Source organism: Primulina eburnea, chromosome 3 (assembly GCF_022965805.1).
Source record: "Primulina eburnea isolate SZY01 chromosome 3, ASM2296580v1, whole genome shotgun sequence".
Classification (NCBI taxonomy): domain Eukaryota; kingdom Viridiplantae; phylum Streptophyta; class Magnoliopsida; order Lamiales; family Gesneriaceae; genus Primulina; species Primulina eburnea.
Genome location: NC_133103.1, coordinates 21,138,740 through 21,210,828, shown reverse-complemented (window position 1 = coordinate 21,210,828; position 72,089 = coordinate 21,138,740). Strand labels below are relative to the sequence as shown.

Below are 72,089 nucleotides of genomic sequence, written 5' to 3'. Positions count from 1 at the left end.
AAAATACTTTAATTATTTTATGCAAGTATTCGGCCGATGCTAGTAAGGGTTTTCAAAAAAAAATTCTAACACGTTTTAAGAAAACGAAAGCAAACGTTTCAGTTATTAAAATCTTTAGCAACAATAATTTGGATGATTGTTTACTACTACTATGAATAAATAAGAATTCAAAGAAATGATTCACAACTTAAATGATGAGATAAATAAGCTAAATGATTGATGAAATATTCAATGAAAAATGATTTTGATGGGAATTTCGGTTCACCTACCCCTCGTCATTTACTTAATTCATTTGACAGTGATATACGCTTCCGACAATATTTCATATCCATTGAACACACTCTCTCGATCTATGCCAAACTAATTCTACACAGTGAAGTAATTAAATCTCTTTAATTATTTATCAAAGGTGAATTGCATGTCGTTCTATGAAATATCACTAGCTTTCACCCTATCGGACTATGACTATCGACGTGTATCCGATTTCATATTTCTGTATAAATTGTAAATCCACAAAATATGCTACTCATTCCTATCACGGGCCATTCTCTCGAACTCACTCGCAATATTAAATCGTTATTAAAGTCAGCTACGCTTCAACAACACAATAAAAATAATAGCATAATCAAGAATACATCAAAAGTAGATTAACTAAACTCGATTTCGAGGTAGGATCCTCTTAAATCCCAACAAATAATGTAAACTAGATACTAGAATTAATGATCAAACTAAACAAAACAATATTTAAAACAAATAAATTAAATTAAAATACTCTATGTGACGAAAACGCGAAGAACGTTGCCCAGAAATGTTGAAATCTTCAACTTCAAACTTTCTTCAAGTCTTTTTTCTCTTCCAAAACTTTGTGGCTGCTGAATAATCAATGAAAAAACGTCCCTAGGGTTACTTGTTCCATCCACACTTGGCAACCTCTCCCGGAAGGCAAGAAATCATCCTCAATAATTTTCCAAAATTGAGTACCGCTCGGACGGTAGGATTCTACCGCCCGAGCGCCAACTCCTCTGTAAGTTTGCTTGTGAGGTGTGGCACTCGCGCTCGAGCGGTAAGTTTCTATCGCCCGAGTGCCGAGTCTTGTGTATTGGAAAGCACATCTCGCGCTCGAGCAGTAAGATTCTACTGCCCGGGCGCCAACCTTTCTATCCAAGGCTTCTGGAAATCTCTCCTGGCGCTCGAGCGGTAAGTTTCTACCGCCCGAGCGCAGGGCTTTCTGCCAAGTACTCTCCCATTTCTTTTGACTTGTAGATTTTCGTCCCGATTTCAATTCTCCGGTCATTCTCCTGCAAATTTATCACGTACAAGTCAGACACAAACATATGAAAATGTTTATTCTAAAATTAACAAAATGTAAATGAAATGCATGCATGCACAATGCAAACACACATAAAACTAATGAAATAAAACACGTAAAAATGACACCTATCAACCCCCTCATACTGACCTTTGTTTGCCCTTGAGAAAAATATTTCATAGACCACAGCCAAGACACGAAACAAAACACAAAGTAAAAGTACTAACACGACTAAATCGATGGAGAAACAACAATTTGACATCTCATGCCTCAGCGGGTTTTTGAACGACAACCAATTAGTCAAATCACAGTATCAATTAAGACCGCTGTCAAAATGCCACATAGCATTTTTATTTTGGACAGAAAATGTGTTCGTGTGTGTACTGTGGGTTCTACTAGCTTGTGCTTCAAATAGTTTTATTCGCAACTTATGTGAGTCACCAAATCAACAATTCAACGCGAGTTTTCACTCTCCTGAGTTAAAATCGTTCCACTAGAGAATGTATTTCGCATTTATTATTCCCAGTTGTTAAATCTTTAGCAACGATAATTTGGATGATTGTTTACTACTACTATAATTAAATAAGAATTCATATAAATGATTCACAACTTAAATGATCAGATAAATAAGCTAAATGATTGATGAAATATTCAATGAGAAATGATTTGTTGGGAATCACAGTTCACGTATCCCTCGTCATTTACTTAATTTATTCGACAGTGATCTACGCTTCCGACAAGATTTCCTATCCAATTGAACGCGCCTTCTCGAGCTATGCCAAACTAATTCTACTCAGTGAAGTAATTAAATCTCTTTAATTATTTATCAAAGGTGAATTTCATGTCGTTCTATGAAATATCCCAGCTTTCGCCCTATCGAACTATGACTATTGACTAGTATCTGATTTCATATTTAAATATAAATTGTAAATCCACGGATTATGCTACTCGTTCCTATCATGGGCTATTCTATCGAACTCACTCGCAATATTAAATCGTTACTAAAGTTAGCTACGCTTCAAAAACACAATGATAATAATAGCATAATCAAGAATACATCAAAAGTCGATATATGAATTAACTAAACTCGGTTTCGGGGTAGGATCCCCTTAAATCCCAAAAAATAATGTAAATTAGCTACTAGAATTCATGATCAAACTAAACAAAACAATATTTAAAACAAAGAAATTAAATTAGAAATACTATATATGACGAAAAGGCGACGAACGTTGCCCAAAAGTCTTGAAATCTTCAATTTCAAACTTTCTTCAAGTCTTTTTTCTCTTCCAAAACTTTGTGGCTGTTGAATAATAAATGAAAAAATGTCCCTAGGGTAACTTGTTGCAGCCACACTTGGCAACCTCTCCTGGAAGGCAAGAAATCATATCAATTTTTTTTTCCAAAATTGAGTACTGCTCGGGCAGTAAGATTCTACCGCCCGAGCGCCAACTCCTTTGTAAGTTTGCTTGTGAGGTGCGGCACTCGCGCCCAAGCGGTAAGTTTCTACTGCCCGAGTGCCTGAGTCTTATGTAGTGGAAAGCACATCTCACGCCCAAGCGGTAAGATTCTACCGCCCGGGCTCCAACCCTTATGTCCAAGGATTCGGAAATCTCTCCTAGCGCTCGAGCGGTAAGTTTCTACAGCCCGAGCGCCGGGCTTTCTGCAAAGTACTCTCCCATTTCTTGTGACTCGTAGATTTCTGTCCCGATTTCAATTCTCCGATCATTTCTCCTGCAAATTCATCACGTACAAGTCAGACATGAACATATGCAAATGTTAATCTAAAACGAACAAAATATAAATGAAATGCACGTATGCACAATGCAAACACACATAAAACTAATGTAATAAAACACGTAAAAATGACACATATCAGAAGCGATGAGGGGATACAAAGAAAACTTCCACAGAAGCTGCAAGACCTCGGGAATTCATCAAAGGGTGGAAAAAGCTATTTGTGATTCAGGAACAAGCGTGAATGTAATGTCAAATTCATCTTACGAGATACTTGTATTGAGCAGGATGAAGCCCACGTAACTAATCTTGCAGCTGGCAGATAAATCGGTCAAGTTTGTGGAAGATGTTGAAGTTAAGATCGACAAACTGAGACTTCCAGCAAATTCGTGGTGCTTGACATGGAGAACAATCAGAATGCTCATTTCATTCTAGGACGACCATTCTTGGCTACTGCTGAAGCCATCATTGATGTGAAAGGTGGAAAGTTGAAAATGGAGGTCGAAGGTTAGAGGGTGTAGATTAAGGTATCCAAGAGATCACACGACCCACCTTGGACAGAACTGGTGACATTCGGGCTGACGACGTTAAAGAAAGCTCTTATTGGAAGGCAACACAATCAGTATCTTTTAATGTGTTCTATGAATAACCTAAGTGAGTTTGTTCTTGAAGATTGTTGGATTGGAATATTGCATGTTGCAGGGGAAGTGTGATTGATATATTGTTTTGATATGTGGTGGATATATTGTTGGAATATTGTTGTTGCGAGGCGTTGTTGTAGGTACAAGTGCTATCAAGTGAAGTGTTGTTTGAGTTGAAGCATGTCGCCAAAAAAAAAAAGAGTAAGCATGGTCAATCAGGGGATGGTGAATCATCTTCGGCCAGTTTTGATAGACGACGATTCTAGGATGTTGTTGCTGATAATTATACTAAATTGCTAGGAAAAAATATGTAGCGGGAGAGGGGTATGGATTATAGGTACCCAAATTGTGATACATTGGTTCGTGCTCGGGGGATACATTGGGATGAATTTGTGAAGCCCCCCTGCAGATGTTGTGATGTAACTTGTTATGGAATTCTATTCATATTTGAAGGTAAACCACGAGGACTATCGTGTGAAGATCAGGGGATGGATGGTTGACTTCAACAGTGACTCGATCAACTCGTTGTACTCGATGCCCAACTATGACACTAACGAGTACACGACGTTTATGAGAGAGGCTTACCCCTATGAGTCGATCATTACTACATTTTATGAGCCAGGTACAGTTTGGAAGCTCAATAATCAATGAGCCCCGGTTACATTCCAGCGACATCCATGAAGAGGGAGGCATATAATTTGTATCATTCTCCAGCCTCATGGTTGATTCCATCTGGGCATGTGTTGGATGTGACGAAGACGAAGGCAACTTTTGTTTATTGTATCATCACCGATAAGACAGTGGATGCAAGCCGAGTGATCATGACTTCGATCTTTTAGGCTGCTCGGGGCACCTCCACAGTTAGCATGCCCCATTCTTCAACCATCACAGATCTCTGTCACATAGCATGGGTTACGTGGCATGATAGTGAGGGATTGTTGCGGACGAAGGGCGATATCTCACTCGTTGAGGACCTCCCAAGGGATAAGATACAGAGACAAATTACTAGTGGTCGGGAGAGGCTTCAGGGAGTGGAGCACAGCCACAACCCGCCACGTACACCACACGCACGACAGGAAGGCACAGGAAGGGGACAGACCAGACACGAGAGTCTAGTTGACTTAAAGTGTATGATTAGGAGACAGTGGCGGATCACAGACAAGCACATGGATTACATGCACGATTTTACTCATGTGCTTGCACAGTGCTTCCTTGCAACCAGTGCCTCCAATGAGCCATTTCTGCCCCCGCCAGCGTTTTCACACGGACCCATTGAGGATGATGCCGAGTATGATGAGGGCGAGGAGGTTGAGCTATCAGGCGAGGACATCGAGTCTTGATGCTTGCCGTATGAGGTACGTGGTCCCATGTTTTTCTTGGTTTATTAATGTACATTAGGGACAATGCACGTACTTAAGTTTGAAGGGGGTTTGTTAATTTTGATTTTCTTATTTGGCTTTCTTGAGTTAGAGTTGATTAAGTTGTTTTGAGGACTGCGTGCATGATTAGTTATGTAAAGGCCCGTATTTCGTATTCATAATTTTTGCAGAATTATAAAAAATTTTCTAAATAAATAACTTGCCAATTTATAAAATAAATATGTAAATAATATTAACTTTAAAATAACAGCGGAAGTCAACATTGTATTTCAAACAACAATTTAAAAATAATCAAACATGTTAAAATCATGTTTGAATGATAAAAGGTGCATAAACTAAGTTTGAATAATAAAAGATGCATAAACTAAATCATGAGGTCCTCGGGTTTACTACTGCTGTCCCAAGATCGCTCACTGGTCTCCGTCTGCGGTCTCGACCTCATCAATACCTACAACAATCAAGTCTAGTGAGTCTAAAGACTCAACATGTATATATCGTGAATAACAAGTAAATATATCATAAAATCGCATGCCATGTAAAAATAAAGTGTCGTAAAGCGTACGGTGAAAATCGTATCATGAATAATTATAACTACGTGCATATCTGAAAATCATACGTAAAAGCTTTGCTCAATAGAGCTCTGTCATAACATATCATAATTTTCTGGTAGAGATAACGTATCTAAGCAAGTGGCCCATAACATAGCGTAAGCGCCTGACCAGACTAAACCACAGTATACTGGGCAGTAGAGATCAATCACAGCCCTTGGACTGGATGTCCGTACCCATACATAATCATAAACCGGTCGTAAGTCACCGGGCGTAGAGGTCCTCGGTTGCGCCTACCGACTTCCAAACCCATAAACGTAAGGTGGCCACAAGACATATAGCATATATCTCAAAAATAAAAATTTTATATTTTTATGCACATAATATAATTATAACCTTATTTTTACCGGATGAGTTGGATTGCTCCCAGGCTTGCTGCGACTTACTACTAATATGTGACACATGCAATAAATCTTAACTTGACAAAATTTTTACAATAGAACAAAAAACGAGACGATTAGAGCCAATAACTTGATTTTTAACCATGGCTTCGCACCAACCCGAACCAACATTAAACCAAAGTTTAACCATGATTAAAATACCCCAAACATACTGAAAAATTTGCATAATAACTGTAAAACACGAAAATAGGTGAAAGGAATCCAAAAACATAAAACACTCTTTCGAGAGTCATTTTGGCACCTTTCACCGTAAATTCTCGTACGACCACTAAACTCGACCAAATCACGAACGGCCAAAAACACGACTTTCCTAACTCATTAGGTATTGTCCAGTACAAGGCCATGGGGATAAAAGTCAACCAAGAACTCAAACCAACCTCAAAACCGAAGATGAAAGTTGCTGTCAAAAAAACCAGCAGTGGCAACTTGTGTGTTTGTGGTGTAAACTCTGAAATTTATTGACCGATGGCTTGAACCACCTCCCAAGGACTCTTACCAACATCCTAAGGCATGGCTTGGACCATGGTTATAGGCTTGGAGCCAACCATAATCCAATCCACACCCCAAAACCGAAACACACTCACACAGGAAATGGAAAAACCGAAATATGTTCTTGTGTTGTTGCTTAAAAGTTTTGAGGGAACCATGAACCAAAACTCGAAAGGACACCTTGGTCACGTCTTAGACATGTTAAGGGAGAGTTATAACCATGGCTACAGCCCCTAGGACAGCCATGACTCGAACCCATCCATTAAACAACACAATGACAGAAACTTGACACAAAATCTGTCACTCCTTGAAATGTTGCTGTCATGCCTTTATTCGAGATGTTTGGACTCAAACCAATGAACCAATGACACCCTAACATACTCTAAATTATTACTAGAAGCAGCCATGAAAGCCTGGAATCGAGCAACACCCTGTAATCAACAAGAACACACCAGACCGTGAAGTTGAAAACAAAGAAGCCGAATAATTCTGTACAGATTTTTTTCTTGGAAAGTTGCTGTCAATTTCGTGATTTTGCTTGAATCATGGTTATATCATGGTTTAAAAATACCTATAGGACTTGATTGAAGAGAAAAGAAACAATATATACATGCCTGGAATTTGTTTTGAAGAAAAACAAATCAAAACGACAATACGACGCGACGGGATCGGAGTTGGCTTATCCTTCTTGTTTCTGCTGTGTTTCTTTCGAATTCAGCAGCTTGTTCTTTCTGATATTTCGAATGTAAGGGTGTAGTTGATGTTAGGGATGAAGGTGTATGATATAGGAGGTGTTAAAGGGGTCTTGAAGTGCATTTAGTTGGAGGTTACAAGTCAAGAAGTTGTATGGATATGAATTGTTTTTCCTCCTCTAGTGTTGTTGTTCCTACCCTCTCCTCCTTGCTTCTAATTCACGATTTTTCTCAGATGTTTCCTACTGATTTTTCGAGCATATGAATGTAGGACATGTAGGTAAGGAAGAGGAGTGTTAATAATGGTGTTAAAGGGTCCATAATATACATTAAAATGAGAGTTACAAGTGAAGGAGGTGAAGGGTTTTGAATTGTTTCTTAATCCCCTTATTGCCGTTGGTTTGTTCCTTATTTCCTACTGCATTTACACGGTTTTTTTGTCTAATAGGTTGAGTAGAAATGAGGTATGTTATTGCATTTAAATTTACTATCCATTAGAGAATTAAAATGAGAAATGAATACCCCATGAATTGTAATTAAGAATGGTTTGAATGGAGAGTTATCCACCTTTGAATTATTTTAAATCTTGGACCCAAAATTATTATTACTAACTTGCATGGTATTTTATTGTTTAAATCTTGTATTTTAATTGCTTAAAGTTTAGCACGCTCATTATATATTTTAGTGAATTTACACATTAAATTTTTGTTAGATTATTGCATGGCATTCATGACCTCAAATTTTAAATATTTAAATGCTATGATTAATTTCTTGAATATATTATACTTAGATTAATTTATCCACATTTGTTTACATATTTTAATTTAAGCTTTAATTAAATATTAACCTAAAGAACTTATTTACCAACTTAGCTATAATTAATTTATTAAATCCCAAGGACATTCTTTTTCTTTAAATTAAATTATTCTTTGACTTAAATTAAATTTAGGAATATTTTTCTAATCATTAATCTTATCTCTAATCTCCAAACTCCGGTTCGGCCTCGCGTATTTATCTTGGAAAGATAAATCTAAACATCTACTTTTAAAATAAATGATAATGACTTAAAATTATTAAAATAATTCAAACATTCATATATTTATAAAAATTCATTTTTTTATTTAAATAGTAGCAATTATGCATGGCTTATACGTAATCTGATTTTTCGGGTTCTACAACTTATTTCCTGCATAGTATTTAAATTGTTTTAATTTCGTAAGGAATCTAGTCGAGTCGTGTGAAAAAGAAAAAAAAAAGGGGGGGTCATTTTCATCATTCCATTATGAGTCATTAGAAAAGAGTTAAGGATAAGTCATTGTGTGGCTGATGATGAAATGAAATTGTGGTTTTGAAGCATATATGTGTTCATGATAATTTGGGAGTCACATATCTTTTTTGTTATCATGTTTGTTGATGATATCAATGCTCAGAGACAATTTATATACCTATGGTGCTAACTAGACAATGGAGATCTTTATTTTTAGTAATTTTCACATGACATTGACTGACAATTTTGCAAACATAGAGAAGATCTAGGCAATTTTTTTAAATTATCTTTGGCATGTTTTCATTGTTTATTATCTATTGCTAGCCCATTGAGCCTCGAGTTGATTGAGATGCTTGAATTCTTTTTTGTGCCTACCTCAAATATCATCTTGGTTGAACAGTGCATGTGATTGGTTTTTATGATATAACTAATGGATTTAGGGTATTAGAACTTTCTTGAACACTTTTCAAGACGAAATACACATAATATGTGACATAGGAATAATTTAGACAATCTTTGGAACCGTTTGATCCTTCGAGCCTACCAAATGAAAAAGAAATATCTCTAGTGTCCCATTTTGATATTACTAAAAATCAAGTAGTATGTATCAATGACATACAACTAGTCCCCCACTTGTATTTGTTATATAACCCACAACCACTACCAAATGAAGCTTATACGCTTACTATCCTACCTAATTTTGAGAGAAATAAGTTCATTGGTGTTGAAATGATTTAAATATTCCTTGAAAAGAAAAATAAAAACAAATGTGTATAAAGGAGTTGAAAAAGAAAAAAAAATAACTATGAAAAGAATGAATCAAAAGTGGTGAAGAGAAAAAATATGGGAAAGGGAGGATATGAATGATGAAAAAACAATAAGTGGATGGTTAATGAAATGAGAATGAAAATGAGTGAAGATGATGAAAATTAAAAAATTTCTCTCAAATTTTGATTTACATACCCTTTATTGTAGCCATGAGCCGTGGCCTAACGTTATAAGCCTACAAAACATATTAACATTGTCACATTTATCCAATGTACTAGTGAAGAGAAGTTTTTCAAGTCAAGCTTATAGATACCTGAAAAACATGATTTGCAAGTATAGAGTTTAATCATTTGCATGTAAGCATCTCATTGTGTGACATCATTTTTGGTATACTTGTTTTGAATATCGTATGAGCCAAATAATCCCCATAAAATTCTTTGTGATATGTGTAAGTGAATTTGTATTTTAATGAAGTGTGAGTTGAATTGAACTGAAGATTTCTTGAGTTTATAAGGCGAATGGGTATTTATTTGAGCATTTGATTGGGTAAATGACATTGACATATCACACACGCACATGACTCTTGAGTGATTGAGAATTACATGAAAATGGATAAGTCGTAGGCCAAGGTCAATGTCTGCATATCCATGACTTATAATTGTTAGCTTTAATTTTTGATTAAATGTTTTTTTTATTTTTTTTCCTCGAGACTAGAAAAAGTTCAAGTTTGTGGGTTTGATAAGTACAAGAATTGTACTTAATTTATATGAGTATCCATTTGAATAGTTTCAGGCAGAATTACGCTTGGCATTTATTTTTTTTGTGTTGTGCAAGAAGAACAACTATTGGATGGTTTATGACAATTAGAGGTGTTTTTGACCATGAACTGTTGGTGAACAAGAGCCGCAACACCAAGGATCAAGCGCTGCAGCGCTAAGGCTCCAAGGACCCGAACAAGTGCCTAGGCGCTATGAAGTGGTGCAGCGGCGCCTGTATTGCAAAAGATGAGTGCCTAGGTGCTACACACTTAGCGTCGCGACACCACAACCTTCGACTGACGGGTACCTAGGTGCTGGACCAGCAACGCCACGGCTCTAGTACCTGTGAAAACTCGACTAATGGGCTTGAGTTTACGGCCCGAACAAAAGATAAAAAGGAGACTAGGTTGCTAACGAAGAGGGCGGCCTTTTTTGGGAGAAAAAACTGTGAGAGAACAAGAGCAAACACTTGGAGACGATCTCGAACACAAGGATTGATCACGAAGACAAAGAATAACGAATCTGGAGACAGATACGCCACTTCTGATTTGTCATCTAATTCTTTTGTCTGTCCCTTTTATTTCGTGTTGCGATGTCTAAACATTCTAACATGTTTTGTTTTGTTTAGATTTCGTTATGAACTAACTTTTATATTCTAGATGATGATATAGCTTTGTGAACACGATAATTCTGATTCGGTTATTTATATGATTGAATTATTTTTGGTTTAGTTGTTTTCTTTGTTTTTATTCTACTTCAATTTACTGGCCATAAAGTGTTTGTTGTCTGATTAATTCTACAACTCGGGAGGGAGACAATGATTATAGATCATTAGAGACACATTTTTGAATGTTTATATCGTTCGGAAGGCGTATAACTTTAGCGAGACTAGGTAAGAACATATTTTGCATTTATCATTTAAACTTAGATTCTTAGGAATGTTTTGATCGAAGTTTGAATGATACAGTTTATTCGCCACTTGGGAAAAGGAGAATAAAATAATTAAGTGTTCTTGGTCATTAAATGACTGGAATTCATGAATATAAATGCAACCGGGAATAATTATTGTGGAAAATTAATGAAATCACCCAGGAAATTTTTTTATTAAATAATTAGTTTTAATTATTTAATATGGGGTGTAATTAAGGGATAATTTCAAAATTGGGCCTTGGTGGAGTATTTTTACTCGTTAGGTCATATTTTTAACCGGTACGCAAAATTTAACGATTCAGAAGACTTTTTGAGGGTTCGGGCAATATTTTCAAAAACGTACCAAAATGAAATATTTTTCGGGAGTGTATTGGGCTTGTTGGGTTTGTTTTAATTCTTAACGGACTCAAAACCTTTTTAATCCTTTTAAAATTTAATTTAGGGCCTATTAGTGCTTTGTATTTTATTTAAACACCACCCTAAGCTAACCCTAAACCTATAACACCCTAGCAACCGCCCTCACCTCCATCAGCAGCCTCTCTTTGTGTTTTCAGCAGCAAAATAACAGCAACCATCGGCCCCTTTTAGTTTTCAAAGAAAGCTTCTTCCCCGCTCCTTCGGTGCTGGTCCTACGTGCGTATCTTCGAGTCTTTGAGCATATAAACGTTAAGGCACACCATGTATCTTTTTTTTTGCATCATTCATGCTGATGTGTGTGACATGTATGAATATTTCATAAACCTTGCATGAGTAAAACGTTTCTTTCTTCGGTTGTTCATGAAAACGCATGTTCTTGCGCATAACTCGTGTTTTTCTTGAATTTTTTTGTAAGGGGGCTGCTGGTATACATTGAGGGTGCTGAGAACGTCAAGGGACGAGGGACCTAGTGGCTGGAGTCATGGATTGGTCGAGTGGAAGGGGTAGCTAGGCGAGTTGATTTCAGTTAAGGCATGGGTTGGATTGTTAGAGTACTTTAGTGTGTCTAGCCGTGCATGGCTCGATTCCAGCCAAGGATCCAACCCTCTTGGGTCTATGATGGGGCTGGGAGAGGGCCATGAATAAATGGTTGTGGTCTAGTAGTTGGTCGAAGGGCTAGGTTGATGTGTGGCTCGGTTGGCTTGTGCGGCGCTGTTTCTAGAGTATCACAAGGGGCTGGTGTTTTGGATAGTAGGGTTAGCTAGGGTTGCTCAAGGAGAGCCTCCTAGGTTTGAACATGGTCGCAATATAGCTAGTTAGGTTCTGTTCCGCTTGGTCTTAAGCTAGGATCGAAAATATAGAAAGGTTGGTGCACTAGGGTTTCGAGTATGCATGTATAAAAAATTCCAGCAACTTTCGATTACTGCATGAGGGTCATAAGTGGTCTGAAATTATTGGTTTAAAGGCTGTTCATGTAGGTTCGAGTCATGGTTTGAGTTGGGAAAATTTTGGTTAAGTTTCGGGTTGTTTCGGGTTAAAACCGGGACTCCGGTCCAAGTTTTAAAACGAATCGTATAAGTTTTGAAACAAGCTCGAGTTTATGTCTAAGAAATTCTTATTATTATGTTTTGAGATGTTTAAAGGATTTTGGTAGGCTTCGGGTCGAAATTTTTAGGTTCAAGGGTAAAATGGTCAATTAGGGTTTCTAGAGGTAAAATGGTCAATTAGGGTTTCTAGAGACAAAATGGTCATTTTGCGACCGAGTCGAGTTTTTAGTCTTGACAGCGCTCTAAACATGATTTTTCCATGTTTTAAATGCATATGATATCATGTATATGGCTTTTTATGAAATTATGAAAAATACGTTGCATGCTTGATTTTAAATATAGATGGATTCATCGAATAGAGCTGATATTAAAGTCATAGCTAACGAACTGAATTCGATTAAAGAAAATGAACAAGTAAATGATAATATGATGAAATGTTTTGACACATTATGCTATGATACGATATGTTTATGTTTACATTTTAAGATCAAGAAATGTATTTTTAATATAGTACTTTTCATTGTTGCATGTTGTGTATATGTATTTGTTATAACGTTACAGGTGTGTTGAGTCTTTAGACTCACTAGATGAGAATGATGCAGGCAGGCATGTTGATGAGGAGGCTGGGGATGCCGAAGTCTGAGTAGGCGGGGCTGGATGTGTGCATGTGAACCCGATGACCATTTATTTCCGCATATCACGTTTATAAGATAGGAGTGGACATGAATATTTTACTCATTCATTTTATTATGTTATTGGTTATCAGGATTTTTACTCGTTCATATTTGTTTTATTTTTAAAGTGCAGTATTTTCATCCGGTAGATGATTACTATTATTTTTGAAAGGTGAAATTTTCATTAATGTTGCATGCATGCATTTAAATATACTTTTCGAGCATTAGCTTTTTTAATAAAAAATTCTAGTAGCATTTTTAAGTAATAGATGTTGCACTTGAAATGTTGGTTAATTGTTTTAATTTAAGGATGTAAACGAATATAATCAAGTTGAATATGATGAAAAATTTAAGCCTCGAGCTAAATATATTAATGTTCGATTCAAAGCTCGGAAATTTTAATTTTTTTGTATGATATCGGTGTGAATCGAGGCTCGGGTTCGAGTTCGACTCAAAATATTTGAATCAGTTATTGATCAATTCGATTTATTGTTTGAAATAATTACTCAAAAGATCGAAATATATTTATTAAATTTTATTTATATTATATTGTATTGATAAAATATCAATGCTCAAGAACTATTTCAATATATAATTTGGGCCCGAGTTCTGCTCCAATAAAAAATTCGAACACGTTCGAGTTCAGTTCGAATTCGATAATTCAAATACAAATCATATATTTTTCTCCATGTTTTCAAAATCAGACAAAACATGACCGGTCTATTGACCGGAAACAGGGCACTGGTCTAGTGGGGATCATACTAAAAAAATGTTTTAAACTATTAAATCGGTCAAGAATCGATCGAACTGGTCATGAACCTGTCGAACCGGATCACTGTTTTTAAATAATTTGTTAGAAGAAATTTTTTTAAACTTTAATTGTTTCTTATATTTAAAATCTTAAATTTTATTTTTGGTTATTTATATTAGATTGTTTAGATTTCGAACCTTGTTAAAAATATTATTTTAATAGTATAATTACTATTTTATTTTTAATTTTTTGTTTAACATATATATGTAATTAAGTTTGCGATCTTGATTATATATATGTTATTGCTAACGTTTTAAATTTTGGTATATATTTTATTTCATCATTTATATACAAATATAAGATTTTTAGAATTTAAAATACATTGTTTACTACATTATATTATTATTTTAATATAATATAACATTATTCCAGTCCAACAATTGAGTTATTAGTTTAAAGCAGATCAGTTCAATCACCGATCCAATTATAAAAAAAATATTGATTTTTCGAGCCAATTCATAACACTATGAAGTGGTTCGATTTGTTAGAACCCTATTCTAATGTTTGGTTTTTTGTTTTTAATGACAATATTAATGATGAGAAAGATATGCCGTCTGACTTAGTTAAATTTTAATTATTATTATTATTTATTTCCAATAGAAAAATATTATATAAAAAAATGTCCACCTAATTTTATATCCAGTGCTATTCTATCCCTTCTATTCTATAGAAATTCAATCTTTGAACCGGATAGGTTAATTTGTTCAATAGCCAATCCGAATCATTTTATTCAATTGCCAACTCAGCAATCACGTTCAAACAAGATTTGGAGGGAACACGTTCAAAATATAACAACAGTAATTGAATTAGTATTTACAACTTCTCTTACATTTAATTTATATATTGTTTTTTTAAAAAAGTTTATACAACTGTACTTTATTTTTATATGTTGTATTCTTTCATTTCAAGTTTATAACAAAATTTTAATTCTAAATAAATGACACTCATAAAATAAGATAAAATAATTTTATGTACTAAATATATATAAACAAATATTATTATTTAAATAAAATAATAATTGAAATTGTTTAAATAATTTGAAATTAAATTTATTCAATATAAAATAAGAATAAGATAAGTGAGTGGACAACGAGATCTATAAATAATGAGTGTTAATGTTAAAATGAATGTGGAAGAATAGATGTGTTAAATGTTAATATAATGTGTATGTGGCATGTAGATCCCACGATTTTTGATGAGGTGGTGGTGTTATAACATGAACAAATGCGGATGCCCTTACATGTTGGTCTCTATCAAGCATAAGTTCTCAGCCGCAAGAAAACCTCGGCAAAATGGTGTAACTGAAAGAAAAAATCGAACTCTTAAAAAAGTAGCTAGAACAATGCTTGTTGATTCTGGTATATCTCAGAGATTTTGGGAAGAAGCAGTAAACAATGCATGTTATACTCAGAACAGATCAATGATTAATAAAAATCATCTGAAAACGCCATATGAGATCTGGCATGGTAAGAAAAGTGGGGTGTCTTACTTCAAAATATTTGGTTGCAAATGCTTTATTCATAACAATGACAAAAATCATTTAACAGCATTTGATGCTAAATCTGATGCAGGAATCTTTCTTGGTTATTCTTCAGTTAGCAAGGCTTTTAGGGTTTTCAATAAGCGTACCTTGAACGTAGAAGAATCAATTCATGTTGTAGTTGATGAATTTACTCTAACTACTAAGCCAACTGATCCAGTTGAGCTGACTAATCGCTTAACAGAAATTAGCTTGAAAGGTGATAATGGTGAAGAAATTCACATTAACCGAAACATTCTTCAAACACCTGAACCAGAGATGGTGGATAAAACAGTTGAACATGAAACTATTCCTAACAATCAGTTTGTGGAACAACACGACGATATTCAATTACAAACTGAAACTGTTGCAACATAAACTGAAGGAAATGTTCAGTTACAAACTGAGACAGTTACGAAAAATGATCCAACCAATTCCAACTATAAATGGAGTAAATCACATCCACACCACTTGGTGATAGATAATCAATTTGATCCGGTAAGTACTCAAATATCTCTTTCCATTGTTTTATCATGATTCAGTCCCCATAAAATTTATTTTGTTCTGCACTCCTCGCCAAACTCCTTTAATTTGTTTCACCTTCTAAGAATTGTCCATTTTAATACAATATTCTTTTCTAACTATTAAATTTCTAAATTACTCACTTACATCACATGATAAGAATGTGACTTCTTCCCCATTATAAAAATAATTTTTAAGCAATAAACTTGAAATCTTTTTTATGCAAGTATTGAAATTAATTTCTCTATTTTATGTACATCTTAAAAATTTTGATGTGTTTTATTATTTTCTTAACAAAAATAATAATAAAGATACCTTTATTATTTTGTTTAATAAATTTATTCCACAATTTTTGGAATCAAAATAAAAATTTATTCAGTTTGGACTTACCACTTTGCCACAACTGAAACTCTTAGTATATAACACTTTTAGTATATGGTAACTGATCTTAGCACAACTTAGAGAAACTATCAAAGATAACAAAGTGCTATTTAAGCTCGAGAATGTAGCCTTGAATGCTACTGATAAAACTAGTAAGCGAGAGCTTTTGACTTCTGAGTATGAGTAGATATTTTAGTAGCGTAACAGGAAGTAGAATGAGATAGCTAAGATCAGTCCTTGTGCTTCGGCTGCTTCCTTCGATTATTTATAGGCTTCTCTCTCAATGGTAACATTAAAGTATATTTGAATATTCTAACCGTTGATTGCCACGTCGATGTACTCTGATAGTCGTACACTCTTTTCTGAAATGCGGAGATCCACTACCAGTTGCAGGTGGTTGTACTATTTGTCGGTTGTCGCTTTCAACTGATGACGTGTACAGCTGAGAGATCAGCTGGTAAAGAATCAGTTTACGAGAGTAAACTTCAGTTGTATCGATCAGTTAACTGAATTCAACTGATGACGTGTTCAGTTGATGATCAGTTCAGTTTCTTAGTTCAGTTGGTTCATCTTTTGTCAAAACACCGGAATTAAGTTTCCAACAATTTCCCCCTTTATGGTGTTTGACAAAACTAGAGTAAAATATAACTGAATAACTGAACTCATAGTAGATAAAATAAGAAGTAGATTCAACTGAACTCATATTCTTCACAAATACAAGAATTTTTTATTTCTTATGTTGTTCTAAAATCTCTTTAAGCTCTTCCCCCTTTTTGTCAAACTGCTCCATCTTAAAAGATAATTTCCGAACGTCAGTAGCTAGAAGCCGGACAGAGGTAGAAATGTTTTCAATAGCAGAGGTCATTGTGACTTGCATCAAATCTATCTTCCTGGAAACTAGTGTCTCTACACTGTCAACTCGTTTGTTAATAGACTCTTGAGTTGCAGTGAGGCTCAATGCTATCCCCTTATTCTTCTGGATTTCTTCAACTGCAAATGAGAGAGAGGTAACAGCAGTTTGGATAGCTTTCAGCTTTTCAGAATTGAACTGTTGAGAGTCTTCCAATTTTAGAGTGTAAGACAGTTGCGTATTCTGAATTTTTGAGATGGCTGAGAGCATCTGATTCATACTATCCTGCATATTTTGAATTTCTTCGAGAACTAGATCAAAATCTGAAGAGGATGGAGGAGGGGATTGATGAGAGGTTCCTGGTTTCTCTGTAGTTTGATCAAAAACCACCAAAGCTTGGTCAGTTGCTACTGTTTCAGCAGCAATCTGAACTGGAATGACAGTAGCATCAATTTCTCCTTGAACCTGAGGCGGTGAAGATGGATTCTGATCAGCAGATGAGCTTTCTTGATGAATAATAGGGTCTGATGAAGTCAAAACTGGTGCCTCTAACGGATGATCTTGAGAATCAATCGGCACATCAGTTGAAAGGGTTTGGTCAGCAGATGAAACTTGCTGAACTAGTGCTTCTGAAGAAATAAGAGCCTCTGGATTGTTTTGATCAACGGGATGATCAACTTTATCAGAAGTAGGCTCGCTCAAATGGGATTCTTGTACTGCTGCTTGAATAATTTCCTCAATGTTTGCGAAGGATAATTCTGCTTCAGTGTACATTTGTTGTTCAGCAGGAGGTGATTGAGGCATATCCTGAACTGGTTCTTCAGTTGGAACAAGAACATGTTCTGAGGATGGTTTTTGCTGCTCAGAAGACGGTTCTTCAACTATTTCCTCTTCATCATCGTCTGAATCTCCTTGATGAAGAACTAACTCTTGATCTATTTCGCAAAATTTTATCTGAGATTGTAACCCAACCAGATCAGTGTCTAGCTGAGTAATTACTGCTTGATCAGCGTAGGAAGTAGGATTTGTGGGTATGTAGTTGGTCTTAAATTTGCCAATAATTTGAGCCAACTTCTTGGCTCTCACCTGATCAAACAAATAATTTTTTCTTTCCATAGCCTGAGCAACTGTGGCAGCTTTCACCGTTCTTAGAACAAAAGCTTCCAGTTTGATAAAATTGTTCAGCTGTGATTTCTTCTTCAGTTGCTTGGCAAAAATTTGAGTGCGATAAGTTGTCCAAGCATCATATAGTTGAAGTTTTGATGCTGCAAAATTGTTAAACCTGTCCCAAACAAGGTCAATGTGAGTTTGAATAGGGTTGGATGGTCTGGGCTCTTCAATCAACTTGTCCTTTCCTTTATCAGTACTCAGAATGTGTGGAATTTCCAGTCCAGTGCGAGTAGCATCCACCCGTTCTATAATAGTGATGCATTTGGGTCGGGCAGGTGCCACACCAGTAGGAAGATTGATATGAATTAACGGAGCTTTGGTTTTAACTGATTTCTTCTTTGCACCAGCTGAGACATCTGGTGGAATGACTGACAGAGGAAGTGCTTCAATAGGTTGCTGAGCAGTTGAAGACGTTATCTTCTCAGAGGTGATGGATTCCTCGGCAGACGTTGGTTTAACCCGTTGGGTTCTTGGTCTCTTGGCGATCTTTGGAGATGGAGTTGTCTCTGTATCGGACGCACCCAAAATGAGTTTCCTCTTTGCTACCTTAAGTTGAGCCAATGTCTTGACCTTTTTCACTGATTTTGGGGCCGCTTGATGAGTCCCAATATCCTGTTTGATCTTGACAAACTGAGCAAGAGAAGTGTCCAATTTTGTCTTGAGTGGCTGAGTATTCTTCGTATTGAAGACTTTGAATTTTGATGATCTTTCTGAATCATCAGCCACTAACCCCTTTATTTTCAGCAGATAGCTCAGTTGCACTGCGAAGCCCTTGGACTGTTTGGAAGACAGAAACATATTCTTCAAAATATTGAAAGTAAGATGCTTCCAGTTGAATTTACGCTCAGCCATAATGATTGAAATGGCTTGAAATTTCTCCAACGTGAGTGCAGCAAAAGATCCAGCCTTCGCCAAAATCCCTTTGGCGATTATATCAGCAAGTAACTGAACCTCGTGTTTCAGCTCCTTCTTTAGATTGGAAACTTTGATTTTCCGTCCATCAGCAGAAAGGGAGGTTTGCATTTCTTCAATATCAGAAACTTTAACATCCGAGAGGTGTGACAATCCATCAGAAGTTAAAGAAAATATTTCTCCAAAGGAATCTTCAGTTGTGGTCAGCAACTGACCATTGATAGTAGCAGTGATGTTTCGATCAGAATCGATCATACTGCTAGAGTAGAATTCTTGAAGCTCTTTGGAGTAGATCTCTTGTGATAATTTTCCCAAGAATGTCCTTTTCAGGGCATGATCTCTGATGAAGTGATGTCTGACATCTATGTGCTTGGTTCTGGAGTGAAGAACTGGATTATAGGTGATAGAAATTGTACTTGTATTATCACAAAATATTGGCGATTCTTTAGCATCAATTCCATAATCTCTCAGTTGTTGCTAAATCCAGAGCAGTTGAGCACAGCAGCTTCCAGCAGCAAGGTATTCCGCTTCAGTTGTGGAAGTTGCTATGGATGTTTGCTTCTTGCTGAACCATGAGATCAGTCTGTCCCCTAGAAACTGATATGATCCACTAGTACTTTTACGATCAAGCTTACATCCTGCATAATCTGCATCTGAATATCCAACTAAATTGAAAGATGAATCTTTAGAATACCATAACCCAACATTTTGTGTGCCCTTGAGATATTTTAAAATACGCTTGGCAGCTGCAAAATGTGATTGCATAGGATTTGCTTGAAATCTAGCACACATACATACAGCAAATACAGTATCAGGACGACTAGCAGTTAGGTACAATAATGAACCTATTAAACCTCTGTAAAGTGTCGTCTCAACTGATATTCCCCCTTGATCAGTGTCCAGTTTTACTGATGAGCTCATGGGAGTACTTGCAGCTGAACATGATTCCATTCCAAACTTCTTCAGTAGTTCCTTCGTGTATTTAGTTTGACTAATGAAGGTACCTGACTCCAGTTGCTTCACTTGTAATCCAAGAAAGAATGTCAGTTCACCCATCATGCTCATTTCAAATTTCTCCTGCATTAGCTTAGCAAATTTCTCGCATAATTTGGGGTTAGTTGACCCAAAAATAATGTCATCAACATAAATTTGAACGAGTAGAGTATGATCATTCTTGGAAAATTTGAACAATGTCTTATCAACTGATCCAACAGAAAAATCATGATCAGTTAGAAATTTTGAAAGAGTTTCATACCAAGCTCTTGGAGCTTGTTTAAGACCATATAAGGCTTTGTTCAAATGGTAGACATGATCAGGAAGGTGATGATTGATAAAACCTGGAGGTTGTTCAACATAGACTTCTTCTTGCAACCGGCCATTCAGAAATGCACTCTTTACATCCATTTGATAGACTTTGAAGTTTTTGAATGAAGCATAGGCAAGGAATATTCTGATTGCCTCCAGTCTTGCAACTGGTGCATATGTTTCATCGTAATCAATTCCTTCTTCTTGCCTATATCCTTGTGCTATTAGCCTTGCTTTGTTGCGCACAACTGAACCATCTTCGTTCAGTTTGTTCCTGTACACCCATTTTGTACCTATAACAATTTTTGAAATTGGTCTTGGAACTAAGTTCCAGACATTGTTATGGATAAACTGATTTAGCTCCTCTTGCATTGCATTTATCCAGTTTGGATCAGCAAGAGCTTCATCAGTCTTCTTGGGTTCTAGTTGTGATACGAAGGCTGAATGAATGAATAAATTGAGCATCTGATTTCTTGTTCTCACTGGATCAGATGGTTTTACCTAATACAGTTTCATCAAAAACAACATGGATAGATTCCTCAACATTTAAAGTATTTTTGTTGAAGACTCTATAAGCTTTACTCACTGAAGAATAACCAAGAAATATTCTTTCTGCAGATTTAGCATCAAAGTCTTTTAAATGAGTTTTACCATTGACAAGTATAAAACATCTGCAGCCGAATATTTTGAAGTAGGAAACCACACTTTTTCTTCCATGCCAGATCTCATAAGGTATTTTCATATGATTCTTATTAATCATTGATCTGTTTTGAGTGTAACACGCAGTGTTCACTGCCTCTGCCCAAAACCTTTGAGAAATACTAAAATCAGCAAGCATTGTTCTAGCAGCCTGTTTGAGAGTCCGATTTCTCCTTTCAGCTACACCATTTTGCTGAGGAGTTCTAGCTGCTGAAAGCTCATGCTTGATTCTGGTATTCTCTAAATAATTTGAAAGAATTTGATTGATAAATTCAGTTCCTCAATCTGATCCGATTCTCTCAATTCCAACTGATTTTTCATTTAATTATCTTTTGAAAAGCTTAATCAGTTGAGCAGCAGTTTGGTCTTTGGACTTGAGAAATATAACCCAAGTGAATCTTGAAAAGTCATCTACAACCACCAAGGTGTATTTCATTCCCTCTAAGTTCATGACTGGTATTGGATCAAATAGATCCATATGTAACAGCTCTAAGCATCGGGAAGAAGATTTACGACCCTTGTTCTTAAAAGAAGATTTGATTTGTTTACCAAACTGACATGCTGAGCAAATTTTGTCTTTGATAAAATCCATTTTGGGCAATCCAGTAACAAGATCGTGGTTACTCAAATATGCAATAGATTTGAAGTTCAGGTGGTTTAATCTCTTATGCCACAACCAGTTTTTAGAGGATTTTGAAGCAATAAAACATACTGGTGCATAAGATTGATCATTCCAGCTGACTTTATAAGTATTTCCACACCTTTTGCCAGTTAGAATGATCTCTTCAGTTGAGTTTTTGACTGAACAAGAATGTTGGTCAAACTGAACTGAGAATCCATTATCGCATAACTGACTGATGCTGATCTGATTATACTTGAGATTCTCAACTAATAATACGTCATTAATGGTGAAGTTACCATGGATAAGCTTACCCTTACCCACAGTTTTACCTTTAGAATTATCCCCAAAACTGATGTTTGGTCCAGTGCACTTAACCAGTTGAGATAATAAATTTGAATCTCCTGTCATGTGGCGTGAACATCCACTATCCAAGTACAATATAGATTCAATGCTTGTACCTGTTACCTGCAATCACACACAAGATAAGATTCTGGTACCCTTTTTCTATTTGGGTCCAAAGTTGATTAGTCCTTTAGGAATCCAGACTTGGATCGGTCTAACTGACCGTCCAGTTGCTGTATTCAAGATGGTCATTCCCGGTCTGTGTGTGCTTGGTGTATGGTGTGCAGAAGATACAACATGTGATTTGCCCTTTTTCAACTGATTGTTCAGCCAGTATCTCTTCTCAACTGGCTTCCTGTTATATTAATTTGAGTAGTCATTTGAGTAATTTTTGCTGAAAATTTTTGTGGCTGACTTCGTGAGTCAGTTACAACTTTTGGGCTATAACCAATTCCACATCTTTTGCCCTTGTTCATACTTTGAGTTGGCTGTTCAATAAGTTACTTGGCTTAGCTTGTTCTTGCACCATAACTGATTTGACAAAGTGAATGTATTTCCCTTTATCCATATTCAGTTTTGGTGGAGTATCCTTGAGAGACATTTCATCTTGGTTACTGAACCCTAAACCAGTTTTATCAGTAACTGATTTTTGTGAATCTGTATATCAGTCAATGCAACAGATGATTTTTTCCAAGCCTGAATAAGCTCAGTTTGCTTTGAATTTTCAAGCATCAACTTTTGAATCATTAACTGATCCTTGCTTCTTTCAGTATTGAGTTCAGCAATCTCCTTTTTCAGACTCAACATGTCTATAGGATCATTTTGCTTTGCTCTGGCTTTTCAAATGATAAGGCAAACTTTTGATACTCACTAACCATATCATGCAATGTTGAAATAAGTTCTTCTCTCGTAAAATCAGTTGAGCTAAAGTCAAATACCTGTTGAATGCTGGATTCCAGTTCTGTATCACCATCCATCAGACATTTCACTTCTTCTTCATTGTCATTAGAACTGCATGAAGTTTCTGGTTCTGACTCCTCGCTGTCAGTGTCTGCCCACTTTGATTTGCTCTCTTCAGCCAAGAGCACTTCATGCTTCTTCCTGGAGAACTTCTTGTCATCTTTGGATCTCTTTTTGTGCTCATATGGTTTCTTTCTTCTTTCAGTTGAGCCTTGACTGTCTTTCTTTGGTTTGGTACAGTCAGCAATGAAGTGACCTGGTTTGCCACAGTTGTAGCAAGCGTTGATTCTTACTTGGAATTGCTTCTTTGATATCTATTTTGAAATTTTCCTTGATTTTTCCTCATAAATCTTCCAAACTTTTTGATGAACAATGACATGGCATCATTGCTTAGTTGATCAGCTGCTTTTCAACTGAACCAGTTGGTTCTGTTCTAACAGCAGCTAAGGCAGTTGTGACTGCTGGAGTAGAAGATTCTCCTTCTCGAGTTTGCAACTCAAACTCGTAGGCTTTCAAATCAGCAAATAGATCATGAAGCTCAACTTTGTTCAGATCCTTGGATTCCTTCATTACCATGGTCTTCACATCCCACTCCTTGGGAAGACCTCTGATTATCTTCAATGCAACTTCTTTGTTTGAGTACACTTTTCCAAGTGCATTTAGTTCATTGATGATGCAGCTGGTTCTTTCATCATAATCATGCATCGTTTCACCAACTCTCATTTTGATATTGTCAAACTTCTGAACAGCAACATAAAGTTTGTTTTCTTTGGTTTGTTCGTTCCCTTCGCAAAGCTGGATCAGCTTCTCCCAAATCTCTTTGGCTATCTTGCACATTTTGAATTTGCTGAAAGTTACTTTATCCAGCGTCTTGTATAGTATATCCTTTGCCACATTATCCAAGTTGGCTTTTCTTTTATCCTCTGTGGTCCATTCTTCTCTGGGCTTTTCTATACGATGAGGTGCCCCATCAGTAATGGCAACAGCTGTGTTGGCTTTCAAAATCTTCATGGGTCCGTCAGTTATAACATACCACATATCATCATCTTGTGCAGCTAGGTGAGCCTGCATCCTGATCTTCCAATCATCGAAGTCTTCTCTAGAGAACATATGAATCTTGTTGAATGAAGACATAATGAACAATTTGAGTATAGATATTCTAAGACGAGATATAACTACTCTGATACCACTTGAAAGGATCGGTTAAACTAATAAAGAGTGTTTAGAAGGGGGGGTTGAATAAACACCCTTCTCTAATTTAAGTATTCTTCGACAATATGAGTTCAGTTATGTTACAAACTGATACTAAATATCCCGTCGGTCAATGACAATCAGTTAAACTGAACAAAACAGTTGCGGAAAATGAACTGACTGAAAGATAGAGTATCTAACTGAAAAGTAACGACTAAAGTAAAGATAACACAATATGTTTCTGGATGTTCGGAGACTTGAATAATACTGATAAAACTAGTAAGCGAGAGCTTTTGGCTTCTGAGTATGAGTAGATATTTTAGCAGCATAACAGCAAGTAGAATGAGATAGCTAAGATCAGTCCTTGTGCTTCGGCTGCTTCCTTCGATTATTTATAGGCTTCTCTCTCAACGGTAACATTAAAGGATATTTGAATATTCTAACCGTTGATTGCCACGTCGATATACTCTGACAGTCGTACACTGCTTTTCTGAAATGCGGCGATCCACTACCAGTTGCAGGTGGTTGTACTATTTATCGGTTGTCGCTTTCAACTGATGGCGTGTACAGCTGAGAGATCAGCTGGTAAAGAATCAGTTGACGAGAGTAAACTTCAGTTGTATCGATCAGTTAACTGAATTCAACTGATGACGTGTTCAGTTGATGATCAGTTCAGTTGCTTAGTTTAGTTGGTTCATCTTTTGTCAAAACACCGGAATTAAGTTTCCAACATAATGGGTAGATGTATAATGGGCTTGTAGGAGTACAAGACTAACATACATATTATTAAGGTTCTTAATTGGAATTTAAAAGATTAATTAATTAATTAAATTATTTGGATTAGAATAATTAATTAATTAAGCCCATTAAGTATTTAATTTAATTAATGGATCATAGGCTTATATATATATATATATATATATATATATATATATATATATATATATATATATATATATATATTTGTGTGTGTGTGTGTGTGTTAGGCTTAGGGTTAAAACACAATTCATTCACAATATTTGGAAAAACCCTAGCCTCCACTCTCTTTGTGTTTTTCGAAAATTTTTTCCTTTTTCTCTCAGAAATTTCGGCCTCCATGAAAGAAAATTTGATTTATGACGCATCTCGATTTTTAATCTCCAACGGTAAAACCTTCTATACTTTCTAGTGCAAGTTAGAAGAGGAACAAGTAATACAGTCGTGGACCGGATTAGGAGATTGAAGAAAGAAGATTTGAAGAACGTACGTGGGATTTACAACAAGAGCTACGTTCGCTTATACCGGCGTAGTTGGAGCCAAGTGAAAATTGTTAACCAAAGGTAAAAGTTTTAAACACCCTATGTATGTTTAATTGATAAAACCATATGAATGATCAAACAAATATTTTGATTTTCAAAGTAAAAATAAAATTTTAAAACTTCCGCTGTGTTTTAGACACGAGAAAACCGAGATCCAACAGATTCGACATTAGGTGTTCGCTAACATAATCAAAATTCATAATAAGATTTATAGAGTAGTGTCAATATAAATTTCCAATCATATAAATTCAATATCTTGTCAATGAAATGAAGACATGTAGTATGAACTAGAAGTGAGAAAAAATAACAAATTTTTGATATATCAAGATTATCATAATGAAAAAATACCGAAGTTACCGAATTTATGGTATATCAAATATTTCGTTACGGTAACTATACAAAATTTATTGATACGTTAAAAATATGAAATTTGAAATTTTCGGTATATGTCGGAAGACTGAAATAATTTATAAAAATTTAAAAATATATAATATTTTTAAACAATAAATTTATGAAATTTTAAAAATATAAGGTATTTCGGTATAAAATAGTATATACCGATATTGTACTGATATCTTGGTATACTATAAAATTTCGGTATAATCATTATGCTAGTTATCGGTATACCGAAAATTTCGGTATGGTGTCAGTATAAAATTTTCTTAAATCGTAATTTTCGGTATGATATATGGTATACAATTTTCAGTACGATACGATACGGTATATCACACCTACTGTGAACCACTATTCAAATAGTTTTTTATGTAGATTATGAACTTTCACTATGACATATTTTTGGAATTAGATTTTACATTTAAAAAAAAAAAAGAACAATGAAATTGGAACAATGGAACCTCAAGTTATAAAATTATTATCATGTCAATCCAATCATGATATATAATGTAGAACCTCAATTCAAATAACTTCGATGTATGTGATCAAATCTCATATGGAGAACAATGGTTCTGTTCACCCTGCCTGCACAGGCAATGAACGGTCCGGATCACTCCACATGAGTGATTCGGGCCCACCTCCATGTAAAAAAAAAAAAAATTGACTCGAAAAAATCCGAACCGTTGGATCGACCCTTGCGGGCAGTACCCGCAGGAGTAGGGTCGAATGAACTGTAGGGTTGAACAATAGATCATCTGACATCCACTAAACATGTTTCACTCAATGTAAATTACTGTATTCATATGCATATGTACGCAATATTATTATGTCAAAAATATATAATATTATATAATAATTGAATACTTAATTACGTGTTTGCCTAGTAATATAGTATCATATATGTCGGAAATTGGGTACGATTAAACCTTAACCAAGTACTATTACTGTAGAGTCTAAAACAAGTACACGTATAACTCATGCATTTATTTAATTATTAAAGCATTTATTTAATTTTAAACGAGTCTTAGTAGTGCATGATCTTTTTAAATACAGTATTTTAAATTAATTATGTCTATGTGATGCACGTTAAAACGTTTTTTGAGTTTCATGTTTCAGGTGATTATTCGAGGCGGGATCGAGGAAAAGACCGGTGACGATTTTGGCAATTTAAAATACGGTATTTTATTTTAAAGTTAAGATTGGGGCATTTTGATTAATTTATTCAGTTTAGCATTTTAAAGCTTAAATTATTTAATCGAGTGATTTTAAGAATTTTAAAACTTTTAAAGCTTAGCAAGTGTGTGTTTTATTTTAAATTAGGGACTTGGCTCGTAGTGAGGATTAACCTTTTAACTAGCCTTTTTATTAGCCTTTTAATTAATATTTTTAAGTGTGTAATTAAGGCATTTAATTCTCTAATTAACTAATCACACGTTATACACACTTTTACACACACCGAAACCGTTCAACATACACACACACACACACTTATTCCAATTCAGATTTTTATTCATATTTTGAAAAGAAACCTAGGGTTCTTGAGAGAATAGGCCGCCGCCCCTCCCTCCTCTTTTCCAGCAATTTTCGTGTGCTTTAGTGCAAGAAAAATCGAGCCACGGTCGTCTCGGATCAAGCCTCGCTTCCTTCCTGTTTCGATGTCGTCGCTTCGGTATTTCAAATCATCAAAGGCACGTATATTCTGTTATTTCTGCATCGATCTTGTCATATTATGTGTTGTGTTATTTTTATGCCTAAAAATATATGTATGACGTTCGTCGTTTGAGCAGGAAATGGTTTGGTTCAGTTTTGAAATAATTTTTAGATCTAAAATCACGTTTTATTGTCTTTTCAAATACTGCAATTCTTCGGTCGTGATTCTGAGAAAAATTTAAATGAAAAAATTGTAAAAACTTTTGATATCTTCGATTTGACAGTAAATTCGAAATATTTGGATAAAAATTGAGTGAGTTATGGCATTTTTCGTGGGACTGCTCAAACTGCGTTTTTCAGAAAACTATATATTGATGTGTTCTTGAGATTTTATTGTTGCGGGCTTCGTTGGGGATCGACGAGTGATTGTTGCTGCGTCTAGGTTTGCTTAGTATGACGTTGGGTTGTCATTTGAATTGTCGGTTAGTGTCGATAGGCACTTGAATACATTAGAAGTCGTAGGAAACGATTTGGTGTCAATTGCCACGTTTTTGAATTGTATGTGTAATAGGGAGGAAGTCGTTGATTACGAATTTGAATCGATGTTATGACAATACTAGGATGGGTCTCGGGGTGTCGGTTCATGTTCCGTACAATCGAGTCTAGGATGATAAGCATGGAATGTACAGAATTTTCGTGAGTTCATGTCCAACGAGGGTACACGGACCCGACACGGATCCTGACACGGGTGTTAGAGTAGGTGCTCGTCGAGCCAAGTGTTGGCCGAGTGTTCACAATAAAACTCTATGTATTAGCAATCTTTATTTTAATAATATTTGAAATTATTGTTTTGGCAAATCTTTATCTGTATACCCATGCTAGTTGCATAGATAAAGACCTTGAATATACAAATAGTAGAAAGAATATGAGATGCTCATATGATGAGTATCATGAAACTCATATTTGGAATACTGTATATTCTAAACAGTTCCTAGTCGATTCAGCCGCCGCTAAGAAGGATATAGGCCGCTAGAGTTCGACACTAGTATCTGCGATGTGAGTACCGTGTTTCATTGGTAGGGGATATTGTGATGTCCGAGCATGCAGATAGGTGCTCCGGATAGAGTGCACTGAACAACCCTCCATAAAAGGACTATCCAAGTGGTTCTCACTTATCGAGTAGAAACGTCCTAGTTTATGGTTGTACACCATTAGTCCTTATGACCCGGGACAACATTGAGACTCTATGTGCTAGAATTACACTTTGACTTGTTTACCGACTCTCATGGGGTCATCAGGTGGCAAGGTTGGGTGTTCTGTCGAAACATATAGGAGTCGATGCATTGTAGTCGGGGATTCACCGCTTACCTTCGGGTATGGATATCCTATGTGTTATCATGTGTATGTAGGTTGAAATCTCTGATCAGAGTATGGTTGTAATTATGAAAGGGGTTTCATATATTACACCATCGATGAAACTACGACATGACACCTAGTATCGATTCATTGACAACTCTCGATAAACCAATGGTTGTCGAATCGGTCGGGATATATGAGTTGAAGGGACCGTACTGTACGCTAACCATAATTGAATGGTTCTTGCAGGCACTATCATTTGATACCTAGGGACTCATGTAAGCGATGCTACTAGGCGTTTAACATGATTGGTTGGGTACTATCAGACTTGAGTTCTGACGTTCTTGTTATCAAGGTGTTGATAAATAAGAATGGAGCAATTGGGGTATGCTCATATAAGGATATGTTTAGTCCGAATCACATGGAGATGTGAACCCACGGCTAGTTGTATCAATGAACCATTGAGGGCCACACAAGTACTAGCTTTCTAGATCCCGTTGAGAAGTAAAATAGTTCAATGTGTTGAACGGCTTATAAAAGAGTTTATAAGCGTAAGGAAAATTGGAAGTATGACTTCTATAAAGGAGAAATTAGTTCAATGTGTTGAACGACTTATAAATGAGTTTATAAGCGTAAAGAAAAAATAGAAGTATGACTTCTATGAGAGAAATGTAAATTTTGATTTATGGAAGTGTTCCTAAATTAAAAGTTGACCAAATGAATAATGTATTTGAAAATTGTGATTTTCATAAAAATTATTATGGACTAAATTAAATTAATTCAAGTGTTGAATTAATTAAACACTAGTGGACCTAGTATAGTCCAAATAATTAAATTAATTCAAGTGCTGAATTAATTAAATTATATTGATTATTGTAGAGCTCAATTTAAATTAATTATTTAACTAGTGGGACTTGGGTAAATTCAAGTAATGTTTAATTAGTCTCAAATATGTTTGAGATAATTAAATTTAGTCCATGGTTTTTAATTTGTTAAAAACCTATATAATATGCATGCATGGGAGGTGAAAGGTTGAGAGACTACTTTTTGAGTTTTCAAGACATGGCATGCAACTTTTTGGAACGCCTTTTCCCACAACCAAGACTAGTCTTCCTTCTCTCCTCCCACTCACTCTCTTGGCCGAATTCTTCACTCTCTTTCTCTCCAAGTTTTCTCTCAATTTTCTTCTTCAAGTGTTGAGGAATGAAAAATACTTCTCTTTGAAAAATTCTTTTATTTTTCTAGTGCAAAATAAGAGGGGCTCTAGCTAGTTGGTGGTGGGCCTAATTTGAAGGAAAGATTCAAGAACAAGGAGAGCTTGTAGATAGTTTCTACCATTGAAGAGCTAAGGTGTTTACACCTTAGTTGGAGCCATACATCAATCCTTGTGATTGATAGGTATATTTCTTAACACACTATGAATATCATTTTGTGTTTTATTGTATTTGCTACACACTTTCACTAGGTGACCGAAATTTCTTGATGAAAATTAAAATTTTTAAACTTCCGTTGCGCTTCCGGTCACCGTAACCGATCCCCTTTCAACGGGGTCGTGTCTTCTTTTCTTCTTGAGTGTCCTTTTTGCGAGCTGACACGGAACCCCACACGGACCAGAGCACGGGGTCCGTGCCTTTGTTTTCTTCTCGGTGTCAAGTTTGCGTACCCACACGGACCCCCACATGGACCAGGGCACGGGGTCTGTGCCTCCCTTTTTTCTTCACGACACATTTCACCGCACGGACACGGACCCGGTAGCCGACCTGGGCACGGGGTCCGTGTGTTTTTATTTTGGGAAAATTTTGATAGTATGATTTGAGGTTTGATGTCATGGTTTAGTACAATGATTTACAAGGTCGAGTCATGAGAATTGTAGAACGTCCTAGGAATTGAATGAGCTCGTAGTAAGCATGATACTTATGTCTAAGTTATGCAAGTTAAGCATTTGAATTCATGTTAGTATGTGCAGCAACGACCCAAATCAAAGTCCAACGAATCCCTCAACGCCAAGTAAGTATGTTTGAAGTGCAATAAAATATTTTAAGTTTCGAGGTATGCTAAATGTTTTGTGACCAAATTATGTTGAGGATTGGAAAGTGTTAAATTATGAACGATGACCAATCTGCCCGTTAAATTATTAACAGGTTTAGATCGAGATAGGAAAGCGTTAAATTTGAATGGGGACCAATCAGCTCGTTAAATTATGAACGGGGATATCATGTATGTGGCAGTGGATTTTTTCCCTGTCAGCCCAGTACTATGGTTTAGTATAATCAGGCGTGTTTATATATGAGTCACTTGATTTGAAACATGCTTCTACGCAAAATGATGAAGTTATGTATGTTCAATTATGTTTAAGTATGCAAGCATGTTTAAGAAAAGTTTATGTTGATGGCGCGTCTAAGTATGTATGTACATATGTTCAGGTTTTGATATGCAAGTTCAGATTTTAAGTAGTATGTTCTATTTTAAAGTTGTATGTGATTTTATTATGTAGTACTTGTTACTTCCAGTTTATACGTGTTGAGTCTTTAGACTCACTAGACTTGATCAATGCAGGTGAGGATGTTTATGAGGAGGCTGGAGGTGGGAACCAAGGAGCAGGTTTGGACTGAGCAGGAGGCTAAACTCGATGACCGTCCATGTTTTCAAGTTTTTATGAAATGTTTAAAAGCACTCTAATTTATGTTACTAGTTTCGAGATTTTTAGCAAATACTTTTGGCAAACGTTACGATGAGATCTTTCGCTACATTGGTTGTTGAGATGAACAATTTATTTTTATCAAAATTTGAAAGTTCACTTCTTATTCAAGAAAATTTTAATTTTTCCGCAAATTTTAAGTAGCAAAAGTACGGTACGTTACAGTTGGTATCAGAGCAGTGTTCTTTTAAAGGGTTATGCCTACTGTCAGTCGCAAGAAACTCACGAAGTCACACCTCAAGTCTGTAAGTTTTAAGGTTTCAAATTTATGATATGTAGTTAGCATGAAGTTCTGATTTCAGCATGTGCATATTTTTAAGTTCAAATACATGCATCTTATGTTGTCTAAATCATGTTCATGCATGTGGGGTTTACGTGTTGGGCAAATTATTGGAACAGTATGCCTCCTAGACGTGTGAACAACCCTGAAGCAAGGGATGAGGACAAAGAGCCTCGTGAGGAGAGAAGAGACGCTCCTCCGCCTCCACCCCAGACATGCAGGCACAGATGCTTGCAGGTATGACTCAGTTCTTCGCACAGTTTGCGGGGAACCAAGCCGCAGTAGATGCAGGGGAGAGGCCCCGACCCGATGATAGCTGAGGGATGGATTAAGTCCATCGAGGTAATCTTCGACTTTATGGAACTGACCGACGCAGTTAAGGTCAGGTGTGCCACGTTCCTTCTGTCAGGGGACGCCAGTACTATGGTGGGAGAGTGCATCAGTGGCAGTCAACTTTCAAGTAGTTGCCTTGGAATGGTTTCAAGGAGGTTTTCTACTCTAAGTACTTCACTGAAGAAGTACGTTCCCGTCTGACCAGGGAGTTCATGTCGGTGCGACATGGAGACAGCAGCGTGGCAGACTTTGTCAGGAAGTTTGAGAGGGGGTGTCACTTTGTACCCGTGATAGCTAATGATGCCCAGAGTAAGCTGAGGCATTTCATGGATGGATTGCGGCTGATCTTGTGCCGTGATGTTCGAGTTGCTGGTCCTACTACTTATCCAGTCACCGTATCTAGAGTATTGGCGGCAGAGCAGGATCAGAGGGATATCGGTGTCAGTCGCTTCAGTATTTCAAATCATTAAAGGCACGTATATTCTGTTATTTCTGCATCGATCTCGTCATATTATGTGTTGTGTTATTTTTATGCGTAAAAATCTATGTATGACGTTCGTCGTTTGAGCAGGAAATGGTTTGGTTCAGTTTTGAAATAATTTTTAGATCTAAAATCACGTTTTATTGTCTTTTCAAATACTGCAATTCTTCGGTCGTGATTCTGAGAAAAATTTAAATGAAAATAATTGTAAAAACTTTTGATATCTTCGATTTGACAGTAAATTCGAAATATTTGGGTAAAAATTGAGTGAGTTATGGTGATTTTCGTGGGACTGCTCAAACTACATTTTTCAGAAACTATGTATTGATGTGTTCTTGAGATTTTATTGTTGCAGGCTTCGTTGGGGATCGACGAGTGATCGTTGCTGCGTCTAGGTATGCTTAGTATGACGTTGGGTTGACATTTGAATTGTCGGTTAGTGTCGATATGCACTTGAATACATTAGAAGTCGTAGGAAACGATTTGGTGTCAATTGCCACATTTTTGAATTGTATGTGTCAGAGGGTGGACGTCGTTGCTTTGGGTGTTCTTACGAATTTGAATCGATGTTATGGCACTAGGATGGGTCTCGGGGTGTCGGTTCATGTTCCGTACAATCGAGTCTAGGACGATAAGCATGTACAGAATTTTCGTGAGTTCGCATCCAACGAGGGTACACGGATCCTGACACGGGATCCGTGTCTTCGTTTCTTCTTGAGTGTCCTTTTTGCGAGCTGACACGGAACCCCACATAGACCAGAGCACGGGTTCTGTGCCTTTGTTTTCTTCTCGTTGTCAAGTTTGCGTACCCACACGGACCAGGGCACGGGATCCGTGCCTCCCTCTTTTTCTTCACGACACATTTCACCGCACGGAGCCAGACCTGGGCACGGTGTCCGTGTGTTTGTTATTTTGGGAAAAATTTGATAGTATGCTTTGAGGTTTGATGTCATGGTTTAGTACAATGATTTACAAGGTCGAGTCATGGGAATTTTAGAACGTTCTAAGGAATTAAATGAGCTCGTAAGTAAGCATGATATTTACGTCTAAGTTATGCAAGTTAAGCATTTGAATTCATGTTAGTATGTGCAGCAACGGCCTCAATCGAAGTTCAACGAATCCCTCAACGCCAAGTAAGTATGTTTGACGTGCAAGAAAATATTTTAAGTTTCGAGATATGCTAAATGTCTTGTGACCAAATTATGTTGAGCATTGGAAATCGTTAAATTATGAACGGGGACCAATCCGCCCGTTAAATTATGAACAGGGTTTAGATCGAGATTGGAAAGCAGTTAAATTATGAGCGGGGACCAATCAACCCGTTAAATTATGAACGGGGATCTCATGTATGTGGCAGTAGAATTTTCACTGTCAGCTCAATACTGTGGTTTAGTCTGATCAGGCGTGTTTATGTGTGGGTCACTCGCTTTGAAACATGCCTCTACGTAAAATGATGAAGTTATTTATGTTCAAGTATGTTTAAGTATGCAAGCATGTTTAAGAAAAGTTTATGTTGATGGCACGTCTAAGTATGTATGTACGTATGTTCAGGTTTTGATATGCAAGTTCAGGTTTTAAGTATGTATGTTCTCTTTTAAAGTTGTATGTGATTTTATTATGTAGTACTTGTTACTTCCAGTTTATACGTGTTAAGTCTTTAGACTCACTAGACTTGATCGATGCAAGTGAGGACGTTTATGAGGAGGCTGGAGGTGGGGACCAAGGAGCATGCTTGGACTAAGCGGGGGGCTAAACCCGAGGACCGTCCATGTTTTGAAGTTTTTATGAAATGTTTAAAAGTACTCTAATTTATGTTACTATTTCGAGATTTTTAGCAAATACTTTTGGTAAACGTTACGATGAGATCTTTCTCTACATTGGTTGTTGAGATGAACAATTTATTTTTATCAAATTTTGAAAGTTCACTTCTTATTCAAGAAAATTTTAATTTTTCCGTAAATTTTAAGTATGAAAAGTACGGTACGTTACAATTACACTGTATTTAAGTATCATATAATTGATAAGAATTACTATTGAAACGTCTCTTATCTCTTACTTTGAATAAATAATATTAGAATTTTTTTTTCAATATCTTCATAAAAACCAAACCATACAAAAATATTAATCCATATTTAATAAAAATCAAAATTTTCGATAAAAATCCATAAATCGTCAATCATAAAAGCATACGTCAATCATACGAAATCCAACGTCTAAACTTTTAAAAACGAAGCATAAATTTCTCTTTAAGATAATCTTCAAAATCTTAATCTAAATTTTGGTTATCATATATTGCGGAAAACGTAAGGTCTTCGGGAGCGTATAGTCATGCCCGATTCACTCAAGCGTCTGAGCCTTTCTCAACAGGATCATCATCTACGACCATTCAAACCTAGTGAGTCTAATGACTGAGCACATCCAAACCATACATTACAAGTAATAAATATACAGGCATATGCATCTTTAAAAGAATACTTTTAATAAAATAAACTGGCATAAAAAACTTGAAAGTGACTATCATTTATCCTCTATTCGATTTATCAATCTATACACCAAGTACTTGGGGGCAGGGGGCGTCAGCAACTGCAACTCTCGTCACTGGGTCGTGACCAAAAAGTAAGTTCACCGCCTCTTTTTTAAGACGGATCATCCACAAATTATCCGTGTCACAGTCAATTCATATCCTTCATAATATTTTTCCTTTCTTTTTATTTATAAAATGTCATATCCTCCAAAAAACATAAAATAAACATTTCCGGGAAAACCGCTCAACTGCATCATTTATCGTAACAATATCATAAATTCACCATAATCATTATAAAAATCATTTAACATGTATTATGACCCCTCAGGACATTTCCAGGACATTCGAACTACCCGGGGACATAAAATGACCATTTTACCCCTGTACCTCGAACGTCCCGTTTTTTACTTTTTCCTATTTTTCTTGACTCGAGCATATCCCAAATCATCATATAACCTTATTTATTAATTCTACTGATTTTCTTAAATGTAAACTTGTACCTTTCGATTGATTCAACTTAATCGTTAAACTGTAATTCCGTTTTGTATCCCGATTTAACTCAAAACTTAACTACATTTTACCAAGCTCGAGACATGACTTTCTCGACCTTAGACTACCCCAGTGAGCCACGATCCAGCCCTGTGAACCCATGGCTAGCCTCTTCCATCAGCCCTATCCAAACTGCACGTTTTTCCCATGATTTGCGCCGCGGCCGAACTTTAATTACCTCGAGCCACCTTCGACCAGCCCCTAGATAGATCAACTCCAACCCCTTAGACACCCTCTTAGGACCCTACTAGACCGCTCAAGCATTAGATCCCGCGTACAGCCCACCAAGGGTCGTCTTCCTCCCTTTCTTTCCCCAAAACCAAACCCAACACATGCAATACACCCTAATCAAGGCTGACGCTTTTCCTTCTCATGATTCCAGTCTTTTCCTAATCTACATGGGACTCCCTTTAGGACTTCTAAACACCATCTCCCTTCCCCTTAATGGCAGCGAGTACCTAAAAATCATAATGCGACCAGGGGCGGATTTAGTGTAGGGCGAACGGGGGCCACGGCCCCCCCAAAAAATTTTAAAAAAATTTTAGTGTATATTAATTTTTTTTAAACTAAATATATAAACATATATATATATATATACATGGCCCCTCCAAAATGAATGATACGTCCATGTATCTCAGTGGCTAAAGCCAATTATAATGTTTGATCCGCCCGATTTCGAAACCTGGTCCCTCTTTTTTTATTTTTGGCTTAGAGACGGTTGTGACAAAAACCGTCGCCAAATCCGCGACGGTTTATTAAAACCGTCGCAAAATCCGTGACGGTTTCTTATAACCGTCGCCATATAGCGACGGTTTTTGAGAAAACCGTCGCAAAATAAACTAAGCGGCCCCCCCAGTGTCTAAATCCTAGATCCGCCCCTGAATGCGACTCAAATGTTCGTTAAAAACTTCGAAACTTTAAAATAAATTATTCAAAATATTAATAATATTTGATCATCATGTTTTGCACTCAAAATATCATAAACATGCATAATATGCTTTGAATGATGCAAAAAGAAAAGTTTAGAACATGCATTTGTATTTAAAACGCTCGAAATACAAATATCGAAGCGGTGGAACGTCAGTGACAAACAGAAGACGATTTCTATTTTTTTTCTCAGTGACGAATGGAGGATGATTTCTATTCTTTTTTCTCGACAAAAAACACACCAAAAACCTAATTTGGGATGCAAGAGAGTCGGGTAATCGTTGCTGGAAGAAAAATGAGGAAGAAAATCGAAGAACGAAGGAGAAAAAAATTAGAAACTCCCTTGGCGAAACAATTTACTTAAGTTTGAGTGTGTTTAGGTTTAGGGTTTAATTATGAAAAAAATTATTCTTAATTACTTAATTAATGAGCTTAATCAATAATAGTTTTTAATTAATAAATTAGGTACATTAAGATTTATAAAATTATTATGCCTCAAATTAAAAGATTTAAAAACACTTATTTCAAAAAAAAAATATCTTTTATAAAATCTCCCACTATTTAATTTAAATTTGAACCTAAAAATATTAAAATTCTTAAATTATTTAAAATAAATATTTTCTTAACTAAAAATAAAATTTAGCATTTAAATCTTTAACATCTTAATCGTCTCTGATCCTCCGTCTTCGGCTAACCATCGATATTCGTTTGAAAATCTTTAAATTATGAAATCAAGCAAAATTACACAATAATCATTTAGTCCATCAAAATATATCATTCTTGCATCCAAAATCATTTCATTAAAATATTTTATAAATTTAATAAATTTTCATACATACAGTTTACGTAACCGGATTCTTGGACACTGTAACTATATGTCAAGTATATAATTGTTTCGACATAGTAGTTGGCTAATTCAATTTTTACTAACGTCAGAAGATCAATATTTTTAAGACAAAAATCAATGAAATTGGAGCAAATCAGCATCCATTCTATAAAGTCATTCTCATATCAATCAAATCACGAAACATTATAGAATCTCAATTTAAATAACTTTAATACGAATGATCAACTTTCATATGGACATCAATGATCTAGAACAATAGATCATCTGATATCCACTAAAGATTTTCCACTAAATACAAACCACTGTATTCCTATGCATTTGATACGAGTACGTCAAAATTATATGATATCGGACTGTAATTGTGCACTTAATTAGATATTTGGCCAGTAATATTGCATCGTCAGAAATTGAGTACGACTAAACCTTAATAAAATAACATTACATTATAATTGAGTATTATGCAATAGAAATTGGGTATTATATCAAGTATAAGATTACCTTGACATGATAATTGGCTAATTCAACATTGATGGATGTTGATAAATTTTCATATGTAAGTCAATGAAATTGAATAATAGTGCGGATAGTCGATATAGTCGAAATCTAATATACGATACTAGTTATATAAAATTATGCATGTTTTGGGAAATATTGGTTATAATATATGCGAAAAACATCCACGGAAACTTTGTGAACAAATGAAAATCGATAAAGAAGAGAATGAAATTTACAAGAGTTGTTTCTGAAAGTTCGAAGGTCGAATCTTTCTATACGTCTTCTTTTATTCTTTTTTCAGAAGGTGTTCACTGAAAGAATGTGATATTTACAGCTTATGTAAATATCTACTTCAGTAGGAATTAAGCAATGTATACTGAAGCTCTTAGTATCAATATCAAAATATACACACACACACACACACACAAATCGTCGAGCAAAAGACTTTTTTTGACAGTTTACGATATCTTGCTCAACTGGTAAATCAATAAAAATTTAGCAGTGATTACAAATAAACACATAATGCTCTGAATCTGATAACCTTTGGCTGTTTGTTTTGAATATTTTCTGCGAAACTCTAAATCAATAGTACATGATAGATTGCACAAGTGTCTTGAGAGTTTGCTGAATGAGTTGTGGTACGAAGACCATAACTGAAATCATACAAGATGTCATGTATCATTCATTGTGTTCCAAAATTAGTAATTGACACTTAATTCGTATGACACAAACTGTCAAGCGACCAGAATATATCCTCCTTAAATGACACACTGAACGTTCTCTGAATGTTTGATTCGCTGAATTTATTCTTCATACTAAGGAAATAAGTTCGATCTCATAAATAACAGTCGACATAATTCAATAGAGTGAGATCAATCAGTGAAGGATTGTCTATTTAGTTCAGTAGATTTAGGCAATCTTCAGATGAGTATGCGAGTGGTCTGCTGAACTTAATTGCTACTGAATTTGCTAGGTATATTGAGTTTTAGTGCTTTTGACGTTAATCACTTATTTAGACCATATCACCAAAATTTATAATTTTTTAGCAATGAATATGTTGAACGAATTCATTTAAATGATTAAAATCTTAATATAAAAAATAAAATAAATAAATAATATAAGGATGATTTGACATTTGCACTATTTCAATATATTCAAAATTAAATGAGTTTTTAAAAATATTTTTAGATTAAATTTTTTTATTATTTTAAACCCAAAAATAGTAGTATCACACCAAATTTTTTTAGCTTGCATAAGAGTGGGAAAATTAACTGAGAAAATTTTCATTATTTGGAGGAAAAAAAGTAGGGATGGCAACTTTCCCTATGGGTTTGGGGTCCCGCGGAGAAAACCCGAAACGGGAATGGGGATCTCGATTTTTTCGGGTTTGGGTTCGGGTTCTGGGATTTTTTTAAATCTCCGATGTAATTCGAGGCGGGTATGAGATTACTATTCCCATCCTCGAAATCCCCGAACCCGTCCCGAAAATAATATCAATAATAAAATAATAGTATTATTAATATTAATAATATAATAATCATATTATTTTTAAAATATTAATAATCTTATTATTATTAATATTGATATTGATATTAATATTAATAGTAATATTGTCTCTAATAATAATAGATAATAATAATTTTTGGTTTAAAAAAATCTCCGAATTCGTCATTGTCTTGCCATATTAATATTTTTGAAACGGAGATGAGGACGGGGATGGGAAACTGATCCTCGAAGTTTTTGGTTTGTGGATTCCCCGAACCCGAAAAAACGGGGATTGGGACGGGTATAGGGGTAGGGATGTAATTCGGGGATGTAGATAGTAATGGCAAACTCGTCTCCTGTCCCGACCCATTGTCATCCCAGAAAACATGTTTCTACCGTATTATTAAATGCATACAAATTAATTTTATAATGGAGAAAAAAAAATCACATATTTGTCATATAATAAATAAGGGTATTTAAGTAATTTCTCGCTGAGGAGGAGCTAGAACAAATAAAATTTGTAGGCCAGAGACTGAATCCCGTTTTTATCCACATAGGGACTGAATCAAAAATTTTGATTTGGTAAGGTAAGTTTTCTTTGCTATTCAATTATTTATTTATATTGTTTAATTAATTGAATTCCTATTTTATCTAAATTGTGATTTAGTTAATATTATTTTAATTTTATATAATACGATTTCCAACCGCAACAAACAATTATCTTTATAATATCAACCGAAATGAACTGAAGAATTGAAAAGACCAACTTTATGCCACAAATTGTTTTCATGTCTGATCGGATCGGTTCGACAGTGAAACGGTCATAGGTCTTAACCAAATTTGAAAAACCGTTTTATCGATCAAATTGGTTAAAATCGGTCAAGAATCATTAGATTTGTTAACTTTTTTCATTTTATTTTTGATTATATACATAATTATTTCGATTTTAAATTTGTTAAAATTATTATTTTAATATATTAGAGTTTATTTTATATTATAAATCTTGATGAATATATATTTTTATTTCGATTGATGTTCGGTAATCGTTCAGTTAATTCAAACATTGTCATTGAGTCAGGATTCTAAAAAATATCGACGTTAGAGAAAGCAAGGGTAGAACAGTAATTTAGCATTCCTCGGACACCCTTCTCCAGCAGGTCAAACGGTCAACCCATCCTCCTGCAAGTGGTGTTTGCATCACGCCGAAACGCAAGCCCCCCTAATGCATGATTGACGACTCTTCCACACCACGTGGCCCTCATTGATTCGTCAACTTTGGGCCTTCGGGATTCACAGCCTCCACCCACAATAATTAAAGCTAAAATTATAGGGAGAAAAAACACACATAGCAGCGTCACTCTCATCCCCTCTCTCTCTTTGAGTTCTGTGTTTCTCTCTCTGAGAAAACCCAAAATTCCCCCCCATTTTCCAGCACCCTTTCGCCCAAAGACTCTATTTTTGGATTCAGTAATGCAACATCTTTCTGTTAGTGTGAGTTTCGTTACATAAGGAGTTGGGACAGTATTGAAAATGCTGTAAACTGCCGCGGTGATGGAGAGTAATGGGGGATTTTCATCGCATTCGTCGCAGTTGCAGAGCTGTGGTGATAGTAGTGAGGAGGAGCTTTCTGTACTGCCGCGCCACACGAAGGTTGTAGTGACTGGGAATAACCGTACCAAATCCGTACTTGTTGGGCTTCATGGAGTGGTGAAGAAAGCTGTTGGTCTTGGTGGATGGCATTGGCTGGTAATTGATGGTGGAAAGTTTGGTTCTTTTTTGTTTTTTTTGGGAGTTTGTTTTGGATTTTATGTTTGATTTTGAGGTTTTTGTTTTCCTCATCGACTTTTTGAATGCCCAATTTTAGTTCGGTGGAGTAATGTGGGATGCTTATGTTTGTGTTTCGGGGGATTTCATGATTATTTATGGCCAAAAATATTCGTTTTTATTTTGTTGAATTTGAAAAGGATGTGTTGCTTGCAGTGTATTACTGAAAAGTTTGAAGTTTTGGTTTCAATTTTAATCCCATTTTCCACTTACTTTTTTGTATTAGCATCTGGGATTTTGCTGCATGGGTCTCTTTATTAGCAGATCTATCTCTAATAATATCATCTCCTTTGGTTTTGATCCTATTGATGTCGTTATTTTGTTTCTCTACAATTCTAGTGATGTTTTACAATCATTTCTTGGATTTGATCATTTCAATGATTAATCGTGGAGTTTTATTTCCACAACATGAAGAATACAGTAGTTGGATAAATTAATAGCAGTAGCTACCGGCATCTGAAATTGTGCAGAGTTTGCCATTCAATCATTCCCTGTTTTTTTTCCTATGTCTTCAATGTCAGTATATCATATTTCTGCACGATTGTTGAAAATTATAATTTGTTATGCATAATAATAGTTTCAATACGGGAGACAGTCGATTGTGCGTGTGTCTGTGCCTCCTCTGGTTTGCATATTACATTATTTTCCTCGTATATTAAGATCTTAATCTACTTTTATCGTACTGGGAAAGTATTACTTGAAATAGTTCTTTTTGGTTACGGATGAAAGATTTTGATGTCATTATAAAATCGCAGGTTCTTACAAATGGGATTGAGGTGAAGCTACAAAGGAATGCCTTAAGTGTCCTCGAAGCTCCAACCGGGAACGAGGAAGACGACGACTTTGAATTTGAACATGTGCATTGGAATGGTTCAGGTATTAATGAGTGTTGTGTTTACCTTAAAAGATTTACTTGATTTTAATTTTCTGCTGCTAAATCAGATGCAATTTTTTTTTTCTGGCTTGAATACTTAATTTTGAATCTGGGTAGCATTCAAAGATTTTAGGTGAATTACTGAAATTAGGTGGCATTCTTTTTATGATCATATGCATGACATTATGATTCAATTGAAACTTGAATGGGGATTTTTTTGCCTTAGGGTAAAATTGTACATCTTATTTAATGCTTTGTTTCAATTCAACAATTATACAATTTTTGAAAGGTTGCTGAGGGTGTAGCATTGGATTCTTTTCATTTATTTTTCTCCCCCGCCATTATTTTACCTGCTTTTTGCTTACTTTTTATCAATCTGATGTTCAATCCTTTATTCTTTTGGCCCACCATATAATTTGATGATTGTGTCACGACACCATTTTCTTAGCATCCGATGATACCCAAAAATCGCATAGATCAAGGCATCGTATGCATCGGTCATTTGGGTTGTCTCACAAATCCATAAGACGGTCACTCTCTTGTGACTCACAGTCGAAAGATTCTGTTTCTACTACAAGGGGCTCCACGGTAAGAGACATATAAATTTTCTCTTAAAAGAAGTAAAAGGGGTGTCCATATTTTTACATTAATTTTATTTCCACTTATCAAACCTTTTCGCACAGAAGGTCGACCTCAGCAAACTTGAGGTGGCTGCATTATGGAGATATTTTCGGCACTTTAACCTTGTGAGTAGTTTCTTATAATAACATAAGGATATGATCTGAATTATATATTAATGCGTAAATTTGACATCTAATTATTTATATTATGATGCCAACCTAATGTGTCCATTAGGTGGATTCTAATCCCAATCCTTCTAAAGAGCAACTAATCGATGTTGTTCAGAAGCATTTCATGTCGCAGGTAACATTACACTAGTCCTGTTAATGACTTGCAACTCATTTTCTTTCACTGTAGTCAAACAAATTGTCACTCCTGGTGTCCAGACATCCATGCAATCGACGCTCTGCGATTAGCTATTTTATATCTGTTAAAACACTTAATAAAACTAGGTACCCCAGGTGGTAAAGGAGTTCATAAGCTGCTGATTTTTTCTCCCTTTTATCACATGTCTTTCATTTGTGCAGCAATTGGATGAGCTGCAAGTCATCTCAGGGTTCGTGCAGGCTGCTAAGAGACTCAAAATGGTTTGCAAATGACATTCGAGTGAACGCTCCAACTCTTTTGCATGCGGTTGGTTTGCTGTTTGCTGACTCTAACTAATCGGGATTCCTGAATCTACCCCATCTCCTCCCTTAGACGGAATGTATATGCATGTATCTTCGGGGGTTATTACTTTAGTTGTGTAGGCCTAGTTTTTAGCTATGTAGATAAATGTAAAAGCCGGTGGGCTAACCGACGACTCTTGGCTCCTAAAAGCCATTCTTGGCTAAATCTTTGGTTTAATGTATCCCTAACGAAGGGGGAGCTTTCTTGGAAATGTATAGACCTATTTAACTTATGCTTAAATCACCAACCTTTATGTCCAGCTTCGCGGGATCATCTTGTTAACTATTCTTTTTTACAAAAAAAGTTCGTGAGTTTCAGTGTGACAATAATTGAGTGATCGGCGAGATGTTGGTACTTGACTTGTGTGGAGTTACCTGAAAAAAAATTTATAATTTAATATATAATATCTATACATTTTTTTAAAAAATGTAATTTTTCAATCTTTTGACGCCTTTAATTTTCAGTGTCTAGTAATAAGACCCTCTCTAGTTATTAATTATTCGTTAAGTGTAAATTTTGTATTAAAATAGTTTAATTTTTTCATTGAACTCAACATTCAACTTGAATTTATTTACGTTAAATGTTAAAAAAATATTTTTTTTTATTTTACATATATTAATTCTTATTTTTATATTTACATTTATATTTGAATTATCATTTTCAATTGTTGTATTAGTATTTTTACAAAAATTGCATTATTATATCAAAATTTGGCTATTATATTATTTAGGAGGAGGGGCTGCTCCGTTGGAGCAATCCGCCCTGCACTAAAACGGCTTATGGTGCAGAGTTTGAAATGCTTTAAGGTTGTGTTTGGTTGCAGGATAAAATAAATTAATAATTAGTATGTAAATGATAAAGAAAATGATTGTAGTAGAAATGTAATATATAGTAGTATGTTTGGTAAGATTTTTAAGTGTAGAATAATTTTGAAATTTTTGATGAAAGGACAAAATTGTCCTTCCTCTTTTTTTTTGTTCTTCCACTCCGAAGACGGCGGTCCGGCGACGGCAGTGAGACGGCGGTCCGGCTGTGCGTATTGCGGATAAAGTGTAAACCAGAGAAAAATGGAAGAGAATTCTTCTCTCTTGTATTCCATGAAAGTGATCGATCATACATATATATACATGAGTTGTAAACAGCTTGTAAACAGCTGGCAAAGACTCCTAAACTAACTTAACCAACTCAGTGTACATAAAGCTAACTAAGCTAACAAACAGAAGGGAATAGGTACACGTGTTTAATACTCCCCCTCAAGGTGGCTTGTAAAGATCCTTTATAGCCATCTTGGACAGTAGCGGGGCTAAGCGAGCAATGGGTAAGGGCTTCGTGAAGATGTCCGCCAACTGATGTTGTGAGCGGATTGGCAAAAGTTTGATAATACCTTCATGTACTTTGTCTCTAACAAAATGACAATCGATTTCAATGTGTTTGGTGCGTTCATGAAACGTTGGATTTGAAGCTATATGCACCGCAGCCTGATTATCACAGTAAATGGATGCGGGAGCAGTCATATGGATAGAGAAATCTGAGAGTAATTGAGTCATCCAAACAATCTCACTTGCTGTGGTAGCAAGGGCTCGATATTCGGCCTCTGCTGAGGATCGAGAGACGGTTGTTTGCTTCTTGGCCTTCCATGATACAAGGGAATGGCCAAGAAATATACAGAAACCAGTAACTGATTTCCTAGACTCCGCACATGTAGCCCAATCAGCATCACAGAATGCTTTTAGCTGTAAGGGAGATGTCGCTGAGAAGAAAAGCCCCTGTCCAGGAGCCCCTTTTATGTATCGAAGGAGATGATGGACAGCTTGTAAATGAGGTGTGCGTGGTTGAGATATAAACTGACTGAGTTTGTGAACCGCAAAGGAAATATCTGGCCTTGAAAAAGTGAGGTATAATAAGCGACCCACAATGCGCCTGTACTGAGTGATATCCTCGAGGGGTTCACCATCAGTGGAATTCATGCGAACCTTAGGATCCATGGGTGTCATTACTGGCTTGCTGGCCAGAAAACCTGTGTCAGCAAGAAGTTGCAAAGCATATTTGCGTTGAGATAGTATAATGCCTGTGGAAGAGCGAGCAATTTCAACACCTAAGAAATATTTTAGGCAGCCCATATCCCGAAGCTTGAAATGGCAATGTAAGAATTGCTTTAGAGAAGCTATGAGCGCAGGAGACGGCCCAGTGATGATGATATCATCGACATAGACTAATAAAGCTACAAATGAGGAACCCGATCCTTTAGTGAATAAAGAGTAATCAGATTTGGATTGAGTTAGTCCAAATTGGAGCACAACCTGGGAAAACTTAGAGTTCCATTGTCTTGAGGCTTGACGTAGTCCATATATAGACTTGTGAAGCTTGCACACCATATGATTCTTTGAATTGACCAGCTCCCCCTGAAATCGATACCCTTGGGGAATGTCCATATATACTTCTTCACATAGATCCCCATTTAAGAATGCATTACTAACATCCAACTGAACCAAATCCCAATTCTGACACGCTGCCAAAGCAAGAAGTACTTTAACAGTGACTAATTTGGCCACAGGAGAAAATGTGTCTAAGAAATCGATCCCTTCCTGTTGGTTGAATCCTTTGGCAACAAGCCTAGCTTTATGTCTTTCAATCGAGCCATCAGCATGAAGTTTAAGCTTATATACCCATTTGCAACCAATTGAATGTTTGCCAACTGGAAGAGGCACAATCGACCAAGTGTTATTACATTCCAAGGCAGCTAATTCATCAATCATTGCTTGCTGCCATTTCGGGTATTTGTTAGCTTGATGATAGGATTTTGGTTCAAGTGCTGAGGACACATTAAGGACAAAGGCCTTGTAGGACGGTGTTAATTGATCATACGAGATGAAGTTGGACAGTGGATATGGTGTATCATGCTTCGAGTTGAGATCAGGAGCTGTCAGAAGGTTGCAGTGATATTCTTGGAGATATGATGGTTGTCTTAAAAGACGAGTGGAACGACGAGGTAAAGGTAAGGATGAGGATGGTGCTGGGATATGATCTTGATGAGAAGTGGCAACTGAGGACTCATGCCGAGCTAAAGGGAGTACAATATCCGGAAATGGATCAACCGATAATGATGTAAGTGTATGATTATGAAATGGGAACAAGTCTTCATGGAAGACCACATCCCTAGACAGAAAAATGTGTTTGCTGTCAAGATCATATAGCTTGTACCCTTTAACACCAGGTGGATACCCAAGAAATACACATGAACGTGCTCGAGGCTGGAATTTGGATCGGGCAGCAGGTAAGGTAGAGGCATATGCTAAGCAACCAAAAACTTTGAGCCTGGAGTAATCCACCACAGTATGATGTAACAGCTCAAATGGTGTCTTGCCATGCAACATACTCGACGGAGTGCGATTAATGAGATAACAAGCAGTGAGAATACACTCGTTCCAAAATGCGAGTGGAATGCGAGACTGGAAATATAAAGCTCGAGCAACATTGAGTAAATGTTGATGTTTCCGTTCAACCACAGAGTTTTGTTGAGGACGTTCAACACACGAATATTGGTGTAAAACTCCACGTTGATTAAAGAAATCAGAAAAGGCTAATTCTTTGGCATTATCCGAACGAAAACATTTAATATTGCATTGAAATTGAGTCTCAATCATAGCAAAGAATCGAGGAATTACATGAGCTACATCTGATTTTGACTTCAATAGGAAAATCCATGTGAATCTAGTACAATCATCAACTAATGTGAGAAAGTATCGATGACCGGAATAGGACGGTTCATTGAGAGGTCCCCAAATATCACCATGGATCAAATCAAAGGGATGTGAAGAAACATGCTTATTCGAAACAAAAGGTAACCTCTTTTGTTTTGCAAGTGGACATATTTGACATGTACTGGAAGGGCATGGTTTGGATGCATCATATGGCAGTGTGTTATGTAAGTAATCCAGTACCTTGAACGATGGGTGCCCAAATCTTTGGTGCCACAGCTGTACAGATGCTTTATTGACAAAGGAAGTAGTAGCTGAACCCAGTTGATGCAGGTCCAGAATATACAAATCCCCAATGCGATTACCCTTGCCAATCATCCTCTCGGAGTTGGCTTCCTGAATAACAAAATGATCATGATAAAAATGCACTGCCAGGTTGGAGGTGGTGGTGAGTATACTTACAGATAGCAAGTTGAATTTAAATTGAGGCACATATAGAACATTACGAAGTGTAACGTTGGAAGTGAGCCGAACATCACCAATGGAATCAACCGAAATTGTGGTTTGATTGGGCAATGTCACAGTCGCATTATGTATCTTAGACTTGGACTGAAACACAGCAGCATTGCAACAAATATGACTAGAAGCACCCGAATCAATGATCCAAAATTGACCTGAAGATAGATTTGGTTGCATGGAAACCGAAAGACATATACCTGCAGTGTGGGTTGTGTAATTCACACCAGATGCAGTAGTGTTGGTGTTGTTGTTGGTGGGGGTAACCGATAGATGAGACTGAAACATCTGCATCAATTGCTGATATTGGTCAGGGCTAAGAGTTTGAAAGAACTGTCCTGTAGGAGTAGTCCCAACTTCCGAAGTAGTCCCCACAAGATTCACATTGGCCATAGAGGAGTGCGTAGAATAAGGGTGACTGTCAGTTCGCATTCGTGGCCGAGATTTAAAACCAGGGGGATAACCATGAATCTCATAACATGTGTCTATCGTATGACCATGAATCGCACATTTAGTGCAGTATGGACGATCTCGCCTCTTGTATTTGAACTTGGATTGTTGGTCCTGACCATAGGAAGGCACCTTAGGGGGCTGAGATTTCACAGCAAAAGCCATAGGTGAGTCAGTTACAGGGGTTAGACTTATTGTTCGTTGACGTTCTTCTTGAGATACCAAAGAAAAAATTTTGTTAATCGGTGGCAGAGGATCCATTAGCAGTAATTGACCTCTGATGTGAGCAAAGGAATCATTCAATCCAAGTAAAAACATCATGATGTGCTCTTGATGATGAAAAGAGGCTAGGGATTGCACCCCACCACAGCTGCATTTTCCGCATGTACATGCTGGCCGAAAATTTGACAATTCATCCCACAGAGTCTTTAGCTTCGTGAAATATACAGCAACCGAATTCTGATCTTGAGTGAGATTGAAGAGTGCACGTCGTAACTCAAAGATGCGGGGACCATTGCTCTGCTGAAATCTCTCACGTAAGTCCTTCCAAATTTCAGCCGCTATATCAGAAAACAGAATGCTAGCTGAGATTTCTTTGGATACGGAATTGAGAATCCATGAGATCACAACATTGTTGCTACGACACCAGGCAGCATGTAGAGGAAGATCTGTTTCAGCTGGTTGAGGAATGGATCCATCAATAAATCCTAGTTTGTTCTTTACCGAAAGTGCTATACGCATCGCCCGGCTCCAAGAGGCATAGTTTTCTCCAGTGAGCGGCTGAGAAACGAGTGAAATACCTGGATTATCGGAATGATGCAAGAAAAATGGAGTGAGCGGATCATCCACGACAGATCTGGATTGGGAACTCGAATCAGATGGCGGCATGATCACCGATCAGTTTCCGATTGTAAGAGATTGAAGAATCAACGATGCTTTCGCACCAGATCTAGGAATTTGGACAACAGCGGCAAGGAATTAGCTCTGATACCATATTGCGGATAAAGTGTAAACCAGAGAAAAATGGAAGAGAATTCTTCTCTCTTGTATTCCATGAAAGTGATCGATCATACATATATATACATGAGTTGTAAACAGCTTGTAAACAGCTGGCAAAGACTCCTAAACTAACTTAACCAACTCAGTGTACATAAAGCTAACTAAGCTAACAAACAGAAGGGAATAGGTACACGTGTTTAATAGTGCGGCAGCAGTCCGAGGAGGGCGGCGGCGGCGGTCCGACAGCCAAGGTGGTTCAATAGCGGTGAAAGAAGAAGGATAAAATTGGAAAGAGAGTAGGGATAGAGGAGGTATTAATAATCTTACGGAAGAAGAAGGTATTATTTAATCACACGTAATACAACCTAATAATTTATATGAGAGATTGAGCTGGTTAAATAAAAACATACCAAACGCAGGATAAAGAGTGATAAAATAATATATCCTATTTAATCCGACCATTTACATACTAATCATTAGTTTATCCTATCCTTCCAACCAAACGTAGCTAAGAGTTCAAAATTATGAACTGTGCTAATGATTAGACTTTAAATTAATAGAAAGCTTTTCCCTGAATATAATGGTGAGATATATCTTTATTAGTACTATTATTTATATTACTATATGTAAAACCTTTAGAAAAATTGTATTTCATAATTTCGATGAATGTTCAAATTTATATATCTTGATTGTTTTTCAGAAATATTTAATAATTAAGATTTAAATATTAAGATGCAGAAAAGTAAATTGCTTGTTCAAAAACTTCTCACAATCGTATTATCTTAATATGGAAGCAAAAATTAAAATTAAATTTAAATTTCACAAAATAATTTTTAATTTTAAATAATGTTTATATTTTACGCTAGGGAAAACAAAGTATGCGCAAAAATTAACGTATATATATTCGTTCCATGCAAATTTAAACTAACCCTCTAGATTCTCAAATAACAATAATCTTGGTTCATAGATTTTTGAAAAAAACTTGTATTAGTGTAATATATAGGCAGTCAGAGAAGTGAAAAATATTTCAATAATGTCGATATCTTGGGGATATATTTAGGCGTAAAGTTGACGACCGGAATGAATGTTATTTACCACAAATGTCCAATTTTTTCTATTTTGCAAAGAACTATATATAAATAGGAAAAGGTTCAAGTTGATCGTGGCTAAGGGGTATCCGATGTTTAGCTTTTGCCCATATTTTGGTCACTTTAATACCGATGATAATCTAATATAATAAACAATATAGTTAATTTAGTAATTGATTTAACTACTAAATAATAATTTGTTTGATTTGATACATTAAATTTGAGATTAAATGATAAAGTATCATTTTAATAATTAATACAATATTAATAATGTCTTTTATTAAGGATAATATTGTAATTTAAGTTCAATGATTTGATTGATATAAGATAAATATTTAATAATTGAATAAATAATACGACAAAGTAAACATGAGATATGATAAACAAATTATCCAAGGGATTACTTATGCGAGACTTGAAACTGTGCCGAAGGGAAAATCTTATGCCAAGTTTTGGATTCATTTCCCCACTAAATTATACGTATTTCCTTCGAAAAAACCTAGTCTCTCTAATCTTGCCCATATGGACATGGTTTTAGGCGGATTCGGTCGGGAAACATTTAGAAAAAAGCTTATGAAATTTTAATGTAAAATTTTACAATCTCGAACCTAAAAACTGGAAAATTTTTAAAAGATCTCGTGGCTACCAAGTAATAAATTTTTTTGTATATGTCGTTTTGGGTTCAGACTGATGCAAAATCGAGTCATGAGCTTTTATTTAGTTCACAAAACTCGTGGCCAAGATCTTTGTTCCATGTTGAGTAGGTATCTTGTGAGACGGTCTCACGAATTTTTATCTGTGAGACGGATCAACCCTACCGATATTCACAATAAAAAGTAATACTCTTAACATAAAAATAATATTTTTTCATGGATGATCCAAATAAAAGATTCGTGTCAAAAAATAATATCCGTGAGATTTTCTATATATATATATTTATCTGGTGATAGCTACTCCACGTGACGTGGACCAACTCGCCCGAACAAAGAAATGACCCACAAGCACAGTTTTCCATTAATTGAACTCCCCAGTTATGCTTTGGGTGGATAAGGATCCCTTTGATAATTCGCTTTGATACATAAAATGTGATGATTGGGGATTTTTTTTGAGTTAACAATGCTTATATTTATATTTAGAAATATTTACAAAAGAAAAATAATAATTCATTTATTTTTATGTTTTTAACTATAAGGCGATTGTGATTTTGGTCACATATCTATTCACATCATGGAATTTGCCTAATATTTACTTATGGAAAATTAGTGATATATTTAATCATGTTCTAATTAGCTAGTAAAATTGGATGGCGCTACTCAAAACGAGTTGTAGTACATGAAATTAATTATGTCATCTATTAATTATGACAACCGTTCGGTTTTATAAGTAGGGATTGCAATAAGTTTAATTATTAAGAGAAAGATTGTTGAGTATAATAATTGATCCTGCTGAGTAGAAGCAATCGAAACATAGTGCTTGAGGTGGTGTACGGTTTAAAAGATTTGAGTTGCACCGTTACCACCAGCTAAGTTTTTGGTAAAATACAATTGCTCGATCCTGCATATTTCTTCATCACATACAATAGATCAGTAATTGGTAGTTACCAAGAGACGCCCAATATTAATTCTGATCTTAAATATTTTCGAAAGCTTCGTATTAACTTTTGAAGATATTGCTGATACCGTATTTAGGTTCTGGGTGTGATATATTCGATCAAGAATCTACTGAGGTTATTCAAAGCCACATTAATAATAATTTGGTATTCCAATAATGTCAGATCAAGATTAACGTTTTTCGATTAACATGGGTTCATACCTCATATACAGTAATTCTTACACTATTATCGGGAAAAAGAGAAAATTGAACAAGTAAACCATTTCAATGTCTCTCAAATTACCCAATATATACTTAGCTAATACCTTATGGATGAGCCCTATTACTCCCGGCCCATCCTTAGCCCAAATGGAAGACAGACCCATGACAGGCCTATGTACTCTGCTATAAATACCAGGTTTGATTGTCCAACTCATTGATATTCAAGAGATCACTTCTCAACAGCATCCTTAGCTGCTTCCCAATTATATCCTCAGTCTCTGACTTGATCGTCAGAGGGGCTACGTGGGGACACCCTCATGTCCCCCTTCTAACGATCTTATTCGTGATTTCAGGCTCGGGCCAATCTCGAAACCTGCGTCTGGACTAGTGACACTAGCTGGAATCAGACCCTAAATTTTCCGTGAGTATCACTTGGCACCGTATATAGGAAAATTTGAGTTGAGACGTAGAGATGGTGGGCAGAAGAGCTAACTCAGTATCGTCGTGTCGACCCGAACAATTGCATGTTGAGACGAGGCATGAACAACCGCGTCTTGAGACGGGACATGAACAACCTCGTCAGGAGACAAGAGCTGAGCAGCCCCGTCACGAGACAAGGGTCGAGCAATCTCGTCCTAGTGAGAATGTGGGGAAATTTACCCTGGAACAGTTGGGCCAATTTGTTAGAGTATATGTTCATCGAGCCAAGTGTTGACCGAGTGTTCACAATGAAACTCTATGTATAAATAATATTTATTTTAATAATATTTGAAATTATTGTTTTGGCACATCTTTATCTGTATACCCATTCTAGTTGCATAGATAAAGTCCTTGAATATACAAATAGTAGAAAGAATATGAGATGCTCATATGATGGGTATCATGAAACTCATATTTGGAATACTGTATATTCTAAACAGTTCCTAGTCCATTCAGTCGCCTCTAAGAAGGATATAGGCCGCTCGAGTTTGAGACTAACATCTGCGATGTGAGTACCATGTTTCATTGGTAGGGGACATTGTGATGTCCGAGCATGCATATAGGTGCTCCTGGTAGAGTGCACTGAACAACCCTCCATATAGGACTTTCCAGGTGGTTCACTTATCGAGTGGAAACGTCCTAGTTTATGATTTTACACCATTATTCCTTATGACCCGGGACAACATTGAGACTCTATGTGCTAGCATTACACTTTGACTTGTTACCGACTCTCATGGGTCATCAGGTGGCAAGGTTGGGTGTTTTGTCGAAACATATAGGAGTCGATGCATTGTAGTCGGGGATTCACCGCTTACCTTCGGATATGGATATTCTATGTGATCTCATGTATATGTAGTATGAAATATCTGATCAGAGTATGGTGGTAATTATGAAAGGGGTTTCATAGATTACACCATCGATACAACTACGACATGACATATAGTATCGATTCTTTGGCAGCTCTCGAGATACCAATAGTTGTCGAATCGGTCGGGATATATGAGTTGAAGGGACCATACTGTACACTAACCATAACTGAATGGTTCTTGCATGCACTATCATTTGATACATATGGAATCATGTAAGCGATGCTGCTAGGTGTTTAACATGATTGTTTGGTACTATCAGACTTGAGTTCTGACGTTCTTATTATCAAGGAGTTGATAAGTAAGAATGAAACAATTGGGGTATGCTCATATAAGGACATGTTTAATCCCGAATCACACGGAGATGTGAACACACGGCTAGTTGTATGAATGAACGTGCTTTCTAGATCTCGTTGAGAAGTTAAAATAGTTCAATGTGTTGAACGGCTTATAAAGGAGTTGATAAGTGAAAAGAAAAATAGAAGTATGAATTCTATAAGGAGAATATAACTTTTAATTTATGGAAGTGTTCTTAAATTAAAAGTTGGCCAAACAAATAATTTATTTGAAAATTGTGATTTTCATAAACATTATTATGGACTAAATTAAATTAATTCAAGTGTTGAATTAGTAAAACACTAGTAGGCCTAGTAGAGTCCAAATAATTAAGTTAATTCGAGTGTTGAATTAATTAAACAATATTGGGTCTTGTAGAGCCCAATAGGAAATAATTATTCAACTAGTGGGCTTGAGTAAAATCAAGTAAAGTTTAAATGGTCTCAAATTTGTTTGAGATATTTAAATAAAAGACCATGGGTCTTGTAATTGTTACAAGCCTAAGTAAAAAACATGCAAGGGAGGTGAAGGGTTGGAGGAAACTTTTTCAATATCCAAGGCATGGCATGCACATGGCCACTGTAACTTTTTTATACACCAAGAAAACACTCCTCCCTCTCTCCTACAACACAATGGCCGAAATTTTAATGTCATTTTCTTCTTCATTTTTGCTTCTTCAATAGTTGAAGATTGCATACACTTCTCAAAGAAAAATCCTCTAATTTTTCTAGTGCAAAATTAGATGGGATCTTCCTTGTTGGTGGTGGGCTTAATTTTGAGCAAGGAGTGCTCTTGGAAGCTTGAAGATTTGTCTTACCATTGAAGAGCTTAGTTGTTTGACAACTAAGTTGGAGCCACAATCAATCTTTAAGATTGATAAGTATATATCTCTTAAACACACAACGAATGTCATTTTATGTTTTATTGTATTTGCTACACATTTTAGGGTTTAGGGTGCTCGATTTCTTGCATGAAAAATATTTTGAAACTTCCGTTGCGCATTCGGGCACCTTAATCGATCCTTTTCACAATTTATTACCCGGTGAATAAACAAGGCCATGAAGAGGAACCAAGAATCTATGTTTGCTGAGGAATAGACCACTCGCCAGGAGCGAGAGGAAAATGCTGTGGGCCACCAGAGCACATAGAGCAGGGTTGAAGAGACACAGCCCCTCCCAAAAGAGGGGAATATGGAGATAAGAGAGATGTGGAAAGAAATACAGATGTTGATGCAGCAGTTGGGAAGCAGAGCGCCGACACCCAAGAGAGGAAGTCCTTTTTCACTTGCCATTTTGGAAGAAGGGCTTCCGCTAACTTTCCAACAATCAAATGTGGGAGAGTACAATGGACGTACTGACCCAAAAGAACATTTGGGAAGGTTTTAAAACGCAGCTTTATTGCATCAGTATTCAGATGGAGTTAAGTGTAAGGTGTTTCTGAGCACGTTGGTGAGGTCAGCCCAGAAATGATTTAAAACCTTGCAGCCCAACTCCCTACGATCTTTCGAGAATTTTTCCGCTGCTTTCTTGCACATATTCACTAGCAGCAAGAAGCACAAAAGAAATTATTTGAGCTTTTTTGTGATGAAGCAGCAAGAGACTGAAACTTTGCGAGAATTTATCCGGAGTTTCAACGATGCAGCGCTGGATATACCATATGCTTCTCCTGACATCATGATAAGTGCCTTAACCCAAGGACTGAGGGGAGGAGAGTTCTTTAAATCGGTGGTCAATAAACCTCCATCAAGTTATGATGATCTGTTATCTGGAGCAGAAAAATATGTAAATCTAGAAGATGCCTATCGGCTGTCGACATAAGATGATGGAGCAGCGGCCTGGGGGAAGTAGAGTTGAGAGAGCGGAAAGAGGAGGTAGGAAGAGATGTGCGGGCATGAGGAGGAGGATAAAGCTAGGGGCAGAGGACAATTTTCATCCCATGTTCCTCTGGATAGGAGTCGTGACAAGGTGATGGAGGTGAGGGAACCCGAGGGGAGGTGGGAGAAGTCGCAAAGGGTTGAGGGCAGTGCTAGATTTCCTTCGCGGGACAGACGAGAAGGATCCTCATCCGGGAGTCGACAGAGGTCTCGCTCGTCCCCTAGCCATGGTCAAAGCACTTCGTGGATAAATCAGAGGGTCGGGGAGCAGAGAGGGGAAGGTCGAGGTCAAGATGTCCCTCAGGAGCCCGTCGAACCGAGGAGGGAAATGAATTAGGATAACCACCCTACAAGAGGAATGATTCATATGATCTCGGGGGGTGCTATTGATAGAGACTCTGGGCGAGCTCGGAAGGCACAAGGGAGAAGGTTAGAGAACTTTGAGATATCTAGGGGTGCAGACTTACCACAAGGCCTGTCATCAGCTTTGGGACGGAAGACCTCCGAGACGCTGTGACTCAACATAACGATGCCTTGGTGGCGACGCCCACCATTGCCAATTATAATGTGACAAGGATATTTATTGATAATAGAAGCTCCGTAAACGTCTTGTTCAAGAACACGTTGTGTGGGGACCCGAACACTAATCATTTTCTTAATCATCTTTGGGATTTAATTATCAATTAAGATAAAACGGGGTCTAAAAATTTTTCTTTTTAACGTACAAGTGCGGAAGGTAATGGCATCAATCTAATATACATCTCAGTATAAAAGTACAATAATGTACATTACTCACTCAAACTAATCTAAGGTTTAACTTCTAAATTTCAAGTATTAAACCAAGTCTACAATAAGTCCGGAATCACCACGCTAAACTCGTCTTCTCTCATCATCTTCTTGACCCCGATCTTGTCCCACCTGTTGTCATGCACACATACAAAACAAGACAACAGCAGGATACTCCGGTGAGAATAAATCCCAGTATAAAACATGGTAAACATGCATATAAACAGTCTAAATCATGAACCATGCTATCGTGAACAAATTCAAAAACAATAGATTTCATAATCTATGAAATCAAATCAACATAAGCATGCACTCAAATAAGATAAACATGTAACTCAATTCATGTCATGTTTGGACTCGACTCAACTCTAACTCTAGGGATCCCGGTGTGAATAAGACGTCAATGGCTGTCACATACCCTCCCAATCGGGGTGACTGTACGTCTTATTCCTAGACTTCGGTCTGATCTGTATCGACATCTACAATAGGAGAGTGGATCTTCCTCTAAGCTGCGATATCACCGAACGTCTAGAAGTTTGACTTTTTCTGTCAAGACTCTCCTATCTTAAATGCAATGAATATCAATCTATAAACAGAGCAGTAGCATATCAGCATATGAACAAGCATATTCATATAAGAATATAACAATAATCTAGTATGTGATTTTGTTGGGAAACTCAAATTAGATCTCATTTGAGTTGTATCTCCCCAAACAACACACGAATTATACCTTTGTCTTCCAGATCTGACGAAGACGAAGTCTGGTATTCCAATCTGTCCATATCAATCTGATAATGACAATTCATAAAAATACCATATCAGTATATAACTCAGTTCAGAATCTGTTCTGATTAATCTTCAACTCAATACATAATCTGATCAATATCAATGACATAACAATGCAATCTCAATCAATATCAAATCTGATCAGATGTCGGTCTGCTGATGTTTTGACGGCATAACAATACAATCTGAATAACCCCGTCAATCTCAAAATCACAGATATAATACTAGAACTCATAATCAATACTGATATAACTCATAATCTCAACGATAATACAAATCTGATATCGAATCTCAGTCAAATCAACACAAAAAATCATAACAATTACAGAAACAATCTGTTCTTTAATCTGACTTCAATTATACAATGTCTACTGTAACAGAAACACCATATCTGATTCATATTCAATTCTGACAATCTCTTAAATTCAAATCTTGTCTAAACGTAATAAAACTTACGTCCTTGTGTAGCTCGAGTCTAGATGAACACGATACTGCGTTCGGATTCAAATTCTGATACACGGATTCTTCAAAATCACAATTTATAGAAATGGAAACCTTTTTAAATAAATGGTGAGAGAAACTCACGATTTCATCTGCTGAAATCGTGAGACTCAACCATATATATATATATAGATATATATATATATATATATATATATATATATATATATATATATATATCAATTGCATGTCAAACAAGTGGCTAATTCTTTGTTCTGCACGTCGCACCGCGGGTGCGGTCTTCCTTGCACCGCGGGTGCGCTCAGTATAATGATCCTCATCCAAAATTTCCCGAAGCTTGACCGCGGGTGCGCTTGGTTCTAGACCGCGGGTGCGGTCACCCTACTGTAGCAGCACCGCGGGTGCGGTCTGGCTAGCACCGCGGGTGCGGTCTTGCTACTGTAAAAATGTCCAACTCTCTGCCCATCAACCGCGGGTGCGGTAGAACCCATGGCGCGGGTGCGGTCTACACTTACCAATATTTTCAAGTTTTTGCCACGTCGTTTCATCACGTCTGTTCTTGTCTTTCTTATTCATACTAATATATCAATTCAGACATATCAACAAGAATTTCGGGCATTACACGTTGGATCAATTGAAGGTAGAAGGATTTGATTTTGAGCTGGTCTCCACCCCGATGTATGGGTTTGCAGGATACACCATCCCGTCTTTGGGTCAGATTGTTCTTCCCCTATCCTTGGGGACTGATCCTCGGCGGGTAACAAATATAACCTTCACCGTAGTGGATACCCCGTCAACATGTAATGGAATTCTAGGACGGACATCCCTAAAGGATTTCAGAGCCGTAGCTTCCACTTATCATCAGAAGCTTAAGTTTCCTGTGGGAAAAGAGGTTGGAGTCTTGTGCGGGGATAAAAAAGTCACACATCGGTGTTATGAAGGGGTAGTGAGGGAGGAGGGAAAAAGAGCGCGTGTGGAGGTTAACATGACTAGGAAAGAAAGAAGTTGGTGACTTGGTCCTGGTGAAGGTACAAGAAGAGCCGAGGGGAAAAGTTGGACCCAAAGTGGGAGGGTCTTTTCAGAGTGATCGATAAATTTAATTCTGGAGCTTATTAATGGGAGAATGCTCAAGGCAAGGCTTTAAAGAGACCCTGAAATGCTTACCACCTTAGGAAATATCATTCTTGATTTTATCATTGATGTATTTCATTTTTGAATTTGTCCTATGCATTCAGTTAAAATTCAATAAAGCAACGTTCTTCTACTCAGTTAATAGATGTTGTTGTATTATGAGGGTTATAAAAAATAAATTTTACCTACTTGGGTTGCGCCTAGTAGAGGAGAAGAGTTGAAAAGATTGAAAAATTTTATTTTCCTGCTAAGGCTTCGTCTAGCAGAGGATTTAGAGGGTGGAGAGTTTGAATTTTAAATTTTCTTGCTAAGGCGTCACCTAGCAGAGGAGTCATAGGGTGAGGAGGTGAAAGTTTTATTCTCATGCTAAGGCATTGCCTAACAGAAGAATCAGAGGGTGGGGAGGTGAAAGTTTTATTTTCCTGCTAAGGTATGGCCTAGCAGAGGAGTCAGAGGGTGGGGAGATGAAAGTTTTATTTTCTTGCGAAGCTATTGCCTAGAAGAGGAGCAGAGTAGAGGAGAAAAATAAAATTTTTCTACTAAGGCATCGTCTAGTAGAGGAGCAGAGTTGGGAAGAGAAAAAATATTTGTTTCCTACTAAAGCATCACCTAGTAGAGGAGCAGAGTTGGGAAGGAAAAAATTAAAATTTTCCTACTAAGATATAGCCTAGTAGAAGAGCAGAGTTGGGAAGGAGAAAATTAAAATTTTCCTACTAAGGTATCACCTAGTAGAGGATCAGAGTTAGGAAGGAGAAAATTAAAATTTTCTTACTAATGCATCGCCTAGTAGAGGAGCAGAGTTTGGAAGGAGAAAATTAAAATTTTCCTACTAAGGCATCACCTAGTAGAGGAGCAGAGTAGTAGATACATCTTTAAATTTTTTCTACCGAGGCATCGCCTAGTAGAGGAGCAGAGTGGAGGAGAAAATTTAAATTTACCTACTTGGACTGAGCGTAGTAGAGGAGAAGAGTTGGAGAGGAGAAAAGTTAAATTTTATCTGCTGAGCCATTGCCTAGCAGAGGAGTCAGAGGGTGACGGTGTAGAAGTTTTATTTTCCTGCTCAAGCATCGCTTAGCAGATGAGTCAGAGGGTGAGTAGGTTAAAGTTTGATTTTTCCTTTTAAGACCCGGATTAGCAGAGGAGTTACAAGTGAGGGTTTTATTTTCCTTATAAGGCATCACCTAGCAGTGGAGTTAGAGGATGAAGAGGTGGAAATTTTATTTTTTCTACTAAGGACTATTTTAGCAGAGGAGTCAAGGGCGCGGGGAAGTGGGAATTATTTTCTTTCAAAAGCTTAGTAGAGGACCTTGAAGATGGGGGTGACGAGGACATACTGTGTTAGAAATATTTATTTGATTTGTCGATAACGAACGACGTTTGGCACTATAAAAATTACGGGGATCGACCTTCCCCATCAGGTCGTGGAGGCCCCAAAAAGCTTTTCAGAAACCACACAATCATTCGCAAGGGAATATCTCCATTGTATCCTATTCGAAATAAAATTCTCAACGTACTGGGCGAGGATGTGCAGGCAAGGGCGAGGGGCGAGCGGTAAGCGGGACTAGACTTGTGTGTTGGCGACGTGAGGTGGCTAGGGCGTAGGCGAGCGCTCGAGGAGGGGCGAGACTGGGTAGAGGCGAGGGCTCAGGTGAGGGGCGAGGGCTCGAGTGAATGGCGAGGGTGAGGAGAGGGCGAGACGGTGAGGCGATGGGCTAACATGAGGCGAGGAGGCGAGGCTGTGGGAGGGTGAAAGGCTCCAACTTTGCTGCTTCCGGTTCTCTACCGCTTTTTGAAAAGCTTACCATTTTGTGTTTTTCAAAAATACAAATTTCACATAGCTTGTGTTCAATGATCTTTAATTCCGTAGCTTCTGTATGTACAAGAATTTTTATTCTCTTCTCACTCATATGCCCAAGTTTACAATACCATATATATTAATTAGCTCTAACATCCATAGCTGCTAATGTATATCTACAACTAGAAGTCATATAAAGTGTTCCAGTTTTCTTTCCTGGAGCAAAAATTATGGCTCATTTGTTCACTTTATAGGAACCATCACCAAAGGTCGCATTATGACCTTTGCATCAATATGTCCCATTGAGATCAGATTAAATGTCAATTTTGGTACATGTGTGAATTTGTTGATTTTCCAGACAGATTCATTTGACATCTTTATATGGACATCATCCATACCAAATATTTCCAAAGGTTCTATTAGCCAGGAAAACTTTTTCGTATAATCGGTGATGTAATTATCAAATACATCACAATTACCAGTGGTATGAAATGAAGCTCCTGAGTTCATAACCCAAGAATCAACCGGAATTTCCATGGATAGTAATAGAGAATAATGTACCTCCTTAGTAACAACATTTGCATTATTCCTTGTTGATTTACAGTTTTTTTCAAGTAACCAGTCTTACCACATCTCCAACACTTCAGATTCTTTTCAAATGTGTTATTATGTTTTTCATTTTTTGATTAGGATCTACCAGAAGGGAGCTTAACTGCAAGACCCACCCGTCACGTCATCGATTAAAAATCTTTTCGTCACTCTTGTCTCTACCTTTATTCTCGAGATTTAGAGTAGATTTCGATGATGTTTTTCAATCAGCAAGAATTTGTTATCTAATATCACTGAATTGTAGTTTTCTTTTTTCCAATAGAGTTGATAACCACTGCCCGCATTGGTTCCCAAACATTTTGTAAAGCCGCCAAAAGAATAAGTGCATGAATCTAATCATAAAAATTAATTTCAACCGATGTTAGTTGAGAAAAAATCATTTTGAACTCATTGACGTGTTTATCCACTGAACACCTTATCCCATTTTCAAGTTGAACAATTTTTTCATGAGATGCACTTCGTTTTTTGCTGTGGCTTCTCGTATATGTCCGATAAAATGGACATAATCTCTTCAATGGTTTGTGCCTTTGCCACGTTATGTGCCACGTTCTTCGTTAAGTCCAATCGTATTATACCTAACACATGTCGATCAATAAGCTTCTAGTCATCGTCCTCCATATTTTCCGGCTTCTTTCCTTATAAAGGTTGATGCAATTTCTCCATAAAAATAATATCTAATCTGTAACGACAATAACGAAAAATTTGTTCCTTGTACTTGTTGATTCTCGATCCCGATCCATCATCTCCGAACATCGCTTCTCTAGCTTAGCAAAAAAATCTCAAAAAAACTTTTTTAATGTGGAAGACCAGACAAAACTGCAATCACAGAGCATACTCATATTTCTAATAAATTTTACAATAAGGCTCTGATACCACTTGTTGGATAATACACCGAATCAATGATGATTATTACGATAATAAAGTACCAAAAATTTGGAATTAAGGTTAACCAATATAGGCTACTCCTACAGAGCTATTGCAAATCTATATTGGAAGAAATATTACAAGTCTGTATAAAAATACTCAATTTCTCACAAGCTCAATCCTTAATATAACCGAGAATAATTTCTCTAATTCATACAAAAGAACCTCTCAACACTAAAACAAAACACTTTTGTTTTTGCCCTTTTCTTTTTGCTCTATCAATTTGGGATGCTTAACAATCTTGGATGAGATAATTGAAATGAGAGATGAAGGCATCTATTTATAGATGAATTCCACTGTGTGAACATGAATTAATTTAATATGTGAACACATGAAATTCTTTAGCCATTATCTTTGAATGTATGCATTCCATGTCAAGCTTCCAACCTAAAGCCTAACTTTGATTGTCATAGTCCTTCTAATCCTTTACACTCCACACTCACATTATTGGCACACCTAAAAGAAAAAAATATTTATTCATCTATCCACACTCCAAAAGACCCCAAACAATTTTTTTGGGACCTCTCATCCAATTCAAATATCTTAATATTCCCCTTCTTTAAAATAATAATCACATTTTTTTAAAAAGTATAAAAATAAAATTTATAAATTCAGAAAATAATTTTGTAATTAAATTTTTATTATAAATATATATTTTTAAAAATAATTATAATATATAAAATATACTTTAAACAAATTTATATACATATATATATATATGTAATTAATTAATGTTGATATGCTATATACCCCTTATACATCCAATAAGTGAATACCATATCATCAGTGTTCTCATAAATATATACAATGAATGTGCATCATATCAAAACTGTACATATATATAAATTACCCCGAACCCCACCCTCACTCACCATCAACATACAACTCCCAAAAAGTGTGTGATCCTCATTAAAAATAGAGTATGTATTTTATGGCAGTTGCCGATGAGATAAGTTCTGGATGTGAGAATACAACTAACCCGCTAATCAACTATATGAGATATGCCTGAAATTACAAAAATGTACGTTAAGAAAATTTTTCCGAAGGTGAACTCTTGTGTATCTCATCTGACACTCAAATCAGGTACCTCAGCCCGTCGGCCTGTCTCCCATCCACTATATACAGAGTGACTCTCATGTGAGACCGTCTCACGGATCTTAATCTGTGAGACGGATCAATCCTACCTATATTCACAATAAAAAAGTAATATTTTTTCATGGATGACCCAAATAAGAGATCCGTCTCACAAATACGATCCGTGAGACCGTCTCACACAAGTTTTTGCCCTATATAAAATAAGTTAGTTGGGTTAATGTTTTCTTAACCCATCAAAATTGTGGGATGGCCTGCCTAATTGTGGGTTGTGGTGGATTGGTTGCTAGCTCACCCTACCTGCTAAATTACTTATAAAATTTCCACCTAAAATAGGTTGGATAAGTTGGTAATTTCCAAACTCGCCAAAAGGCAGCCCGACCCATTCAGCTAGCTCGTTTTGATAAATCTACCTTCAACTGTTCAACAAACTTGTTATTTATAACTATGGTAAGGATACCAAATGTTTATGGCCACCGATAGTTGAGGAGACCAGAAAATTATGCCTCTCATTTAAGTGTGTTCAACTATGTTTTGATTCGATTTTAGCTAAAAATTTGAAGAAAACACATTTTATTGGTTTTAAAAAATTTAAAAATCGAAGATAACCATTATTTTTTTAAAACCAAACCAAACCATAAATTTCTGTTTGGTCTAGTATGGATTGTTGGTCCCACGTACGGAATTTGAGATAGTAAAAACCCGAAAATAAAGAATAAACTGGACACCGAGATTTACGTGGAAAACCCCTAAAAATTATTAGGGTAAAAACCACGGGAAAGATGAAAAGAATTCCACTATAATATTTTGTGGTGTACAACTCACTCACTGTGTTTCTAAAAAGAACACACACTCTCTTAATACAGGAGAACAAAACACCTCACAAATATTATAGAACTAAGCACTTAAATGCTTATAAGATGAGAGAAAACTCGAAGAAGGGATAATTTCAGAATGAAGGGAGAAGCTCTATTTATAGAGCCCCTGTCTGTGTGAATACGCGTTAAAAACGCGTATGAATATTCCTCTTCAAATTTGATTCAAATTTGCCAGATGTCCCTTACATCCAATTAATACACGTTTTTCTTGACCGGCCCATTTTCCTTGAAAAAATATTGCCGACATTTCTCCCACTTGGAGATTTGATTGAGAATCAAACACATCTCCACACATCCTTTCAATCTTGCCATTCCCTGCTGATTACGTTTCCGCTAGACCACTTGAGGATCTACACCACTCAAACTTATCAGTGTTCACTGGCTTGGTCAGAAAATCAGCTATGTTATCCTTCGTATGGATCTTATGCATATCCACACTTTCTTCTTCTACTACTTCCCGCACAAAGTGAAATTGGACTCCAATGTGTTTCGTCCTTGAATGAAAGGCTGGATTCCTTCCGATGTGCAAGGCACTCTGACTGTCGCAAAACAAAGGAACATTTTCTTGTTTGTGCCTGATCTCCTCCAATAACCTTTTAATCCATATTGCCTCCTTGCAACCTTGAGTAGCTGCCATGTATTCTGCCTCTGTTGTAGATAATGCCACAACTGTCTGCAGTTTTGAAACCCAGCTTACTGCTTCCCCTGCAAGTGTAAAGACATAACCAGTAGTAGATTTCTTTTTATCAGGATCACCTGCATAATCTGAATCGACATAGCCCCTGAGTGTAAAATCTGATCCTCCATAACATAATGCAACATTCGAGGTACCCTTAATGTATCTAAGGATCCTCTTAACAGTGCTCCAATGCTCTCTTCCAGGATTCGTCATATACCGACTAACTGCTCCCACTGCTTGAGCAATGTCTGGTCTTGTACATATCATGGCGAACATCAAACTTCCCACTGCTGATGCATATGGTACTCGAGACATCTCCATTCTCTCTGCTTCACTGCTAGGACACATCTCGGAGGATAACTTGAAGTTAACAGGAAGAGGGGTCGAAATTGGATTACTATCTTGCATGTTGAAGCGTTGCAAGATTTTCTTCAAATAATTTTTCTGGGAAAGACAAATCTTTCTGTTACTTCTATCTCGGTGAACTTGCATCCCTAGAATCTTGTTTGCTGGTCCCAAGTCCTTCATATCAAATTCCCTAGCCAACTGTGCCTTCAATCCTTGAACCTGATCTTTGTTGGCGCATGCTACCAACATGTCGTCCACATACAACAGCAAAATGATATAATCATCACCGGACCTCTTGAAATACGTACAAGGGTCTGCACTCAATCTGTTGTATCCAAGGCTCATGATATAGGAATCAAATCTCTTGTACCAACACCTCAGCGCCTGTTTGAGACCACACAAAGATTTGTTCAACATGCAAACCAAGTTCTCTTTGCCTTTTTCCGCAAAACCTTCTGGCTTGAGCATATAGATTTCTTATTCAAGATCTCCGTGAAGAAATGCCGTTTTCACATCTAGCTGTTCTAGATGTAGGTCAAACACCGCACACAATGTCAATACTACTCTGACTGTTGTAAGTCGAACCACATGAGAAAATATCTCATTGAAGTCAATGCCTTCTTTCTGAGCATACCCTTTTACCACCAACCTAGCACGATACCGCTCCACTTGGTTATTGTCATCACGCTTGATCTTATAGACCCATCTGTTTCCAATGGCTTTCCTCCCTCGTAGTAGTGTAACAAGATCCCAAGTTTTATTTCTGTCTAATGCCTCCAACTCTTCTTGCATTGCTATCATCCACAAATATACATCCGAGCTTTGAGTAGCCTCGTGGAAACTCGATGGCTCACCATCCTTTGATAATAGACAATATGCAATATTGCTTTCAGTGACATAATCTGAAAGCCAACCTGGTGGTCTTCTGTCTCGAGTTGACCGCCTCACATTGGAAACTTCAGACTCAACATGTTCTTGTTCTTCGTGCTCTGGTACTGCTTCACAAGAAACTTGACCTTCGTCTGTCTTATTCTCCACCTGAAATATAGTAGTTTCTGACTTCTGTGTGCCTTTGTCTCCCTTTACTTTATCTTCCTCGAAGATAACATCCCCTGCTGATGACAAGCTTGTGAACAGTAGGATCCCACAAGCGAAACCCCTTTATTCCATCAGCATATCCCAAGAAGATACATTTTCTGGATTTCGAATCCAACTTTGATCTTTCTTGCTCATTGTACAGAACGTACACCGGACTTCCAAATGTATGCAAATGAGAATAATCTGTCGGCTTCCCGATCCACATCTCCATCGGATTCTTCAGATCAATCGTCACTGAAGGAGAACGATTGATAATATAACAAGCGGTTTTGACTGCTTCCGCCCAAAATGACTTTTCTAGACCCGCAGTCCTCAACATAGCTCTTGTTATGTCCAACAAGGTCCTGTTCATCCGCTCCGCCACTCCATTTTGTTGAGGTGTGTAAGCCGTCGTGAATTGTATTTTGATGCCCTCATGTTGACAATTTGCATCAAACTCGTCACTAGTATATTCTCCTCCATTGTCAGTCCTCAGACACTTGATTTTCTTTTCTGAATCAAGTTCAACCCGCGCTTTGAAATCTTTGAAGACTTGGAAAACATCTGATTTCTTCTTGATTGGATACACCCAACATCTCCTTGAGAAATCATCAATGAACGAGACAAAGTATCTCGCTCATCCTAGGGATACAACTGGTGCTTGCCAAACATCCGAATGAATCAGCTCCAATATGCTTTTGCTCCTGGCAGTAGAAGTGACAAACTTTAATCTGTGTTGTTTACTGGTAACACAATGCTCACAAAAGGGTAGTGACACTTTTGTAAGTCCCGGCAGCAGCTTCCGTTCTGAGAGAATTTTCAAACCCCGTTCTGACATATGCCCGAGCTTACTATGCCATAACACTATTAATTATTCTCCTGAACCAATTGATGCAACAGCTAGTTCTGCCTCTTTGTGTGTTTCTCCCAAAAGTACATACAGATTTGCAGCAACCTTTTTCCGCCTTCATAACCACAAGCGCTCCCTTCACAATTTTCATGATCCCGTTTTTTATCCGAATTTTGTACCCGATATCATCCAATTGCCCCAAGGACAAAAGATTTTTCGTCAGTCCTTTCACATGTCGTATCTCCTGTATGGTGCGAATGGTGCCATCAAACATTTTAATTTTGATAGTACCGACCCCAGCGATTTCCAAGGCATGATCATTTCCCATGAATACAGATCCTCCTGAGTTTGGTTCATAATGATCAAACCATTCTCTCCGAGACGTCACATGCCACGTCGCTTCTGAATCTATTATCCATGTGTCACAAAATTTGTGCCTGCCTTCTGCAACAGTTGCTGCTTCGCTGAATAATATTTCACCACTGCCTGAAGTACTGGCCACATTTCCTTGAGAACTCTTCTCGATACTCGTACACTCTTTATTGAAGTGTCCTTTACCGCCACATTTAAAGCAGTAAATATTTTTCTTCTTACTTCTTGACTTTGATCTACCTCGTCTTTGGCTCCCACTGGAGTCACGGTCCATGAATCTTCCTCTTATCATCAGCAAAGCCTCTGCCTGCTTCGAAGTTACCAACATGTCTTCCTTATTCTTTCGCCGGCTTTCTTCTCCAAGAACAGCAGTTAAGACATCGTCGAATCTTAGAAAGCCCATAAGAATATTGTTGGTAATGTTGATGATAAGTTGATCATATGAATCTGGTAGATTTTGAAGTAGAAGCTCCGCACGTTCATTTTCCCCTATTTTATGTCCCATGGAAGTGAGTTGGGCAAATAGAGTAGTTAGTGTGTTGATATGGTCGGTCATCGATGAAGATTCCGCCATCCGAAGAGTATAAAGCCTTCTCTTTAAGAAAATCATGTTGTGTAGCGACTTGACCTCGTACATCTTTGTTAGAGTATTCCAGATAACTTTGGCTGTTTTTATCTCAGAGATACTTGACAAAACTTCGTCTGCTATAGCCAAGTGTAAATTGGCAACATCATTATCATTCATCTCATTCCACTTTCATCATCCGTAATCTCCACCGGTCTATTTCCAATAGCCGCCAAGCAATTCTCCTTTCTCAAAACTGCCTGTATCTTTATTTTCCACAGTATAAAATTGCTTCCATTGAACTTTGCTATCTCGTACCTTCCCGCTATTATGTCTACAACAATTTTAGTAGACTGGACAAAATAATCCTGCCTTAAATAAAAAATCTCAAAAAATCTTTTCTGATGTGGAAGATCAGTCTAGGCTGCAACCACAGAGCATATTCAGAATTTCAAGAAATTTTAAACCAAGGCTCTGATACCACTTGTGGGTCTCACGTGCGGAATTTGAGATAGTAAAAACCCGAAAATAAAGAATAAACTGGACACCGAGATTTACGTGGAAAACCCCTAAAAATTATTAGGGTAAAAACCACGGGCAGGATGAAAAGAATTCCACTATAATATTTTGTGGTGTACAACTCACTCACTGTGTTTCTAAAGAGAACACACACTCTCTTAATACAGGAGAACAAAACACCTCACAAATATTATAGAACTAAGCACTTAAATGCTTATAAGATGAGAGAAAACTCGAAGAAGGGATAATTTCAGAATGAAGGGAGAAGCTCTATTTATAGAGCCCCTATCAGTGTGAATACGCGTTAAAAACGCGTATGAATATTCCTCTTCAAATTTGATTCAAATTTGCCAGACGTCCCTTTCATCAAATTAATACACGTTTTTCTTGACCGGCCCTTTTTCCCTGAAAAAATGTTGTCGACATGGATACAAAATTTTAATTTTTTAGTTCCATAGTGAATTTTAAATATCCTAATTTTTTTTTTCCTGTAAAGAGCGAACACCTTGGATGAAAATAAACTAGCCAAAAATTTAAAATCATAGCATAAAAATTAATTTCTCAATTCATACCCAATTAAAAAAAATGTAATTTACACATTTAAAACATGAAATTTTGCAAATAAATTAAGCAGCATGTTTCAAAAATGAACTTTTCAATAATTATAAATAAAAGGGCCCCAAATTACTTCAACACAGTTTAATAAAATACTTCGCAACAATATATCATTTGACCATTCAACATGACATGAAACTTTAATTTTAAAAACACTAGAAAGCTACCGAATTTTTCTGCACAAGAGTCCTAGTTCTAATATGATTCGAACCTAGGCTAGCTTCGCCTCCAACCCTTAACCACCATGTCCAGCCTCTACCCATCCCTCCTATGCAGCCCAATTAAGTCTAGTGGATCCTCCCTAACCGCATCTAGCAGCCGTGACCCCCTCAAAGACTCCTAGTCGAAGAGTCCTTTCCCCTAAGGAGTCTATTTTCGTTTTTATTCCTTCCCTATCTTTTTCAGCCTTTAAACATACACCTAGGGACCCTTAAACATGTGGAAAAAACATCCTTTCAAGTATCCCTACCATGGCAGCCCCTTTGTGCATCATTATGAAGAGTTTTAAAAAAGAAAAACTCTTGTTTTGTGCATGTATAACCATAAAAACGAAAATATAAAAGTTGTATCATGTTTTTCATGCAATCATGTATCAAACACATAATATGGTGTGAAAGATGAGTAAAAAAAGAATATGGCGTGCCTTTGCGTTTTAAACGCACGAAAAACCGTTGACGACGAAGAACGACGACGAAGAAACGACGACGAAGAAACGATGACTTGATTTTTTTCTTGAAGAACCTTCAAACTTTCTAATTAGAATTGTGTGTGCCGTGTCTTGTGTGCAAGGGAGAGTTTGTAAATTGTTGGGGTGTGTGGCCGTGAGAATGAATAGGTTATGGGGTGTGTTTTTAGTTTTTAAATAGCTAATTAAACAATAACAAAGGTTTAGGCCCATTAGGAAAATTAATTAGGCCTAAAAGTGTTTAATTAAAATACTAAAAATTATTTTGGTAAAATAAGATTGTGAATTTAATAGCCGGGTTGCCGAAAAGTTCATATTTTTTTTGTTGAAAATCCAACACCAATAAAAATTACGTCCCGGCGTATAAAATCACCTCAAAACCCCATATTTTCAAAAATAATAAAAAGTATCACCCATATTTTAAATAATTAAAAATAATCATTTAATAAAAACATTTTACATTTTTCAGCCCTCGGTCCCCGTTCCTCAATCGCAACTCGAATAACCTTTAAAAATTACATTTTAATGCAATCATGTAGAAAAGTATATTTTAAACATGCAAGTATGCACAACATAATTAATTCATGCAATTACAATAATTAATTAAAACAACAAATAATTTAATAATTGCATGCATGTGGTTTACGTGGACCTTAAAATTTCCGGGACGTTACATTTTATTTATAACTATGGTAAGGATACCAAATGTTTATGGCCACCGATAGTTGAGGAGACCAGAAAATTATGCCTCTCATGTGTTCAACTATATTTTGATTCGATTTTAGCTAAAAATTTGAAGAAAACACATTTTATTGGTTTTGCAAAATTTAAAAATCGAAGATAACCATTATTTTTTTAAAACCAAACCAAACCATGAATTTCGGTTTGGTCTAGTATGGATAAAAAAATTTAATTTTTTAGTTCCATAGTGAATTTTAAATATCCTAATTTTTTTTTCCTGTAAAGAGCGAACACCTTGGATGAAAATAAACTAGCCAAAAATTTAAAATCATAGCATAAAAATTAATTTCTCAATTAATACCCAATTTTAAAAAAATGAAATTTACAACTTTAAAACATGAAATTTTGCAAATAAATTAAGCAGCATGTTTCAAAAATGAACTTTTCTATAATTATAAATAAAAGGGCCTCAAATTACTTCAAGACAGTCTAATAAAATACTTCGCAACAATATATATCATTTGACCATTCAACATGACATGAAACTTTAATTTTAAAAACACTAGCTCATCAATCATATTCAGGAAACTTTAGCTTTATATGCATTAAATCATCAATAAAAATTCGTAAACTTAAAACATAAATATGGAAATGCTAGATTGGCTCGGATAAGTGCTATCTATTATGAATCACATATCCTCGTCAGCAAACTTCACCTTACTTTTTCTCACTGCATTGATGAAAAATAGTGAGCTTAAGGCCCAACAATAGAACTGGCAACGGTTCGAGTTGGACAAGGACCCGACCCGTGGTCAAAGGGTCAGTTAACTGGATCAGCAGGTTTGGCCTTGAACTATGACCGTAACCGTCTTAAGGAGAGTCGGTTACAGTGTTAGGTTATAAAACCCGGCCCGGCTGGTTGGACTAGCGCCGGTTGTATTTAATTAATTATTTTTAAAGATGGTCATGATGATTTGACCATTGTGCAATGATCGACACCTCGTCGACCCGGACCGACTATTCAATCGACAATTCAGAAGTAACACTAAATGTATCAGACATCTATTCCAGAAATCTTGAATTTTTTAAGAGAAGCCGAAGAACTGTAAGGTTATGAAACAAGAAAATATATCAATTGTCTATTATTGTCAATTGTTCATTTATTTTTCTAGTTACTCTAATTTTATTTTTATACAAATGACTGGATCAAATCGTAGGGGGTAAGGGAAAGAGCATCATGCCTTAGTTTGAGATCGCAGTTTTCCTTTATTCAATGTTGATGAATATGATAATGATTTTTCCGATGAGGAGTAACATCAAGAATAAGAGACCCAACAAACACATCTTGTTAGGATCAGGAAATTGATTAGAAAGGAAGATTGAATAATAAATGTCAAAAAATTCTCAAAATAATTT

At 36.5% G+C, this 72,089-nt stretch overlaps 1 protein-coding gene across 2 annotated transcripts; it reads left to right on the top strand.

The window, feature by feature from the left end:
- Positions 1-41,046: 41,046 nt before the first annotated feature.
- LOC140827281 (uncharacterized) lies at positions 41,047-43,960 on the top strand. Of its 2 annotated transcripts, none has more exons than XM_073189928.1 (6): positions 41,047-41,459; positions 42,293-42,413; positions 42,860-42,999; positions 43,098-43,157; positions 43,267-43,335; positions 43,560-43,960. In XM_073189928.1, the coding sequence occupies exons 1-6, from the start codon at positions 41,265-41,267 to the stop codon at positions 43,629-43,631; spliced, it is 657 nt and encodes a 218-aa protein (XP_073046029.1). In that variant the 5' UTR covers positions 41,047-41,264; the 3' UTR covers positions 43,632-43,960. The 2 variants fall into 2 exon arrangements, with proteins under 2 accessions (XP_073046029.1, XP_073046028.1); XM_073189927.1 differs by having other exon boundaries at positions 41,048-41,459; positions 43,095-43,157.
- The last annotated feature ends 28,129 nt before the right edge of the window (positions 43,961-72,089 follow it).

Bases quoted from the DNA above. Each gene is read 5' to 3' on its own strand.
- LOC140827281 (XM_073189927.1), top strand. From the start codon at position 41,265: ATGGAGAGTAATGGGGGATTTTCATCGCATTCGTCGCAGTTGCAGAGC. The intron at 42,414-42,859 runs GTATTAATGAGT...CCATTTTCTTAG, and splicing joins TGTGCATTGGAATGGTTCAG to CATCCGATGATACCCAAAAA. The intron at 43,000-43,094 runs GTAAGAGACATA...CTTTTCGCACAG, and splicing joins CTACTACAAGGGGCTCCACG to AAGGTCGACCTCAGCAAACT.